The sequence below is a fragment of the Taudactylus pleione genome, unplaced genomic scaffold (genome assembly GCF_031769625.1).
Source record: "Taudactylus pleione unplaced genomic scaffold, aTauple2 ptg001739l, whole genome shotgun sequence".
NCBI lineage: Eukaryota > Metazoa > Chordata > Amphibia > Anura > Myobatrachidae > Taudactylus > Taudactylus pleione.
In genome coordinates this window covers 267,190-339,278 of record NW_028286136.1, presented here as the reverse complement: position 1 = coordinate 339,278, position 72,089 = coordinate 267,190, and the positions used below count along the sequence as shown (strand labels likewise).

Here is a 72,089-nt window from a genome sequence, read left to right as displayed (position 1 = left end):
AAGTACACTCCAGTCCAAACCAAAAAAAAAATTATTTTCTGTGTTTGTGAATTGTGTGCGCAGTAGCCGCACGTGCATCAACAAAGTAGTGCCAAGCGTGCGCCTGTGTCATAAGTAAAGGGCCGGCTGGCTTGACCGCTAAAGGGTGCTGTAACCCCCAAAGTACACTCCAGTCCAAACCAAAAAAAAAATTAATTTCTGTGTTTGTGAATCGTGTGCGCAGTAGCCGCAGGTGCATCAACAAAGTAGTGCCAAGCGTGCGCCTGTGTCATAAGTAAAGGGCCGGCTGGCTTGACCGTTAAAGGGTGCTGTAACCCCCAAAGTACACTCCAGTCCAAACCAAAAAAAAAAATATTTTCTGTGTTTGTGAATTGTGTGCGCAGTAGCCGCACGTGCATCAACAAAGTAGTGCCAAGCGTGCGCCTGTGTCATAAGTAAAGGGCCGGCTGGCTTGACCGTTAAGGGTGCTGTAACCCCCGAAAGTACACTCCAGTCCAAACCAAAAAAAAAATTATTTTCTGTGTTTGTGAATTGTGTGCGCAGTAGCCGCACGTGCATCAACAAAGTAGTGCCAAGCGTGCGCCTGTGTCATAAGTAAAGGGCCGGCTGGCTTGACCGTTAAAGGGTGCTGTAACCCCCAAAGTACACTCCAGTCCAAACCAAAAAAAAAAATATTTTCTGTGTTTGTGAATTGTGTGCGCAGTAGCCGCACGTGCATCAACAAAGTAGTGCCAAGCGTGCGCCTGTGTCATAAGTAAAGGGCCGGCTGGCTTGACCGTTAAAGGGTGCTGTAACCCCCGAAAGTACACTCCAGTCCAAACCAAAAAAAAATTATTTTCTGTGTTTGTGAATTGTGTGCGCAGTAGCCGCACGTGCATCAACAAAGTAGTGCCAAGCGTGCGCCTGTGTCATAAGTAAAGGGCCGGCTGGCTTGACCGTTAAAGGGTGCTGTAACCCCCAAAGTACACTCCAGTCCAAACCAAAAAAAAAATTATTTTCTGTGTTTGTGAATTGTGTGCGCAGTAGCCGCACGTGCATCAACAAAGTAGTGCCAAGCGTGCGCCTGTGTCATAAGTAAAGGGCCGGCTGGCTTGACCGTTAAAGGGTGCTGTAACCCCCGAAAGTACACTCCAGTCCAAACCAAAAAAAAATTATTTTCTGTGTTTGTGAATTGTGTGCGCAGTAGCCGCACGTGCATCAACAAAGTAGTGCCAAGCGTGCGCCTGTGTCATAAGTAAAGGGCCGGCTGGCTTGACCGTTAAAGGGTGCTGTAACCCCCGAAAGTACACTCCAGTCCAAACCAAAAAAAAAATTATTTTCTGTGTTTGTGAATTGTGTGCGCAGTAGCCGCACGTGCATCAACAAAGTAGTGCCAAGCGTGCGCCTGTGTCATAAGTAAAGGGCCGGCTGGCTTGACCGTTAAAGGTGCTGTAACCCCCGAAAGTACACTCCAGTCCAAACCAAAAAAAAATTATTTTCTGTGTTTGTGAATTGTGTGCGCAGTAGCCGCACGTGCATCAACAAAGTAGTGCCAAGCGTGCGCCTGTGTCATAAGTAAAGGGCCGGCTGGCTTGACCGTTAAAGGGTGCTGTAACCCCCAAAGTACACTCCAGTCCAAACCAAAAAAAAAATTATTTTCTGTGTTTGTGAATTGTGTGCGCAGTAGCCGCACGTGCATCAACAAAGTAGTGCCAAGCGTGCGCCTGTGTCATAAGTAAAGGGCCGGCTGGCTTGACCGTTAAGGGTGCTGTAACCCCCGAAAGTACACTCCAGTCCAAACCAAAAAAAAAATTATTTTCTGTGTTTGTGAATTGTGTGCGCAGTAGCCGCACGTGCATCAACAAAGTAGTGCCAAGCGTGCGCCTGTGTCATAAGTAAAGGGCCGGCTGGCTTGACCGTTAAGGGTGCTGTAACCCCCGAAAGTACACTCCAGTCCAAACCAAAAAAAAAATTATTTTCTGTGTTTGTGAATTGTGTGCGCAGTAGCCGCACGTGCATCAACAAAGTAGTGCCAAGCGTGCGCCTGTGTCATAAGTAAAGGGCCGGCTGGCTTGACCGTTAAAGGGTGCTGTAACCCCCGAAAGTACACTCCAGTCCAAACCAAAAAAAAATTATTTTCTGTGTTTGTGAATTGTGTGCGCAGTAGCCGCACGTGCATCAACAAAGTAGTGCCAAGCGTGCGCCTGTGTCATAAGTAAAGGGCCGGCTGGCTTGACCGTTAAGGGTGCTGTAACCCCCGAAAGTACACTCCAGTCCAAACCAAAAAAAAAATTATTTTCTGTGTTTGTGAATTGTGTGCGCAGTAGCCGCACGTGCATCAACAAAGTAGTGCCAAACGTGCGCCTGTGTCATAAGAAAAGGGCCGGCTGGCTTGACCGTTAAAGGGTGCTGTAACCCCCAAAGTACACTCCAGTCCAAACCAAAAAAAAAATTATTTTCTGTGTTTGTGAATTGTGTGCGCAGTAGCCGCATGTGCATCAACAAAGTAGTGCCAAGCGTGCGCCTGTGTCATAAGTAAAGGGCCGGCTGGCTTGACCGTTAAGGGTACTGTAACCCCCGAAAGTACACTCCAGTCCAAACCAAAAAAAAAATTATTTTCTGTGTTTGTGAATTGTGTGCGCAGTAGCCGCACGTGCATCAACAAAGTAGTGCCAAGCGTGCGCCTGTGTCATAAGTAAAGGGCCGGCTGGCTTGACCGTTAAAGGGTGCTGTAACCCCCGAAAGTACACTCCAGTCCAAACCAAAAAAAAATTATTTTCTGTGTTTGTGAATTGTGTGCGCAGTAGCCGCACGTGCATCAACAAAGTAGTGCCAAGAGTGCGCCTGTGTCATAAGTAAAGGGCCGGCTGGCTTGACAGTTAAGGGTGCTGTAACCCCCGAAAGTACACTCCAGTCCAAACCAAAAAAAAAATTATTTTCTGTGTTTGTGAATTGTGTGCGCAGTAGCCGCACGTGCATCAACAAAGTAGTGCCAAGCGTGCGCCTGTGTCATAAGTAAAGGGCCGGCTGGCTTGACCGTTAAAGGTGCTGTAACCCCCGAAAGTACACTCCAGTCCAAACCAAAAAAAATATTATTTTCTGTGTTTGTGAATTGTGTGCGCAGTAGCCGCACGTGCATCAACAAAGTAGTGCCAAGCGTGCGCCTGTGTCATAAGTAAAGGGCCGGCTGGCTTGACCGTTAAAGGGTGCTGTAACCCCCAAAGTACACTCCAGTCCAAACCAAAAAAAAAATTATTTTCTGTGTTTGTGAATTGTGTGCGCAGTAGCCGCACGTGCATCAACAAAGTAGTGCCAAGCGTGCGCCTGTGTCATAAGTAAAGGGCCGGCTGGCTTGACCGTTAAGGGTGCTGTAACCCCCGAAAGTACACTCCAGTCCAAACCAAAAAAAAATTATTTTCTGTGTTTGTGAATTGTGTGCGCAGTAGCCGCACGTGCATCAACAAAGTAGTGCCAAGCGTGCACCTGTGTCATAAGTAAAGGGCCGGCTGGCTTGACCGTTAAGGGTGCTGTAACCCCCGAAAGTACACTCCAGTCCAAACCAAAAAAAAAATTATTTTCTGTGTTTGTGAATTGTGTGCGCAGTAGCCGCACGTGCATCAACAAAGTAGTGCCAAGCGTGCGCCTGTGTCATAAGTAAAGGGCCGGCTGGCTTGACCGTTAAAGGGTGCTGTAACCCCCGAAAGTACACTCCAGTCCAAACCAAAAAAAAATTATTTTCTGTGTTTGTGAATTGTGTGCGCAGTAGCCGCACGTGCATCAACAAAGTAGTGCCAAGAGTGCGCCTGTGTCATAAGTAAAGGGCCGGCTGGCTTGACCGTTAAGGGTGCTGTAACCCCCGAAAGTACACTCCAGTCCAAACCAAAAAAAAAATTATTTTCTGTGTTTGTGAATTGTGTGCGCAGTAGCCGCACGTGCATCAACAAAGTAGTGCCAAGCGTGCGCCTGTGTCATAAGTAAAGGGCCGGCTGGCTTGACCGTTAAAGGTGCTGTAACCCCCGAAAGTACACTCCAGTCCAAACCAAAAAAAAAATTATTTTCTGTGTTTGTGAATTGTGTGCGCAGTAGCCGCACGTGCATCAACAAAGTAGTGCCAAGCGTGCGCCTGTGTCATAAGTAAAGGGCCGGCTGGCTTGACCGTTAAGGGTGCTGTAACCCCCGAAAGTACACTCCAGTCCAAACCAAAAAAAAAATTATTTTCTGTGTTTGTGAATTGTGTGCGCAGTAGCCGCACGTGCATCAACAAAGTAGTGCCAAGCGTGCGCCTGTGTCATAAGTAAAGGGCCGGCTGGCTTGACCGTTAAAGGGTGCTGTAACCCCCAAAGTACACTCCAGTCCAAACCAAAAAAAAAATTATTTTCTGTGTTTGTGAATTGTGTGCGCAGTAGCCGCACGTGCATCAACAAAGTAGTGCCAAGCGTGCGCCTGTGTCATAAGTAAAGGGCCGGCTGGCTTGACCGTTAAGGGTGCTGTAACCCCCGAAAGTACACTCCAGTCCAAACCAAAAAAAAAATTATTTTCTGTGTTTGTGAATTGTGTGCGCAGTAGCCGCACGTGCATCAACAAAGTAGTGCCAAGAGTGCGCCTGTGTCATAAGTAAAGGGCCGGCTGGCTTGACCGTTAAAGGGTGCTGTAACCCACAAAGTACACTCCAGTCCAAACCAAAAAAAAAATTATTTTCTGTGTTTAGCCGCACGTATATATCAAATCGATATAACATAAATGGAGGACCAAACTTTCTCCGATAAAAATAAAATAGAGAAAGATCAAGAACCACTTCCTTCTAGTGCTGAAGCTGCTGCCACTAGTCATGACATAGACGATAACATGCCATCAACGTCGTCTGCCAAGGCCGATGCCCAATGTCATAGTAGAGGGCACATACAATCCCAAATGGCAAAGTTCAGGAAAATGACCTTGAAAAAGACATTTAAATCAGCTGAAGAGAAACGTAAACTTGCCAATATGCCATTTACGACACGGAGTGGCAAGGAACGGCTAAGGTTGATCCCTAGTATGTTCATGACTAGTGGTTCAGCTTCACATGACGATGGAAGCCCTCCTCCCACTAAAAAAATCAAAAGAGTTAAGCTGGCAAAAGCACAGCGAAGAACTGTGCTTTCTAAGAAGATATCACAAATCCCCAAGGAGAGTCCAAGTGTGGTGGTGGTTGCGATGCCTGACCTTCCCAGCACTGGACGGGAAGAGGTGGCTCTTTCCACCATTTGCATGCCCCCTGCAAGTGCTGAAAGGAGCACCCACAGTCCACTTGCTGATATGCAAATTGAAGATGTCACTGTTGAAGTACAACAGGATGAGGATACTGGTGTAGCTGGCGCTGAGGAGGAAGTTGGCGAGGAGGATTCTGATGGTGATGTGGTTTGTTTAAATCAGGCTCCGGGGGAGACAGTTGTTGTCCGTGGGATGAAAAAGCCCATCACGGTCATGCCTGGGCAGAAGACCAAACATTCCACCTCTTTGGTCTGGCAATATTTCTATCCAAATCCGGACAACAACTGTCTTGCCATATGTACCATATGTAAAGGTGAAATAAGTAGGGGTAGGGACGTCAACCACCTAGGAACATCCTCCCTTATACGGCACCTGCAGCGCGTTCATAAAAAGTTACTGTCAAGTTCAGAAACTTTGGCTAAGACCGTAAGCAGTCCAGGGACACCTAAATCCCGTTGTCCTGTTGTATCCAAGCGCCTGCAAACCACACCGTCAACTCCCTCCTCGTCAATTTCCTCCTTAGTCAGGATCGGAAGTAGTCCTGCAGACCATGTCACTGGCATGACTGACTCTCCTATCCGGGATTCCTCTGGAGGATCCTGCATTGCTACGCCTACTGCTGCCGCTGCTGCTGTTGCTGCTGCTGGGAGTCGTTCATCATCCCAGAGAGGAAGTAGGAACACCACTACTTTTACTAAACAATTGACCCTCCAACAGTCCTTAGCGAGGAGGATGAAGTACGACAGCAGTCATCCTGAAGCAAAACGTATAACTGAGGCCTTGACTGCTATGTTGGTGTTAGACGTGCGTCCGGTATCCGCCATTAGTGCAGTGGGATTTAGACAATTGATGGAGGTAGTGTGTCCCCGGTTCCAAATCCCGTCTAGATTCCACTTCACTAGGCAGGCGATACCGAGACTGTACAGAAACGTCAGAAAAAGTGTCCTCAGTGTCCTGAAAAATGCCGTTGTACACAATGTCCACTTAACCACGGACATGTGGACAAGTGGAACAGGGCAGACTAAGGACTATATGACTGTGACAGCCCACTGGGTAGATGTATCACCTTACGCAGCAACAGCAGCAGCGTCACCAGTAGCAGCATCTCAGAAACGCCAGCTCGTTACAAGGCAGGCTACGCTGTGTATCACCGGTTTCAGTAAGAGGCACACCGCCGACAACCTCTTAGAGAAACTGAGGGAAATCATCGCCCAGTGGCTTACCCCACTTAGACTCTCCTGGGGATTTGTGATATCTGACAACGCCACCAATATTGTGCGGGCATTACATCTGGGCAAATTCCAGCACGTCCCATGTTTTGCTCACACAATAAACTTGGTGGTGCAAAATTTTCTGAAAAGCGACAGGGGCGTGCAGGAGACGCTTTGGGTGGCCCGAAAAATTTCTGGCCACTTTCGCCATTCAGCGACTGCGTGCCGAAGACTGGAGCGCCAGCAAACACTCTTGAACCTGCCCCGCCATCACCTGAAGCAAGAGGTTGTGACGCGGTGGAACTCAACCCTCTATATGCTTCAGAGGATGGAGGAGCAGCAAAAGGCCATACAAGCCTATACATCCACCTATGACATAGGCAAAGGAGGGGGTATGCACCTGACTCAAGCGCAGTGGAGAATGATTTCCGTGTTGTGCAAGGTTCTCCAGCCCTTCGAACTTGCCACACGTGAAGTCAGTTCAGACACTGCCAGCTTGAGTCAGGTCATTCCCCTCATCAGGCTTTTGCAGAAGCAGCTGGAGAAAGTGAAGGAGGAGCTAAGACGGAGCGATTCCGCTCGGCATGTGGGACTTGTGGATGAAGCCCTTCATTCGCTTTGCCAGGATTCCAGGGTGGTCAATCTGTTGAAATCAGACCACTACGTTTTGGCCACCGTGCTCGATCCTAGGTTTAAAGCCTATGTGGTGTCTCTCTTTCCGGCCGACACAAGCCTGCAGAGGTGCAAAGACCTGCTGGTGAACACACTGTCAGCTGAAGCGGAACGTGACACGTCAACGGCTCCTTCTTCATTTTCTCCTGCAACTGGGGCTGCCAGGAAAAAACTTAGGTATCCTAAGCAACCCGCTGGCGGTGATGCAGGGCAGGCAGGACCAAGTTTGGACATCTGGTCCGGACTGAAGGACCTGGCAACAATTTCTGACATGTCTACTGTCACTACATATGATACTGTCACCATTGACAGAATGGTGGAGGATTACATCGGTGACAGCATCCAAGTAGGCATGGCAGACAGTCCATACCTGTACTGGCAGGAAAAAGAGGCAATTTGGAGGCCCCTGTACAAACTGGCTCTATTTTACCTGAGTTGCCCCCCCTCCAGTGTGTACTCCGAAAGAGTGTTTAGTGCAGCCGGGAACCTTGTCAGCGAAAGGCGTAGGAGGTTGCTTCCACAGAATGTGGAGAAGATGATGTTCATCAAAATGAATTATCAGCTCTTCCAGGGAGACCAGCCTCCAGAAGGTACAGAGGGACCTGTGGTGGTGGATTCAAGTGGGGACGAGTTAATACTTTGTGAGGATGAGGATGTACACACTGAAGAGGGTGAGGAATCGGTGGATGAGGAGGATGAGGATGACATCTTGCCTCCATAGAGCCAGTTTGTGCAGGGACACATTAATTGCCAGCTTGTTTTGTGGGGGCCCAAACGAACCAATCATTTCAGCCACAGTTGTGTGGCAGACCCTGGCGCTGAAATGATTGGTTTGTTAAAGTGTGCATGTCCTGTTTATACAACATAAGGGTGGGTGGGAGGGCCCAAGGACAATTCCATCTTGCACCTCTTTTTTTTCTTTGCATTATGTACAGTTTGGGGCCTAGTTTTTCAAACTGCCATCCTGTCTGCCACTGCAGTTTCACGCCTAGATGGGTCACGTGTTTGTGCCGCCCACTCGTGTCGCTTAGCATAGTCATCCAGCTACCTCGGTGCAACGTTTTGGACATAAAAACACTATTGTGAGGTGTGAGGTGTTCAGAATAGACTGGAAATGAGTGGAAATTAAGGTTATTGAGGTTAATAATAGCATAGGAGCAGAAAAACCTACAAATTCTGTGATTTTAGCTGTTTTTATGCTTTTTAAAAAAAAAATACAGATCCAAAACACAAAACCCAGAACCCAAAACACGGAAGGGTGGTTTTGGCAAAACCAATCCAGATCCAAAACACGAAGAAAGATCCAGATCCAAAACCAAAACACAAAACACGAAAAGTGGCCGGTGCACACCCCTACTTCACACGTGATGTCAGTAGTGAACGTCCTGCTCTATTAGAGCAGGAAGTTCACTGGGGCTTGCGGTGGATGAGACCCTACCACAAGGGTCTTGTCGCAAGCCCAATGGTCACGATAATCGCGACTATCGCTAGGCCGCCCGCGCAAGCTGTCACCCACAGCTATGCAAGTGGCCTGTAGGTGGATTTAAAAAAAAAATCCACCCTGATTCAGAGCGAGCGCCTCTGAAGCAGGACCTTAGTCAGCACCGATACTTGGTTCGTGTACCCCAACGTATCCAGGAGTCGTGCTCAGATCACCCTTTCCCTGGATCTCCACCCTCCGTATCATCCTGCGATTGCTGAAACATTCATGAACAAATACCCCTTATGTCCTCCAGCTTCATTCCAATATCAGGAAACTGCTCGCAAGGACTTCCCTGTACCCAGTCCGGGTCCACTTCCCATTCTGCACGTGACAATCTGATTATCATTATTAATCAAATTGTGCCTATGAACGGTTTTGGTAACATTGCCATTAGGGATGAGCGGGTTCGGATTTCTGAAATCCGAACCCCCCCGAGCCGAGCCGGGAACCGAGTCCGGCTCGGGTTTTCCCGTCTAAATCGGAACTGAAATCGAGACAAAACATCATCATCCCACCTTCCGGATGTCGCGGGTTTTGGATGCTGTAGAAGGTCCCCGGGTCGGCACCATTTCTCACTCCGGCTGTGGACAGTGAAGAGGGAGGGTGGGAGCTAGGGCTGGCTGGGCTGTGTTGTGCTGCTGTTGTCCATAGGGGCAGTGTCCACTCAGTCCATAGGGGCTGATTGGGCTGTGTTGTGCTGCTGTTGTCCATAGGGGCTGGCTGGGCTGTGTTGTGCTGCTGTCATATGGGCTGGCTGGGCTGTGTTGTGCAGTCAGTTGTCCATAGGGGCCGTGTCCACTCCAAAGTCTATAGGGGCTGGCTGGACTGTGTTGTGCAGTGTCCCATAAAGGCTGTATTCCTAGAGGGGTGCTGTAGTGTTGTCCAGGGGGTGATCTGTCCATCAGAGGTGCTCCCCAAAGTGCACTCCAAAGTTAAATAATTTTTTTCTGTGTTTGTGAATTGTGTGCGCAGTAGCCGCATGTGCATCAACAAAGCAGCGCCAAGCATGCGCCTGTGTCATAAGTAAAGGGAGGGCTGGCTTGACCGTTAAAGGGTGCTGTAACCCCCAAAGTGCACTCCAAACAAAATCAAAAAATATTTTCTGTGTTTGTGAATTGTGTTTGTGAATTGTGTGCACTGTGGCTGCACATGCATCAACAAAGGAGCAGCGCCAAGCATGCGCCTGTGTCCCATAAGTAAAGGGCCGGCTAGCTCATCTCTTAAAGGGTGGTGTAACCCTCAAAATGCACTCCAACAAAAATAGAAAATTAGTTGTCCATAGGGGCCGTGTCCACTCCAAAGTCTATAGGGGCTGGCTGGACTGTGTTGTGCAGTGTCCCATAAAGGCTGTATTCCTAGAGGGGTGCTGTAGTGTTGTCCAGGGGGTGATCTGTCCATCAGAGGTGCTCCCCAAAGTGCACTCCAAAGTTAAATAATTTTTTTCTGTGTTGTGAATTGTGTGCGCTGTAGCCGAATGTCCATCAACAAAGGAGCAGCGCCAAGCGTGCGCCTGTCATAAGTCTGTTAAAGGGTGGTGTAACCCCAAAGTTTGCTCCACAAAAAATAAACAGTTCTTTTTTTTCTGTGTTTGTGTGCGAAATGTATGCACAGTAGCAACAATCATGCGAACAGTTCAGGCTAAGAAACAACCAAGTGACGTGGTCGATGACGCTGCTTTGTTAATTATGCACACCCTTAAAACGCCTGTTTTGACCGTTTGGGACGCCTGCGTTCAGATCTCCACTCCCCGTTTTCAAGCACCTTCCCCTGTTACCACCCACAAACGACTCATCCTGTCACTTAAATTAGCAGGCACTCGCTATTTTGCGAACACACGATTTCCGACCACACTGACTGGCTGGCGCATGCGCATTACGAACCATACGCATGCGCTGATGTGCGAACATCGCTCGGAGCGAACGAGCGGCCGCTTATGAGTGGCTCTGAATCAGGCCCTTTGTTCGATAAAAATAAAATAGGGAAAGATCAAGAACCACTTCCTCCTAATGCTGAAGCTGCTGCCACTAGTCATGACATAGACGATAAAAATGCCATCAACGTCGTCTGCCAAGGTCGATGCCCAATGTCATAGTAGAGGGCGTATAAAATCCAAAATGACAAAGTTGACAAAGTTCAGGAAAATGACCTTAAAAAAAACATTTAAATCATCTGAGGAGAAAAGTAAACTTTCCAATATGCCATTTACGACACGGAGTGGCAAGAAACGGCTAAGGTCTTCCCCTATGTTCATGACTAATGGTTCAGCTTCATATGACGATGGAAGCCCTCCTCCCGCTACAAAAATCAAACGAGCTAAGCTGGCAAAAGCACAGCGAAGAACTGTACGTTCTAAGAAGATATCACAAATCCCCAAGTAGAGTCCAAGTGTGGTGGCGGTTGCGATACCTGACCTTCCCAGCACTGGATGGGAAGAGGTGGCTCTTTCCACCATTTACGCGTCCTCTGCAAGTGCTGGAAGAAGCACCCACAGTCCACTTGCTGATATGCAAATTGAAGATGTCACTGTTAAAGTACAACAGAATGAGGATACTGGTGTAACTGGCACTGAGGAGGAAGTTGGTGAGGAGGATTCTGATGGTGATGTGGTTTGTTTAAATCAGGCTCCGGGGAAGACAGTTGTCTGTGGGATGAAAAAGCCCATCACGGTCATGCCTAGGCAGAAGACCAAACATTCCAACTCTTTGGTCTGGCAATATTTCTATCCAAATCCGTACAACAAATGTCCTAGTCCTGCAGGACATGTCACTGGCATGACTGACTCTCCTATCCGGGATTCCTCCGGAGGATCCTGCATTGCTACGCCTACTGCTGCCGCTGCTGCTGTTGCTGCTGGGAGTCGTTCATCATCCCAGAGAGGAAGTAGGAACACCACTACTTTTACTAAACAATTGACCCTCCAACAGTCCTTAGCAAGGAGGATGAAGTACGACAGCAGTCATCATGAAGCAAAATGGATAACTGAGGCCTTGACTGCTATGCTGGTGTTAGACGTGCGTCCGGTATCCGCCATTAGTGGAGTTGGATTTAGACAATTGATGGAGGTAGTGTGTCCCCAGTTCCAAATCCCGTCTAGATTCCACTTCACCAGGCAGGCGATACCGATACTGTACAGAAACATCAGAAAAAGTGTCCTCAGTGTCCTAAAAATGCGCTTGTACCCAATGTCCACTTAACCACAGACATGATGACAAGTGGAACAGGGCAGACTAAGGACTATATGACTGTGACAGCCCACTGGGTAGATGTATCACCTTACGCAGCAACAACAGCAGCGTCACCAGTAGCAGCATCTCAGAAACGCCAGCTCGTTCCAAGGCAGGTTACGCTGTGTATCGTCGGTTTCGGTAAGAGGCACACCTGTCTTGTCCTTGTCAGTCCAGTCACGCCTGTTTTGTCCTTGTCAGTCTACTCTTGCCCATCTTGTCTTTCCAGTCCAGTCTTTTTTGAAATTCTGCATATCCTAGTCCTGGTCGCTCCTGCCTTGCAGCTTATAACCTGTGTCTAGTCAAACTTTTTTTTATAGTTTACTAAATAGATTCCTTAATATTTTGAACATAATATATATTGATAAGAATAACTGAATATTTAGGGGAAAAAGTCCATAGAATATTTACTGTCAGTTTCTATTACCATAGGGTATAACTGATTTATTTATATTCCGCCGTTTCTTGCAAGTACTCATCTTAATAACTAAAGTCTGTGGGGAAGTTAGGCCTAAATGTATTTATGATGACATAGAAGGTAAATAAGAGTCTGTGGCCTCTGCATGAAGATTCAAAACCCAAAATAGAGATCACATAGCAATTTACATGTAAATCAGGGAAGAGAAGCCAGTGGCATGACCTTATTACTAGTAGGAATGGTCTTCCATTGCTTCTTACAGTTTCGGGAGTAAATTAGACATACATAGCCAGCACAAAAACAATTACCACCACAGCCAATAGTGCACTATTGGAACTGATCGAAATGTGAATGTAAAAATAGAGCAAACAGATAAGACATGCGAACATGTGTGTGTATATATATATATATATATATATATATATATATATTATATATATATATATATATATATATATTCCATAGACAAAAAACCTTACGGTTTCACATGTCCCATTAAGGCTGCTTAGACATGATCTGAAAATTTATTTTCTGCCACTCGAACTTCAAAAAGCAATGAAATTACGATCATTAAGGCTGACGCCTTAATGGACGTGTTCCTTGCGCAATACAGATATGGTATGCCATCACACCCTATGGTTAACTGCAGATTCAGTACTCTCACTTAATGAGATTGCTGTCACTCACAAAATGGTGGAGCTGCTAATTCACAGAATTGTGTGCTCATTGGAATACACACATGCAGTCTATGCAATTGAGGTTTAAGCAGTTATGTGGCTTCGACATCCCACTCAGTGTCCACAATCTTCCTATTTCATCACCAAAACAATCTCACTGGCTTCCAACATCCTTCTCACTGCATACATTTATCTAATTTAGAATACACATTCAGCTCCCTTATTTTTAAAAATATCATACTCTGTCTATGCATGTACACTTTCTTCCGCTATATGCCTCCATGCTGCTATATATTCCCCAATCCCTACTGCTGTGTGGTCTCCCAACTGTGATAGTCTGTGTTCCCTCATCTGCAAAAAATGTTTTTCCCCAGCCGCACCGCCCTGCATCCGTGCCCTCTCCACAGCCAGGGTGCTGTCTTTCTCTCATCTGTGGCACTCTTTCTTCCGCCATCTGCACTACTCTGGTCCCCCAACCGTGCAACTCTGTCTCCTCCCACCACCTGCACCACTCTGTCTTCCTTCCCATCCACACCAATCTGTCTTCCCCGATCCCTACTGCTGTGTGGTCTCCGAACTATAGTAGTCTGTGTTCTCGCACCAATCTGTCTTTCTCCATCTGCACCCCCCTCCATCCATGCCACTCTGTTTCCTTCTGCACCACTGCCTTCCCCTAAGCCACGCCGCTGTCTTCCTTTCCTCTGTGGCACTCTTTCTTCCTCCATCTGCACCACTCTGTCCCCCTCAACTGTGCAACTCTGTCTCCTCCCCCCACCCACACTACTCTCTCTTCCTACCCATCCACACTAATCTGTCTTCCCCAATCCCTACTGTTGTGTGTTCTCCTATTTGTGCTAGTCTGTATTCCCTATCTGCACCAATCTGTCTTTACCCATCTGCACTGCTCTATTTTCCCATGTCCATGCCACTCTCTTCCCTCATCCATGTCGTTGTTCCCCCAAACCGTGCCACTCTGTTTCCCCCCATCCGCACCATTGTTTTCCACCCATCTGCATTACTTTGGCTACCCCCCTCTGTACTCCTTAACCTTCCCTCCTCTACACGCCTTTGTGTCTCACCTATCCATGCTGCTGTGTTTCCTCCCCCATCCACACCACTTTTATCCCATCTGCAAAGCTCTATTTTCTGCTTTGACCTCAGTTGTATAGACTGCATGTGTGTATTCCAATGAGCACACAATTCTGTGAAGTAGTATCTCCACCATTTTGTGAGTGACAGCAATCTCATTCTGTGAGAGTGCTGAATCTGCAGTTAACCACAGGGTGTGATGGCATACCATATCTGTATTGCGCAAGGAACACGTCCATTAAGGCGTCAGCCTTAATGATCGTAATTTCATTGCTTTTGGAAGTTTGAGTGGCAGAAAATCAATAGGTTTTGTGAATTTTCAGATCATGTCTAAGCAGCCTTAATGGGACATGTGAAACCGTAAGGTTTTTTGCCTATGGAATTTCATAGCTTTTTAAAAATGTATTAAATATCAGGGTTTGGATGAGCGAACCGGGCAACCTGCAGGGGAGAAGGCAACTAAATGGTACACTAATGGAGGTGGAAGAGGGAACAACACACAGGAGGTTGGTTTGGGAAGTGCAGAGTGCGAGACGGCTGTAGGCATGTGGGGTAGCGGCTGCAGCGGTGGTGCAGAGCAGTGGCAGCGGTGCAGTGCAAAGGGGGCATCTGTGGGCAACAGAGGGCTCATTGGTAGTGCGTATGCACCTGAGAAAATCAAATCAATAAGTCACAGATGCACGAATGCAGCAGTGAGATCCATCTATGCATCTGTTAAAAATTGAATGTGTAAAATAAAAAAAAGGCGTAGCACCGCCCCCTAGAAGACAACCAGCACCAGGCTTTGGAGTCCCAGTACTGGTTGTGCTACATACTGGGGAGAAATGACGTAGGGGTTCTCCGTATGAAGCACAACCAGCACCAGGCTTTTGAGAACCAGTCCTAGTCGCCAAAATACGGGGGGAAAATGACGTAGGGGTCCCCCGTATTTAGCACAACCAACACTGGGCTCTGAGTCTATCCTGGTTCTGGAAATACGGGGGGGGGGGGAATGCATAGGGCCCCCCCTGTATTTCCCAGAACCAGCACCGGACCCTTTCTAGCAGGGGGTTGATGCCACAGCCAGGGGAGCCCCTCCACTGACTGCCAGTCAGCCCAGGCCGGGGTTCCCAGGGGATCTGGGGACCCCTCCGTTAAAGGGGTTCCCTTCTCCAGGGCACCCCAGGCCCAAATCAACCAAACACCCTGGGGTGGGTGTTTGGTTCATTTGTGTTGTGGTGCATATGAATTATGAACATATAAATATTGTCTTTTGCAGTAGTACTACAGGTCCCAGCAAGCATCCCCCGCATACTGGCACTTGGTGAACCACAAGTACCAGCAGGCAGGGCACTAAGGGCCTGCTGGTACCTATAGTACCCCTGCAAAAGAAATATTAAAATAAAACAGACAAACACCGTTTTTTAAAATATATTATTTAGCGGGATCTTCACCTAGGGGGCTGCAGCCTTAAGCTCTTTGACATGGCTGCCGCTCCCTCAGGACTTCTATGGCGTCTTCACCTGGAGGGCGACGGCCTTTAAGCTCTTTTTCCTGGCCGTCAACCATCCAGGGCTTCCGCGGCGTCTTCTGTCTTCGGTAGCTCTTGTCTGCTGCCTCCCCGCCACCGACTGAATGCACGGACCTCGCGCTGGCAGTATTTAAGCCAGCTGAGGGGGCGGGGCAAAGACGTCGCGAGCCGTTTGCTCGCGGCGGCCATCTTTGAATTTCAAAAATGGCACTGAGGCACCATTTTTGAAAAGGGCACGCTTGATTCTCACTATTGAATTCAATGGTGAGAACCGCTCATTGGCTGAGAGGCGGAAGGCTCGCCTCTCTCAGCCAATGAGTGCTCCGCACTGGGATTTCTGGACTGGAATCCCACTGCGGAGCTGTCATTCGGGTAGTAGACTAGTGTCCGTGGGCTCGGGTAATTCATTTTATTTTGTTGCCAAGACCCAGGATTTGCCTACTACGCATAGGAGGAGGTGAGTATGAAATTTTTTATTACAGGTACACCATTGGATTACCTACTGGAGAAGAGGACAGATTGGCTTCAGGGATACTAGGTGAGTATGTGAGATAGTGTGTGCATGTGTGAGTACATGTGTGTGTGCATGTATGTTTTAATAAAATAATACTTTTCTACGGTGTGTGTGTTGTGTGTTTTTTTAATATTGCTTTTGTTGTGGAACTACAGCTACCAGCATGCCCGTAATGCCCCGCATGCTGATACTTATGGTTCTCCAAGTACCAGCATGCGGGGGAGGCTTGCTGGGAACTGTAGTTCCACAGCAAAAGCCAATATTTATATTTTGTACATGCCCACATGGCTCTGACCACATCCACACAGCACTGGTCACAGCTCCTCCCCTTCTCAGTATAGGCCCTTGAACATTTTCAGCCCTTGGCCCATGTGGCACTTAATCCAGCCCTGCTTACAAATATCAAGAGTGTCATCATTATGATATTGTTGTACTGTAGGCAGTGCCTTGTATAAAAGAACAATGGCAGAGCTTATGTTAACTGAGGGGTGGACTAAGGGACTGGTTCAGTGGCATACACAATAACAATCGCAGCTGCAAAATATGCTAATGCTTGCCAAAGCATAGACAGCATTAGGATGCACACTGCTGCCTTCTCTTATCTGTCCAACCTCACTTTCCTGTGTATACATCGGTACCATCGATGCACATCGGCCCGTCGGGCAGCTATACAGCAGGTCTGACCAGCTGCAGAAACTGCAAGACACGTCGCACGCAGTGAGTGCTCAAGCTGCGTAAGCAGTCGCAGTGGCTAATTTATGCAAGCCCATGAAATGACATTGAAATGGACAGGCACGCTTGTGTTTTTCTGGCCACTCCCCCATCACCGCCCCCAAACGCTGACAGCCTGTCACTCGCTTTGCGATGGATTCCCCAAGTGCGTCCATAATCGCAATGCGATTGCTGTGCACGCACAGTGCGGCTTGTTTTAATGAGCTATAACAATAGCTCGATTGCGTCCATAATCGCTATTGCGTACGTTGCTGAATGAGGCCCTAAGAGCAGAAACACATACTACATACTTTTATTAGTTCTAGATTACATTTTCATTAATAGGTCATTTGTGAACGTTCATCTTTAATTAATCATAACATTTTTATATATTTTTTCCGCTAGACTTACTGCAATAATTCCGCAGGCTAGGCCAAATGATAGCATAATAAATGCTCCATATTCAATCATAACTAGCAAATTCATAAAACCCAACTATTAAAGCTGAATATCAAGCATATAAATGGTGACCTTTGCATATTCATGCAATCAACACACAAAGAACCTATTAAACAGTTCTACTGTAAGTTCACAGGGGTATGGTCCCTGAGTGGCTATCTACTGTCAGCATTTACTACCGTGCTCTCACCTTCCTCCTTGAGAATCAATAATACCATCTAAGATTATCTTTATCTTTTTAACATAGCTGGAAAATATTGAACACTTACTTCCTAACGCTGACAGTCTTCATGGGAAAGGAGACTGATGAATGCGAGATCGCCTATCATTTCTAAAGCCATTTCATTATAATTGAAAGCCAGTACGGCACAAATAAACTTTAGGAGCTTGAACAACAAACAATGAGGCACGCATTACAACTGCACAGAAAATAAAACACAATTATATTTAATCTTAAAATCTCCACAACTTGTGGCACCATAATGTTTAGCTGGACCGATCTAATTTTTCTGACAATGGCCTGGTTCACCGATCGCAACTGTGATTACAATAGCGATTACGCGTGCAGTTCAACTGCGATAGAATGCTAATCCATTGCGATCGCTATGCCGCTGCAGCACAACATAAGGACGCCCACTTTACCTTACACACATCCGTAATGTTTAGCAAGACAGCGAAACCATCGGTACAACCGAGTACCATCGCAGCCTCACGCACACTTGCACAAGCTCTGACCATACTCAGGAATTGCTAACTTCATGGCATGCTATGAGTCCTCAGGCTGCATACGGCATCGCAGTGGATAATTTATGCATGCCCATACAACGCACTGGCACGCCTGTGTTTCCCCGACCACCCTCTGTCACCTCCCACAAATGGTGCTTCCTGTCAATCACTCTGTGATGGGTCTGCGATGGGTCTGTGTAGTCAATCCGATCGCAGTCACGGTCTCAGTGGCCGGTTTGCTCATGCACACTGCAATGCATACAATTGTCCGACTTCGTTTGTAATTACAGTTGTGAATGGTAATGAATCAGGCCCATGCATACTGCGCATGCGTATACATCGCAGGGAGCGAAGGTACCACTATGATCATGCATTGTCCGTTTGAACGCCGTTACAGGGGCATGCATAAATTAGCCACTGCGATGGCATACGCAGCTTGTGCTCTCACTGCGTACATCAGGGATGGGGAACCTCAGGCCTGGGGGCCATATAAGGCCCGCGGAATCATTTGGTCTGGCCCTTTGAGCTTTTTTCTGCTAGCCTCATCTGGCTAGTAGGGTGCCTAGAATGGCCCCCTGCAGCCAGAATATCTGCAGCAGTGCCGCCTGGGGTGTGCTTAGGACACTTCAGACGGTCACACGGCTGCCCTTACAGCTCCCCGGAGCATCCTCAGGATGCTCCAGACATTGCTGTAATCACCAGAGATGGTGGCCCCGTCTCCTGTGTGATGTCACATGGAAGGGGCGTGACCTGCAACGGGCCCCCGAATAATGTTATATATATCAAAATGGCCCTCGGCAGAAAAAAGGTTCCCCAACTCTGGAGTACATGAAGGTCTGACTTTGTGTAATTGTGCAAGAGGCTCCGATGTTACTTGATGGTTCCGATGTTTTTGCAGATTTGCAAAGTATTATGTATGTGAGTAAGGGGAAGTGGGCGTCTTTATGTTGGCATGTAACGGAATTACGATCGCATTCATTAGCATATTTTTGCAGCGGGTCTGCGTATGTAATCACAGCAGCAATCGCAATAACAACCCGTAATGAATCAGGCCCAATGAGCATGCTGTAAAACGCGGTTTTGTGATGACCTTGTGGTTGAGCTGTGACCTGATATTGAACATGTTTGACCCATGGATTATTTTGACTCACTCACATTGCACCTTCTGAAACATGGAAATAAACACTATAATCTCTAAATAAATATGATGCAAGAACACTTCCGGTTCCGGTCTGATGGACTGAGGAGGCTCCGTCACAGCGCTCAAGACCGCCGCACTTCAAGGCTCCCCTAGCCTCTATTTTGCCTCGACCACTCTCCCACAAGGTTAGAAAGGACCCATGGACCAGTACCTCTCAGTGGTGCAACATCCCCCGCTGCAGACGCCCCAACAGAAGAAACACAGCGCCACACCCAATATGGCGCCACACGTGATCTTGCTGCGGAATCCCTGACTCCCAAGAAGTCAACTGCAGAGGTGGATGGCTTCTCCCCCTTCCAGGTATGCTGCTCCCTGGACGCCCCAGTCACTTATGGGGACATCATGGACGCTATAAAGAGTGCTATGGCTTCACTTCTCTCCCAAGCTGTGGCTGATATCACTACTCAGAGAAGCAGACTTACACAGAGAGTCAATGCCCCCATACATGGTGAGATTCAAAGTTCGTAAAATCAGTTGTACGATTTCCCTTGAAATTCTTCCCTTGAAATTCTTCATAAAATGTGGTCAAATGGTGTACGATTGATCATTAATATCATAGGATAAGATGCATAGAAGTCTATCACATCGTACACGATCACTTGAGATCTCTCTGCAAAACCATCTGATCTGCGATCCAACTAGACAACGGCATCGGGGTCGCAGAAGACTCAAAATACAACTATTTGCAAACGATTGGTCTGTCCAGCCTGTAGAAACCGCCAAAATCGTGTTAAAAAGCGTCCCGTATATGGCCAGCTTTACAGACACAGAACAAAAACTGGAGGCAGTGTTACATGAAGTGTCAGAGTTAAGGCGCACAGTGGATGATCTGTATAAAGGTAATTATCAGCTACGGAATAAAGGTGATAGTTTGGAGAACAGGTCCTGCAGAAACAGTATCAGATTGGTGGGACTCCCTGAATCTGTGAAGGGACCTGCACTTGCCCATTTTGCCTGCAACACTCTGCCTTCCCTTCTAGGCATTGAAGCAGAATGTTGTGATTTGGTTATTGAAAGGTTTCATAGAATTGGCCCGATCCCGACGCAATCTAAACCACGTCCGAGAGTCACCTTGGTTAGATGCCTTAACTACCTGCATAAAGTGGCATTCTGGTAAGCTTCTCATAAGATTAAAGTAATTATGTGGGAAAACCATAGGTTCAGTGGCAAACGCAGGATTTCTAGAGAGGGGTTTCCAAATGCTTGATCTTAAAGTGAGTGTGGCCAGTCCATGAAGAGAGCAGAATTAGCACTTACCCAGCTTTATTATGCATCATACAAAGTGTATTGTGTGTCTTAACTCCAGCATATACAAGACCAGCGATCACAGTAACCCATTAGATGTGGTAATTGGGCCATCCTGCCTGAGCTGAATTCCAGCACCAATTCAGATCATTGGAGCATGTGAGGGAGTCTGGAGGAGTAACAGAAGAACCTATCGCTGCCCTGGACATATATGTACATATTGGGCTCTATAGCAGTACATCCCTAACAGTGCATGTTTTCCAGATCTCCTAGTTGGTGCACAGATTATTTATTACTGGCTGATACATGTTAAAAGATCCACAGGTGGTGCTAATTATTTAATTACTGAAGAGAACATGCAGCACTAGTAAAATTATATTATATCACTATTTCTATTGTGGTCATGGTGTGGGCTGGGGAGGGGGGTTTCTAGGCAACTGGAACCCCCCCCCCTGTGTTTATCTATGCATAGGTTGTATATATTTCAGGACTATTCTGTAGAGCTGACGAGAGCCCACAAAGCATTATCCCACGTTTGTTCAAGACTTATCTCGGAAGGTCGGCAGTTTGGTCTTCTGTATCCAGCCAGGCTACGCATCTATCATGGCGTCATTCAAAGACTTTACCACCCCTGATGATGCCTCTGAATATCCCTGCAAACTCTCTCAGCCAGTCTCAACTGACATAGCTCATCCGTCTCCTAGTGATAGTTGATTTCTCACCTGCGGACCCTCTATACCAAAGACCCGCTATACTCCCATACACATCATTTAGCCCTGCAGTCTACATTTCTGTGCTTCGTATTCAGTTTGAATGTGTATTGTTTAGTATGTGACATAAAACCATAATTTTTTTAGCTTTTCTGCCCCTTCAAAATATAAGTGGTTATCTTATTTACTGGCCCTTATATTGGCTCCCTCTGACCCTCGGGCATTTCTCAATATTTAGTTCTATTCACTATTTTCATGGGGTTATTTTTAATAATTTTCTCATGTTCTGGTAGTGCGTGTTGATTCTCTATTTTAGCTACCGGCTCATTTACGTTATTCTGAGGTCTACATATTTCTCAGATTTTCCCGGAAGTATAATGTTCTTAGCATATTTTAGTATTGTTGCTCTTTTTTCTGTCATGCCTTCTAGAACATTATGCAACTTGTATCTCCTTGTCTTGCCCTTCATTTTGTCTCCTCCCCTCCTCTTCCTTGTGTCACTGACAGATGTTGCACTTAAACCTCTACTACCCTGCCATAACTCCCCGGTGAAAAGGAGAAAAGTCCTTTTGTATTTGAACAAACAACAAATTGTTATTGCCCTTCTCCAGGAAACCCATCTCATCCCAGCAGAGATCGCAAAATTAAATATGTTAGGCTGGTCCATGATAGCTTTGGCCTCTTTCAATTCCTGCACAGATGGTGTAATGGTTAGCATTACTGCCTCACAAAACTGAGGTCTTGGGTTCGATTCCCACTACGGCCCTAACTGTATGGAGTTTGCATATTCTCCCTGTGCTTGCGTGGGTTTCCTCCGGGTGCTCCGGTTTCCTCCCACACTCCAAAAATATACTGGTAGGTTAATTGGGTCCCAACAAAAAAAAAAATTAACCCTAGTGTGTATGTGTTTGCGCATGTGGTAGGGAATTTAGATTGTAAGCTCCACTGGGGCAGGGACTGATGTGAATGGACAAATAGTCTCTGTAAAGCGCTGCGGAATATGTGTACACTATATAAATAACTGGTAATAAATAAAATAAATAAAGCCCATGGAGTAGCTATTCTGGCTAAGCGACATCTACAGGTATTATCTAACACTCCTGGTCCAGTAGGCCGTTTTGTGGTTAGTACTGTTCTTGTTCAGAGCCACAGGTACTGTCTGTGCTTTGCAGTGGGTACGCACCTAACACCTACTCCAAACCCTTCTTCTAGAATTTGTTTGTTACACTGTCTCCTTTAGCCAATGAACCTCTCATGCTATGTGGGGATCTAAACTTTAGTCTCTTCAAAATTTATGGATAGATCTAACCATAACACCCGTAGTCCCCCTAACTAAGGGATCCCTCTTGTATCTAAAAAACATACATTTAATTGATGTCTGGAAGGCACTCCAACCCACTGAGAGTACACTTGTCTCTCTGCCGCCTGTGGGATTTTCTCACAAACCGATTACCTTTTATTTTCACATTCCCTCTTTCCTATGATCTCCCATGCCCGAATAAAATCAATTTCCCTTTTGGACCTCGTACTAATTATGGCCTCTTTACATACACATGATGATTCTGGGTCAACTAAACTTTGGAAATTCTTGGCACAGTCTCTTAAATTTAGAAACAGACTTGAGGCCGCATGGGAGGAATACAAATTTTTTTTTTATCCCACCTAGAGTCTGACTCAATTCTGTTTTGGCAAGCGACAAAAGCGGTTGTCCGGGGGGAGATTATCACATATGTTTCTTCTACCAACAAAAAATACTGAGCACTTTATTTAACACTCTAATCTTCCTTGTCAGACGCCTTTCAGCAATATAAGACTTCCCAATCACCTCATACTAAGCATTTATATACCACCACTATAGTTCACTTTGAGGAATTTATGCAAACTATGGGAGTTAGGTACCTCTTTTCAATTCAGCATCACTTTCAAAAATTTGGTAAAAAACTGTCTGTCTTCTGTCAAACCTTGTTAATAGGACCCGTCCTCCTATGGTAGTACACCCCCTTCGAACCTCAACAGGTTCCTTAACCTCTTCAAATGCTGAAATTGTGGAGGTTATGCATATCTTCTTTGAAACTCTTTACCCGTAACCCCGTCACACCCCTTCAGGTTGCTTGACTATCACCACTGGCACTTCTTTTTCTAGTTCTTTCTTTCCCCCATCCTCTTTTTTCTGGCACACCCTGCCTCGCCCTACAATTTCGGCACCTGGACCTGACGGTTTGATTGGTAAGTTCTATAAGATTTTACGCCCCAGGTTGGGTGACTTTAGTTTCAGTGTTTATTTTATGCTTTCCACCAAATCGATCCCACCCTATTACAACTTAGCTACGCTAAAACTACTCCCTAAGCAAGGAGAGGACTTACATTTACTTGGCTCTTATCATCCCATCTCCCTTTTGAATCTGGATTACAAACTTCTGGCTAAAATACTAGCTGACCGCCTCAAAATTATTTTGCCCCATATCATCCACCCGGAACAAACAGGTTTTATTTGGGGCCGACATTCAGTTGTGAATGTAAAAGGAGAGTAATATCAGTGATATCTGCTTTCTCCTCTCTTACAGATTCCCCTGTCAGTTTAATATTGTCTCTTGATGCTGAGAAAGTCTTCGATCTCATATCCTGGCAGCACCTATTTCATACCCTTGAAGATTTGGCTTTCCAGACCTTTTTGTTCTCTCGTTGTCTAACACTAACTTTCTATTCTGGAGAGACAAAAGGCTTAACATTGCTTCCAAGGTGTTTGGCCCAGGTGGTAACATATGACAATTATCATCAATACGTGACAAATTTTCACTTCCACAACATCATTTCTACATGTTTTTACAGGCCCGCCACTACACTTCCTCACTTTCTTCTTTAAATTCTACACCCTCAGACCCCGTCCCCATCTTGACTGTGTTAAAATTTTGTGAAATATTCCCCTACAAAACTAAACTAGTTTATTCTGAATTGGTCACATTTATAACCAAAGGGCGCTGGGAGAAGTTAACTTCACTGGCAAAAAGACTTACCTACAGTGACTATGGTATTACTAATTCAGCTTTGAAAGCCCTAAATTCATGTTCGCACACTGCAAAGGGCTTGCCAGTCACCTGCACAACGTAAATATGCGGTTTCAGCTGGGTTGGGTCAGGGCCTTAAATGCCACCATCCTAATGCCACTTTCTTTCACTGTTTTTAGGGTTGTGGCAAATTTAGGCGATTTTGAAACAAGGTTCTCCTGTTCATTAATGGCCTTCTCTCTCTCAAGCTTTCCCCTGACCCCTTAGCCTGCCTTTGCATTAAATTTGTGAATCGGGATATAGGTCCCCATAGGAAATCTGCAACTTCCCTACTCACTGTTTTGGTCACCGTCTCAAAAAAAATAGTATTAAGACATTGGGCGACTAGTTCATCCCCAACGCTAAATGAAGCTAAACAGAAAATGCTTCAACTTTTATATTTTGATAGGCGCTCCATTGAAAAAGGCATTCTCAATTTCTATAAGAAATGGGGGCTATATATAGAATCTCTTGAACCAGACACTCAAGAGCAAATCTTTAAGCTATTTGAGAACATGGAGTGGTATCTTCACCGCAAGTTCCTATCTAATCCATCCTGAGACACATAACTGAACCTTCACTGAACCCCCCCTCTTCTATGTTACCATGTGTTGTTCTTTAGGTTAAGCTCTTATTTTTTAGGTCCGCTCTCTAATTTCCCCCCCTCCTCTCCCCCCTCTTTTCCTTGTCTCTTCTTCTCCCTTTTGTGTGTTGCCCCTCTCTTTTGTTAAATTCTACTTTCATATCATTATATTGTTATGATGATTTTATTTGATTGTCACATGGCATAGGTCTCCTTCATTTTTATTATTCTCCTGGAAGATTTGTAGTATTTGATAACAGTGATGTATCGCCTTTGTGATTCTAGTATGTAATTAATTCTGTTGAGGCACTGATCTATTTCTTTAGTTCATAAGCACATCCTATTTAACACTATTATGCGATCTTGAGGCCAGTATTGTTTTATCTTTGCTTGTCTCAGAGCCTATAGTTGACATTGTATGTGTAGTCTGACCTACCAGTGTATTGTCTTTATATACTTTGACCTATGGGTACACTGTCTTCACTGTATCCTTTAATTTTCTTGAAAAATTAAATAAAATAGATTTATAATTTTTTTTTAAATAATTATTAAATATATATTTAAACAAAGAATAAATAATAACATATGATGCAAGAACCGTATTGAAGTCTCCATTAATGCTACATTTGAAAACCATGCTACAAGAATGAATCAGCTTTTCAAGAGACAATTCAGACCCCATGTCTATTTCCCATTTCATCAGAAAATGTAATATGTTATTTGAGGGATGACCATTCATTTGTTAATATAATAAGTTTATGGTTCCTCTAGTAAGGAATTACTCGTTGTTTTAAAAAAAAAGTTACAAATGGTAAAGTTGTATTTCTACAAATTGCTACAAGAGGTTTATCGACAACCAGCCCAACAATTCCCTAGGTAGGGTGAGCTCCAGCAGTGTCTCCGAAATGGGTGTAGGATCCCAGTACAGAATATCTTGGTCAGCTCTGGGTTTTGACTTGGTCTTTGTAGTCTGGGCTGTGCACTGCCTGTTATCCACAAGATGGAAAGAAACGAGGGTGGGAGGGAGGGGATGGTTTGAGGAAGGAGTGATCTTGCCTCAAGGCGACATGGATAGAGTTCTGCCACTGCCTGGCAGAGAGTATTTCATATTGCTTGCTCCTTATGCGCCATTGTCTCTCCCAAGCCAACCTCCTCCTTTACACCGTAGCTCACTGCAGGACAGGTGGGATGACTAGAAGAAGTAGGACCAGGAGAGAGGACAGTTATGAACCTCCACTCTGAAGTCACATTGAGCTATCAGCAGTGCGCTCCAGATTATATGCCCAGGCAAACTGGGGCGCTGAGATAAAAAGCCAGCAGTGATCCTGGTGACATCATGTAATAAAGCAATCACACTGCCGATCTCACACTATATAAAGCCCAGGATATATCCATCATAAAACCATTTCATTCTGTTTGAGTTGACCTCTACTACATTTGGTTTTAGCAAGTAAGGGTATCATCATAAGTAATATTGTCAAGGTTGCTTGTATGTTTGTGTTTATGACTTTGATTTGTTTCGAATTACAGATTCCCGCAATGTTTCCAAACCCATAATTTTTGCTGAAGGAAGAAAGGATAATTTATGTTTTCTGTCTGCATTCTGTGTCCCAGTGGACGGCTTCATCTCAGCATTTCCACAGCAGCCTTGCCGGGTAACAACCTCAAATGTTTTTCATTATTTTTCTGTAGCATTAAATTGCACATTGTGACACACGCTGTTTGTGAGCCTGCTGGGACCAGTCAACGTATGTGCTATACAGAAAATGTATTTTAGCTTCAAACCACTTACCACCCAGTGCAGAGAACTCTCCCAGCACTGAAATCACTTTATACAAAACACACGTAACAGAGAATATATGCAGAATAAATCCTGTATATAAGCAGAAAGTATGAGGGTTTAGGCAATCTTTATTTATTCATCAAAACCATTCATAAATATACAATAAAGCAATTCTGGGATGTATAATAAATAAACTATGTATTGTTTCCATAAAAGTAAAGAAATACATTTAATATATTTGTGTCTATCTACCACTACACCTTATCTTCTTTAACACACACACACACACACACACACACACACACACACACACACACACACACACACACACACACACACACACACACACACACACACACACACACACACACACACACACACACACACACACACACACACACACACACACACCTGGATGGATTATGCATGGTTAAATAAATAAATAATGTATTTACTTCTCATACATAAATATAAGTAGGACTGGAAATGAAGGGGGGGGGCTAGCAGGGCACATGCCCGGTGCGAATTTGAGGGGGTGCTCCAGGGCCATTTGACCAGTGCACCGCCACCCCATTGAGGAAACATTACCACAGTTTGGCGAGAGCAGCAACCCTCCTCCCTTCTCTCCTTGCTGTCTCTGCATGCAATGCACACTTGCAGGCTCAGTTGCAGCTCAGGCATTTGGCGATGCAACGGCGTGACATTATAGGTCATGTCGGTGGTCATGTCGCCACACGTCGTCTCTGCCTGTACTGAGGCTGGCTGCAGCGGTGAGAGGCTTGGGGCTGGCTGAGGAAGGTGATGGGGACTAGAGTGGAATATATATCCAGTTGTGCCCTTATATTAAGGTTGAATTATATCTATATCTATCTATATACAGTATATATATATATATATATATACACAGTATATATACACGTGTATATATATATATATATATATATATATATATATATATGGAGATGTCTATTCCTCTACTGAATATTATGAAGAGCAAGGCCATTGACCTTATATTGGCCATTGACCTTTTATTGATGTATGAGAAGCGAATACACGCTTAATTTATTAACCATGCATAATTGAGTTTTGATATTATTAATTGCTTTTGGTCACCAAGGTCAATACTTATGTTTATGGTATAAGCCATCATAGAGGATACCATGACTGAATAGGGACAAGGGGAAATGTGTGCATCATGTAATAGAAATGGGACGGGGAAAAATAGGCTACAGAAATAACAGCGCAGACATTTAAAGGAAACAATAACACATGAACATGTCACTTAGATCAGCGTTACAATCTGACCTTGTGATCAGAGAGTTAGTAGATTTTATTTTCATTATTTTTTATTTTATTGGGCACTAAACATTCTACTATAGGCATCCAATTTACTTTGCTAATTCTTCTGGAAATATGCAGAACATTGACATTTACCAACTACTATTAAGAGTAGTGATGAGCAAAATCATAATGAAATATAACATGAGCCAAATTTCTGGAGATCAGGACGGGGGTGATTCGGAGACAGACACAGCAGAGTTGGTGATGCTGGCAGGAGGCACCTGTAAGAAAAAAACACATCTATGATCCCAGTGCTGCGTCCGAAGACGGAGGATCAGATCACAAGTCATTGCCCATCTGAGTAAGCTCAGCTTACCCCAAATGAATGGCGGAACTGCCTCATCCAGGGCCAGGAAGTCTGCAGATGCAGTCCCTGGCCATGCCTACAAAATGGGGGTGACACCCCCCCGTTTTGTAGAACAGTCGAATTCGCAGCCCCTGCTCCACTCATCAAACGGCTTTGGGGCACTGCAGGTGATCTCGCGGAGTGGGACATGCAGCACATGTGCAGTACAGATCCTGCGCATGTACAGGTCTCTCACAATCGGTGTTGTATGCAAACCATCAGGTTTGCATACAACACTGAATCAGGCCCAACAATCAATGTCTATTTTTGCATAATTTTGAACAGAGGGCCTGATTCTGAGATCTACGCTAACGCCACCGCAGCTGCAAATGTGTGCAGTGGCTGTGCGAAAATATGCCAATGTCACAGCCATAGGGTTTTCATTGGGACGCCAAACGATGGTTTCACAAATCCAAGCAACTGCATACAAAGAAACAGCATCGGTCAGAGAGCCGTCAATTATCGGACTTCTGAGTTGTGTGAGTTTGTATGTTCTCCTTGTGCTTGCGTGGGTTTCCTCAGGGTGCTCCAGTTTCCTTCTATGCTCCAAAATCACACTGGAAGGTTAATTGGCTTCTATAAAAAAAAAATATCCTAAATGTGTGTGTACTGTACATGTGTGTAATGTACAATTGTGTGTGTGTGTGTGTGTGTGTACTGTACATGTGGTAGGGAATATAGATTATAATTGTGTGCTATAAAAAAACTGGTAATATATAATAATAAATAGATAAAATAGGCACACCAATGCCCTTGCTCCTTGCTTAGTAAAGCAGGGACCAGGACATGCTCCCAAATACTGCTATCTGTAAATCTAGGTCCGCTTGTGCAAATGGATGCACATGGCGGGATCGAGAGATGATTCCACACTGCGCGTCAGCCATTTTGCACTCCATAAATGATTACCACAGAAGGAATTGCTTTTAGGTCTTGCTTACTCATTGATTTTGCAATGTGATTTACGTGCTTTGCAGTCACCGAGCACTGACCGCTTCCATCCCCGACCTAAAGCACTCGTTAGATCATCATTGATTCCTATGGCCACCATGTCTCCCCATTAATGTTACAGCGTATTTTAAAGTACAACGTGCTGTTAATGCAAAGCGAGTTGTAGTGCAAAAACGGAGGATCGGTGACCATGGAGATAAATGACTCTGTCACTGAGAGCTTTATATGCTGCAGACATACAGTCAGTGTACCATGACCGCAGCACAAGTAATATATAGTAAAGAAAAATTAAAGTGGGAGATAAGCCTTAAGGTTAGAGATCCACTATAACCATTAGAGGAGGCATTTCATTTACCATTACGTCAGCAGTTTGGCTTTTTAGTTAGATCTTATAGCGAAGCACGGACGTGATGTGTTTGCCATTTGAAAATAATTAGGAAATTTCTCTAAAACAATTAAAGAACAACATGTAGTGAAGGGTCAGTAGATTGTACATGTGTTATGTGTTTCTGTAGAACGTCGAGATTCTCAGTTATGCCCATGAATGTTCCTGTTCCTTTCTAGTCTTTCAATTATGTCTGAATGGACAAAATTCTTATTTTAAGAACTTGACCTTCCATCTGCAGTCACCCATATAATAATTGTCTTTCTGCTAGATTGTCAGAGTGCTAGGTTACTTCTGGTCAGAGATGTATTAAGAGAGGAGGAGGCCTGTGTGCATTCCTCTCTGCCCGGCGGCCGCTCGCGCACTGCCCGCAGCAGTAAGCTCTGAGCACTAGGCCACCATTTTCCCGGTGATTTTTCTACTGGACATGCGCAAACCCCGGGAAAATGGCAACGGCAGTCATTTTCCAGGTGTTTTGTGCAGCGCTACAGCCGACGCGGGACTTCGGAGGGGACAGTGTTAAAAAATATGGGTGCAGGGTGTGTGGCATGGGCCCCTCCTGGACCCAGGGGCCCGTGTGCATCGCACACCCTGCACACATTATGAAAACAATCTTGCTTCTGGTGCAGAATCTGTTATATTAACACATGCTGTTATCTGATAAAGCATGCAGATGTAGGGGCTCATTCAGAGTTGAAGGCAATATTCCTGCTTGTAAACAAGTGTGCATTCCAAGAAAGGATGCATCTATGTGACCGGACTGCTCCCATCCATTCAAGTGAGGTTGTAGTTGTCGTTATTATCTTGCAACTGCTCTATATTTGGTGCAAGAGATCCATCTGTACACACTCTGAGTAGCCCACAATTTTGTCTACACACCCAGGACAGGCCTATGGCACAGTGTGTTGCTGCCTTTTCACATTTACTAAGCCGCAAGTGGAGATGCCACTTTGAATCACCCATATTTGCCCCATTTGTTTTCCTGGTACTTGTCCTCAATGCCTCAACTGCCCCCAAGAGCTGAGGTTGGCTCTGTCCACCTTCGATCACCATAGAGCAGACATTGTAGCCATCCAGGAGACACTTTTTGGTTGGCAGCCCATGCAAGTGGAATGGAGTGGCCATTTTGTTCTGCACTAGTATCCCTTTTGCTCTTAAGCAGAAGGTGAAAGATAAGAATAGCAGCTTCCTTACTTTGATGGGTTCTGTTGCTGAGAAAGAGATTACCTTAGTTTCCCTTAATGTTACAGACTCTAGGCAGTTACCCTTTATTCATGAAGGATTTGAGAGGAAATTCAGAAAGTTCATCTGGGTAGCTGCATTTTTGGGGAGACTTTAACCGGGTGCATGACCCGAATATAAATAAATCTTACCCCCGGGCTGTGCCCCCCCCCTCCTTCTTGAGATGTAGGCTGCTCCCATGCATTTAAAAAAATATTGCTAAGTTTGACTTGTATGATACCTGGCATACCTATTTGCCTGACGAGAGAGACTACACTTACTTCTCTACTGCTAACAAGTCTTATTCCAGAATTGTTTTAGTCTTGCCCGGTAAGTGGAGACTCCAGTGTACCAAGCGGATCAAAATTGATCCCATATCCTGGTCTGGTCACGCCCTGGTTCTATTGGTCTGGGATAACGGTTAGTGCACTGCATAGGCCTTGGCATCTCCCTGAATACCAATCAACCAACCCTGAAACACTACAAGCATTATCCAATACTCTTTCCATACTCTATTTTCGCCTACTGGTGTTCTCTGAAGGCTGTGCTCAGGGGTACTTCTATCCAGAAAGTGGCTCAAATTAAAGTATATTGTCATGATCCACTGCAGTACCACTCTCCTACCAGTGGTGCTGCTCTCTCCTGTGGGCCTGTCTAGCATATTCCAGCTTGTTTAGTCCCATGGCCTTCTGTGATTCTGTGAGCCAGTCTTGATTATGGGCTGCACCTGTGTCTGCCGGATAAATTCCTGCTTCACAGTGCTTCCCTGGCTGGATCATCATGTCAATCCTCTGTGTCCATTCAACATGTCAAAACTTCTGTGCTAGTTCTCCGTGTCTGAAATTTTGTGTCAGATCATCAGGTTATTCTGCCTCATGGAGGGTACACACGGTCAGACATGGAGACGATCAGATAACAATAACTATCATTATCTGATCATCCTTCATGTGCTGGATGTTCGATATCGAACATCCAACACATACATCAACGCCCCAACTACTATAAACAACTATAGTAAACAGGCTAACCTGGTCGATATCAAGCAGATTGGCCTGCATGCACGGGCGATGGTCAATATCGATATCGACCATCCATGCCCGCGTATCCACCATCGTTTGGTCATTTGAATGGGTCAGAAACTGGTCGATTTGAATGATAATGATATAGTTATCGTTCAAATCGACCAGGGAAATCTGCGTATACGCAACATTAGTTCAAGTCTGGTCTCCTAATTCCTGATTTGTTACTGTATATGTTTTTGTATTTAACTTGCAAATTCAATCCTGCTCAGTTACACGCATGACCATACTATACATGGCCAAGATGTACCAGTATAGCTGGTCTGAATGGCAGTTTAGGGAACAGAACTCTGACAATTGCAAGAAGTAGTATTGGAAAATGGAGCTGATGAAGTATGCATCAGGTGTCATTCTCAAGCAGCAGGAGTTTAGTCCAAATAAACAGGTTTACTGTACCGGAGCATCACACCTACTGCATAATCAGTGGTGCTGACTTTACTCTTTACCTGGGCCTAGTGGCGTAACTAGGGTATGGCGAGCGAGGCACGTGCCCTGGGTGCAGTGAGTGCGGTCAGCGCTACACATTTACTCAGGATTGGCACTAGGCTTCCCTGCACCCAGCGCCGGTTCTGTGCTGCACACACAGCCGAGCCCCTTTCCTCCCCCTGAGCGCTTACCCAATAGCGACAGGCGGAGGGTGGGAGGCGGGCTCCGGCTGGTGTATTTACACACACATCGCCGCCAATGCGGCGGCGATGTGTGTGTTATCAAGCCAGCAGCCAATGAGAGTCAGACAGACTCTCATTGGCTGCTGCTGCTGCTGCACACACACACTGCAGCTGCCCAGCGGCTATGTGTGTGTTAATCAGTAGCCAATGAGAGTCAGACAGACTCTCATTGGCTGCTGCACCCACTGCAAGAGCTGGGCTGAAGCTCACTCATGAGCTCCGTCTTCCGGCTCCTGCAGTAGGTAATGGGAATGAAGTTTCTTCGAGCCCTGGAGGACTACGGTGGTGCGGACGGCAGTGGGAGCAGGAGCCAGAGTGGGGATTAAGGTAAGTGGTATTTTTATTTTTTTTAACTCGTGTTGTCTATTGGGGGCACTGCATCGGGGGTGGGGGGGGACCACTACTGGGGGCACTACTGGGGAGGGGGCTACTACTAGGGCACTGCATTGGGGGGTACCTCTACTGGGGACTACTACTGGGGGGACTTCTACTGGGGGCACTGCATTGGGGGGGACCACTACTGGGGATGGGACTACTACTGGGGTACTGCTTCGGGGGGGACTCACTACTGGGGGCACTACTGGGGAGGTGGCTACTATTGGGTGCACTGAATAGGGAAGACCACTACAGGGGGCACTGTATAAGGGGCACCGGATAAGGGGGATCACTACTGGGGGCCTGCATAAGGGGGAACACTACTGGGGACACTGTATAAGGGGCACTACTGAGGTTCTGCATAAGGGGGATCACTACTGGGGACATTGCATACTGGGGGTACTGTATTAGGGGCACTGCTGGGGGCCTGCATAAGGGGGACCACTACTGGGGGCACTGCATTAAGGTGCATATGGAATGGAAAGGAATGTTCAGAGTGATGAGAGAGGGGTGTGTGTCATGTTGACTCGCCCCATTTTTAAGTGGACACACCTCTTGTGACCACGCCCATTTTTCTACCACGTGCATTTAGGGGGGGGATGCTCCATTTTGAAATTTGCCCTGGGCTCCATATACCCTTGTTACGCCACTGCCTGGGCCTGGCCTGTTGGAGGGGCCTGGCGGGGCCCTGGGTCCTGCAGCTTCACTGTGTCTTCAACCTGGTAGTCTGTTATTCCTTCAAGGAATCTGTAGCTAACAGTCTGTACAGTCTGTTCCATTACAAGACTCCTGGCTCTAATCTGCTATTTGTTCTAAGACTTTGTTTCAACCAGTGTTACAAAGTGCTCTGTTTTTGGCTGCTGCACAACCCATAAACATTCCAAGTGCCTTTGATTCCGCCATCAACCCAGAGCTATACTTAGGATTGATCATGGCCGTGAAAACACATAGGTCAGTGACCTTATCACAAAAAAGTGATAATGTTTCAGGCGAGTATAACGGGATCTAACTGAATTGCCCAAAGGCAAAAAGATGCGGTAAGTCCCGTTTTATTTTCCTGAAAAATTATCAAGGCTATTTGAATACCGGCCTTAGTCATTACTAGACTAATTCATTATTTACCTTTGCTTGATGCTGTGTCTTCTGCCAGTTATGTCATGCACTGTACCCTGTGTGTGAATAAATCTGATTTGCTTCACCTCTATATCCATGATGCTCTTGTTTCTTCTAGGTACACACACACAGGGGAATTTGCCCTAGGACTCCTGACACATTCTCTGCCAAACAGGGCCAGATTATAGGCAGGACGAATGGGGCGATAGTCCAGGGGCCCCCACACCTTGGGGGCCCCAACACTGTCTAAAATATTGACTGGAACCTGGCTTTCGGTCCAGGCAGCATCACCGCACAGTCTCACTGCCACTGATTCACGGAACAGACAGTGGCTGTCTATGGAAGCCCCTTATTGACATAATGCCGCAATTCACGGGTGCACGGGTAGGGGCGGGGCCTAATGCAGTGATGGGCCCACCCCCATCAGAAGGCTGATGGGTTGCCTGCTGCAGCTGCAAGAGGATTGTGTGTGCGCTCCCTTCTCCCTCTCTCTCTTCCCCTCTGTCACCTTCTCCCTCTCCCTCTATTTCCCTCTTTGTCTCCCTCCCCATCCCTCTCTGTCTCACTCCCTCTCTCTCTCCCTCCTCTAATTCCCTCTCTCCCCTCACTACCTCTCTGCCCTTACTCCCTCTCTGTCTCTCTCCTCCCTCCCTGTTCCTTCCTCCCTTTCTCTCTCCCCTAACTCCCTCTCTCTCTCTCACTCTCTCTCTATCTATACTGTATCATTATATCTATCTATATCTCTATCTTTATCTATCTATAAATATCTTTATATATATATCTATCTCAATTTAAATATCTATTCTATCTATCTATATCTAAATATATCCCCCCACTCTAAATCCTGCGTGTTACCCTGGCAGTGGCCATTTTTTCCATGGGGCCCCCACAGCTTCTTTGCCCTGGGGCTCCCCACAATCCTTAATATGGTCCTGCTACCAAAACACAGACCGACTTAGATTCTACCCTCCAGTTGCTGGAACTCCAAAATCTATTGCACCCCTCTAGGTCACTTTATAAAGGTGCGGCAATGACTTCAGAAGCTGTGTACACTCCGCGTTTAGTCTGCCCCATCCTGCCTGTGTCATAAGTTTTATATTGCCAAAATAAAGCCTGGAGACTTTTGGATCTTAAATTGCAGGGACGTCAGGCTCATAACAGAGTCAAATACCTCCTTGACCCTCCTGGTAATAAATACTTGAACCCCTTGATATTGTCAATTTGGGCATTTACTATGGGGATGTAGTTTGGAAGCCAACTGTATAAATCCAGACATTCTAATCCCGGCATGGTACTAATGACAGGCGTCATTAAGCCCGACGCCCGGCATCCCGATCGAAACAGTGCCGGGCGCGGAGCTTAGGGTCAGGCTAGGGGAAGGGGGGGGGTTAGGCACCCCCGGGGGGAGGTTAGGATTAGGCACCCCCCAGGGGTCCTAGGTTTAGATGGCGGGGGAGGGGGGTTAGGTTTAGGCACTTAGAGGGGGGATTAGGGTTAGGCACTTGGGGGGGGAGGTTAGGGTCCCCTAAGGGAGGGTTAGGGGGGGGAATTAGGTTAGCGATTCTTACCTTAGGGACGATCAGGATTTTCACCCTTGCCGGGCTGCCGCTGTCTGGCAGTAATACCTACTACACCCCTTACTATGAGTTCTGGGCACTTACTATGCCCAGTTATATACAGATGTGTCCAAATACATCTAGCACCCTTGCACATTAAACAGCCCTTCTGCGCGACTTGGTAGCACCGAGCATCTTTTCATGCGATTTTCTCTCTTAACATCAACGGTAGACCATCAAGAAATGAGAATATGGAACCCACAATGGTTGGGAGGTGGAAAAGTCTTCTTGTAAATTACAGATGTGTCCACATACATCTATCCTCCATGCGCTACAAGTTGCGTTACACATGATGCATGAGTTCCATGCGACTCGGTAGCGCCAATAGTTTTTTCGTGCAACGTTTCCCTTAAAATGCGTCTTATTCTCAAAGTGAAGCGAGTAGGATGCTCAAGCAGCTTATGCTGAGTAAAATGATATGCGGCATGCCTATACTCTGTGTGCCTCTATGTCTGTGTTTCTACTACTATCACTTTCATATCAAATATACCCTCAAAAATCTGAGAACATTCCATGGAACGTGAAAGGAAATGTCATACCGCCGAATATCACTTAGTGGTTTATAAAATCCACATTTATTTGTCTACTTTTTGTTATACTTTTCAGTTTGTAGCTTTTAGACTGAAGTTTGGAGAGGGAAAAAGGAAATATACAGCACAGTACAGAACATAGGAAAGCCACAGACATGTTTCACATCTGCAATCAATTAAGGTTTTCATTGTCTAATATTTCAAACTTCAGAATTGAATCATTACATGTTGTGACTAGAGTCTGGGGTTAGAAGAAACACATGCACTGACCCACTTACTCACCTATTGCCTTTACATTGTATTCTAGAGCCAAAAACGTGAGGGAGACAAGTTCATAAATAAGTTACTTTGTATGACTTCAGGAGGAGAAATGGGGATGTAGTGAGCATTCTGACAGTCGGGATGTTGGGGGGGCACAATACCAACAGCGGCATCCCGACTGTCAGAATCCTGACAAATTGCTGAAGTATTAGGGTCAGGGGGAGACTTAGGGTTAGGGGGAGGGTTAGGGTCAGGCAGTAGGGGGATGGTTAAGGTTAGGCTGCGGGACAGTAGGGTTCGGCTGCGGGAGGGGTGGGTTAGGCTGTGGGAGGGGTGGGTTAGGCTGTGGGAGGGGTGGGTTAGGGTTATAATACTTACTGAATCTGTTGGGATTCTGACTGTCGGGATCCTGTACCCTACCCAGAGAAATGATATACTGTCCTCATCAGCACATTTTTCAGTTGGGGATTTCACATGCTGCTTGGTCTGCATTTCATATAGAGCAATCATAAGATGTTCAGCCCATATTTAAGAAGGAAACAAAATAGCACCCTGGCGCCTAATCAGATAAATACAAAAGGATCTCTCTAACCAATCAATGCTGCAGCTTCCCAATAAAGGTAATTGCCACACCTTTCAGAACTTAGGGACCTATTCATCATAACTAAAATATCTCTGGAGGTAATTAGGTTTAGAACTCGCATGGAGTTCTACCTAATTACAGGAGGAATTCATCATTCCTCCTCCCTATAACTATCTATTCCGAAAAGCTGTCTTTTTTGCGATGACAGCTTTTCAGGAAATAGATAGTTATTCCTGTCTACACTAACTTACCGCAGCTGGAATCAGTGCTGCGCATGCGCTGTTACATTCGTTAACCCAGCACATGCGCAGCACTGCCTACAGCTGCGGTAATTTAGTGTCCCCCCCCTCTCCGCTCACCCCCCCCCGTCCCGACTTACCTGCCCGCTGCAGCCACCTGTGGCTCCGTCTGCTGCTCTGACACTGTGTTCTCCAGGCAGAACACAGTAAAGTTTAGAAAAAAACCACTTTTTTTTATTTTCTAAACTTTACTGTGTTCTGCATGGAGAACACAGTGTCAGAACAGCCAACGGAGCCAGAGGAGAGACCAGGGAGCGCCGGAGGAAGCGGAGGAGGACCTGCCCACGTGCCTATTATTTGCCTAACAGTGGCAAATAATAACTCCATCAAATTTCGAAAATAATTAATTTTTGGAATTTGATGAATAGCATAATTTCCATATCCCCATACTAATGTACTAATGTATGGGGAATGTGGAAATTAACGCAGGGGGACTTAACCAGGAGATATCAGTGTCTTCATGAATACTAAAATAACAGTAATTAAGAAAAATACAATTTATTATTACACGATAATATGGCCATATCCTAAACACAATAAGACACTCTGAGGAAGCCACTGAGATACACTACAAGGCGGGGAAACGCGTTACAGGCTCCTTTTCTCTCCACACATCCATGCAATACTGAGATACCCTGCTGAGCTGCCCAGTGTAAGAAATTACAATAAGTACTCTGGGTGAGTAACATCAAATGGTTGGCAACAAGACCCCTGCCAAGTATCCCTGGACACTAGGGCTGGTGTAAGGGCAGTGAGATTATCATTTGGCTGGGCAGTATAACCCATTTTTACAGCATGGGAGGATTTGTATTTATATGAGAGGCTCCCCTATTGAAGCTGACTGATATAAACTGATATTGTGAACTTTGATACACCTATGATCAGTTCCCTTTATGTCTTCAAAGAACTGAAAGTACTGTTTTTTTTTTATCAAACAGAGCGATATGGATAAAAACTGACTGAAGATTTCCCAAATTTAGATTCGATGTATCACAGAGAATTATCCACTTAATTAGTGGAGTGGCTATCTTCCTTCACTTCTTGCGATTTGAAAGAAAAATATTATTAAGACAACAGAGGGAATATATTGAGATGTATGATTAAAGGAGTGTGGAGTATTATAACAATACATTGAAACCTTGTGTGAAGGTTTTGACTTTGTCCTTTGCTGCTAAAGAAAACGCTTAAAATTTTCTTTTATTGCTATTATTTTTAATGGTGTTTATTGTGTCTTATAGTGTGTAGGATATGGCCATATTATCGTGTAGTAATAAATTGTATTGAAAACTATTAAAGTGTCTCCAATTGGCAGCGCTTCCTATACTTATATATTTTTTCATATTTAAGAAGGAACATCCATAAAATGTCGAGCCAATATTTATGAAGGAATAATTTTATAATGTCCTGCAGCACCATAACTAGTGCTCCGGCCGCCCAGTGCCCGGCCCTACCCCTTTGCGCATTACATCATGACATCACTCATAGGGTGCTACGGGCTGCACTGCTGCATTGATTCCGGCTGCAGGGTGCTGTTTCAGGCACCCTGCAAGACAAAAGCAAGGGCTGTGGGCCGGCAACGGTGCTGCCCACAGAGCCTTTGGCACCGGTCTCTCATAGCTAGTTACGGCCATGATGTCCCACCTATATTGATGAAGGAACAGTTGTATGATGTCCAGCCCGTGTTTATGAAGAAACAATTGTATGATGTCCAGCCCATGACAATTGTATGATGTCCAGCCCATGTTTATGAAGAAACAATTGTATGATGTCCAGCCCATGTTTATGAAGGAACAATTGTATATTGTCCAGCACATGTTTATGAAGGAACAATTGTATGATGTCCAGCCCATGTTTATGAAGGAACAATTGTATGATGTCCAGCCCATTTTTATGAAGGAACAATTGTATGATGCCCAGCCCATGTTTATGAAGGAACAATTGTATGATGTCCAGCACATGTTTAGGAAGGAACAATTGTATGATGCCCAGCCCATGTTTATGAAGGAACAATTGTATGATGCCCAGCCCATGTTTATGAAGGAACAATTGTATGATGTCCAGCCCATGTTTATGAAGGAACAATTGTATGATGTCCAGCCCATGTTTATGAAGGAACAATTGTATGATGTCCAGCCCATTTTTATGAAGGAACAATTGTATGATGTCCAGGCAATATTTATGAAGGAACAATTGTATGATGTCCAGGTAATATTTATGAAGGAACAATTGTATGATGTCCAGCCCATGTTCCTGAGGGAAGAATTGTATGATGTCCAGCCAATATTTATGAAGAAACAATTGTATGATGTTCAGTCCATGTTTATGAACGAACAATGAATATGTCCAGTCCTACTTAAGAAACAAGCATATGATGTCCAACCCACGTTTAAGAACAAACCATGACATGATACCCTGACCATTTGTATGAAAGATAAATAATATAATGCCCAGCCTATATATAAGAAGGAACAACTATATAATGTCCTGACCATGTTTATGAGAGATTAATCATATGATGTCCTGACCATATTTAAGAAGGAACAAACATATGTCCAGTACATCTTTTATAAGGAACAATCACATGATGCTCAACCCATATTTAAGAAGGAATAATCATATAATGTCCAGCACATACTTAAGAAGGAACAATCATTTGATGTCCTGATCATATTTGAAGAGGGACAATGATATGACATCCAGCTATGGGCGACCGGAGCCGTCGCACAGAACGCAAAGACTCTGTCGGTGGCGCTGTAATCCCCCCGGCCCTTGCTCCTGGCTAGCATGGTGACTGGAACAGCTTCCTGCAGCCAGGACTGCTGCTGCAGCACCCGCAGAGCATCCTGTGGGCACTCCAGACAGGCACTCTGCACAGTATATCCTCAGGATGCCCGGTCAGCATTGCACTTACCGGAGAAGCTGGTCATGCCCCCTTCTGCGTGATGTAATGACATCATGCATGACATTGCGGGCTCAAAGTGCGGGATTGGCATAGGGCGCAACCATGCTCTGTTATGGCTCTGGTGGGCCTAATTCAGAGGTGGACACAGTTGCGGTTTCATATAATAATGCCGCGACCAAAATTCATCCTACCGAGAAGCCCACAAGCAGCGTCACTAATACGTCTAGGTGTATCTAGGTGCACCATCGAAACTTGCACCAGCCCTATGGCAGGTGCAATTTCTCTAGATGAACATGGAGCCCTGTGTCAGCGCTACTGTGTATTAGATGCAGTCAAAGATGGCGACATGCCCACATATAACTAATCACCCCCCTATTACCTCCAAGGAATGCCCACTGAAATCAGTGCCTCTTGCATCCAAATTCGTTCTGCTTCTCCCAGCGGTAACCATTGAGACGCATGCACGGTGCGACTCAGACGCATTCACATTACTTCTGACATCGGCCAACTGCGTGCATATCGGCAATGCAGCAATTAGCGAGCGCCTCTGGATCAGGCCCAGTTTGTCGTATTACTTCTCCAAGCACTCAGAAACCACATCTAATATTATATGGATAATGAGGTTAAATTGTATATTTTAGGGAATATAGGCCCTCATTCAGAGCCGTACGCTCTGAGCAGAGCGCACGCTCTGAATGAGGGCCGGGCTCCATTTTCATGGAGCGTCCTCCTGGACGCTCGTATAGCTGTGGGTCACCACCCACAGGCTATACGAGCGTGCATTGTGATGGTCGCGATGGTCGAGACCATCGCGACCATCGAATTTGCGAGCCGGAGCCTGCGGTTGAGAGTTTTCAACCGCAAGCTCCGGAGTGATTTTGGCTCTATCAGAGCCAAAATCACTCCCACTGACATCACTAGTGATGTCAGTGGGCCGGCTTCTGACGGGAGGCGTTCCCGTGGGAACGCTCCCGTCAGGGAGGCACGCCCCCGGCACGCCCACCAAAGGGGGCGTGCTGTCAATCAACATTGACAGCACGCCCCCTTTGATCGGACACAACGAGCGAAGGACTTTCCTTCGCTCGTCGCGTCTGGCGCATGCGCACGACGGAGCTCCCTCCGTCGTGCGCATGCTCAGTCCATAACATCGACCCACTTGCGAGCGGACAGCCGCTCGCGAGTGGGTCTGAATCAGGCCCATTATTTCTTTGAAAAAACATAATCACCCATGATAACCATAAATGGCAGCAAAATAAAACCGTATGTGTGTACAAATGCCAAAACTATCCTTTGGACAAAATTACAACCTGATTCAAGAGGAGATAAACATAATTAAAACAAAGTTTTATGTCTAAATATTCCTAGTAATCAGATACCTTGAAGATTATTCCCTAATTGAAAAGATAATGTTCTTAGCACAGGGAGTGTATTTCCACTTAGGGTTATACAGCCAAGCCTTTGTTCTCCGAAAACATGAAAATGTTAAGTTTGTATTAACGATAATGGAAAATGAAAGATGCAGCCAAGTGACACGTAAAATAATAAGGTCATTTATGAGCCACAAAAGTGAAAGAAAAGAAAACACAGTGAAAAAGATCAAGTCAAGATGGCAACATGCACAGGGGTGTAATGGAGCTTGATGGGTGGTATGAGAAAAACAGTGGTGGAGAGGGCGCATTCATAAGACTTTCCCTGCTTTTCAGAGGGGTGCACAGCGTATTACTTCCTGCTAGGGAAGCCATACTAGGATGGGAGTTGTCGGGATCCAATATTTTATAGTCTTCTATTTTTAAATACTAAACTCTCTCTCGTCAGTGATCTACTCCTATGAATGGCAGTCAGTTTTGTGGGTAAGGAAGATTGTGGTGGGCATCAGGGGTCATGTAGGCAGTGCAGTCTTTGGTATGGAGGGGCAAGGTGGATAGTACAGACAGCAGAGGGATAGTGTTTGGTATGGAAGCGTCAAGGGAATAGTGCAGATAGGTAGAGGTGAGAATGAAGGGGTCAGGGAGGTAGTACAGATAGGTAGTGGTGAGTATGGAGGGGTCAGGGAGGTAGTGCAGATAGGTAGAGGTGAGTATGGAGGGGTCAGGGGCTAGTGCAGATAGGTAGTGGTGAGTATGGAGGGGTCAGGGAGGCAGTGTAGATAGGTAGTGGTGAGTATGGAGGGGTCAGGGAGGTAGTGCAGATAGGTAGTGGTGAGTATGGAGGGGTCAGGGGCTAGTGCAGATAGGTAGTGGTGAGTATGGAGGGGTCAGGGAGGCAGTGTAGATAGGTAGTGGTGAGTATGGAGGGGTCAGGGAGGTAGTGCAGATAGGTAGTGGTGAGTATGGAGGGGTCAGGGGGGTAGTGCAGATAGGTAGAGGTGAGTATGGAGGGATCAGGGGGTAGTGTAGATAGGTAGTGGTGAGTATGGAGGGATCAGGGAAGTAGTGGTGAGCCACCCAGTAACCCTTGCAATGCTGGTCAGTTTTGATAAATGAGACCACTACACATGTACTAACAATGTTGTGCCCCCCATATTAAGCCTCAGTGTATTGCATTTACTTTATACCACACTGTAGTGCCCCCCCACTAGTGCCCACTTATTATTCCACTGTAATGCCCACATAGTAGCAAAAAGTGCAAGTTGCCTCTGTAACAATGGTGCAAAGTGCTCTGGTGTCCAACTCTGCAAATGGCCCCAATGTTTCTGATTTACATGTTTTGATGCCATTTATATCTAGATTTTTAAATTGCTTCCCCTAGACATCTGATTTGTAAAGGTAATAATCTAAATATAGGGTGTTATTTGTAAGTAACACAGAAATATAATTTTGCGCAGAACGCCCTTTGCGATTTATCCGCTTGACCGCAAACCTATGCATACAGCACTTTATTCAAGCACAGGCTCATAGTTAATCGCAATTTCCGATTTTTAGAAAATAAAAAAAAATTCCATCCCTGCAACCTAATCACAGTCATACCTGTAAATCTCAAACTGTAACTCCCTCCCCTTGTTATACCTGTCTCCTTGTTATGCAACCTGTAGTGCCCACACATTATGCCGCACTGTAGTGCCCACACATTATGCCGCACTGTAGTGCCCACACATTATGCTGCACTGTAGAGCCCACACATTGCCACGTGTAGTGCCCACACATTATGCCACCTGTAGTTCCCACACATTATACAACACTGTAGAGCCCACACATTATGCCGCACTGTAGAGTCCACACATTACCACGTGTAGTCCAACACATATGCCGCCTGTAGTGCCCACACATTATGCTACACTGTAGTGCTCACACATTATGCCGCACTGTAGAGCCCACACATTGCAACATGTAGTGCCCACACATTACCACGTGTAGTCCCACACATATGCCGCCTGTAGTGCCCACACATTATGCTACACTGTAGTGCTCACACATTATGCCGCACTGTAGAGCCCACACATTGCAACATGTAGTGCCCACACATTATGCCACCTGTAGTGCCCACACATTATACCGCCTGTAGTGCCCACACATTATGCCACCAGTAGTTCCCCCCCACCCAGGGCCGGTGCAAGGTGTCATAGCACCCTAGGTAAAATTTTTAGCCCATCACCCCTCACCCTGACTTTTGAAAAAAAAAAATTCTTACCTGATCCTGACTGATGTGGCTGCGGTCCAGGAGCACGGATGTCTGATGTGAACGCTGTGCATAGTCCATTGCTGCGGTAAGATTTCTAGGTGGAGGTGAGGGTAGACTACATGTTAGGGCAAAAGGGCAGGCAGCAGTAAGAAGAGACTTACCACATCATTTAGTCGCTATCCATCTATCCTCCTACAAGTGCGGCGCTCAGGGCTTGACAAAATAAATGTAGAATAAGGCAGATATATGGGGGGTAGTCAAGAAGCTAATGGTTGAAATTCCCGACTTAGAAATCCCGGCAGGGGACTAATGATGGGCGTCGAAATTCTGACGCCCAGCATACCGAACGAAGGTAAGCCGGGCGTCGCGAGTGGCCAGCCGTGGGAGGGGAGGGTTAGGTTTAAGGGCTCCCAGGGTAACTTAGGGTTAGGCACTCCACCGAGAGGGTTAGAGTCAGGCTAGGAGAAGGGGAGGTTAGGGTTAGGCACCCTCGGGGGGGAGATTAGTTTTAGGTATCCCCCGGGAGGGTTAGGTTTAGGGTGCGGAGAGGGGGGGATTATGTTTAGGCAATCCTGGGGGGAGGTTAGGGTTAGGCACTAGGAGGGGAGGTTAGGGTTAGGCACCCCTGGGGGAGGTCAAGCACTAGGGGGGGAGGTTAGGGTTAGGCACCCCTAAGGGAGGGTTAAGGTGAAGAGAGGGGAGGGTTAGGTAGGTTACTTACCTACGTCAGGATCTGCGCTCATACTGGTGTCGGGATTTGAACCGCCGGGCTCACGTCCGGCGGTCATTCATAACACACCCAGATATATATCTAACATTTCAATGCCTTTCATTTATGGCATTGTCATCAGGGAGCACCCATAGATTAAAGACAATGAAACATCGGATATATATCTGCCTTATTCTACTTTGTTTTGTCAATCCGTGAGTGCCGCCCTTGTGCGGTCTCTACATGAGGGCACCAGGCACAGAAAACTATATGAAGTGGTTGTGCTGGACATTGTAGTCTACAGGACTGGCACTCACAGGAAAATTCTAATACCTTGTCCAGTACCCTCACATGACGATAACATATTCCAACAAGAGGAGCGGCACTCGCTGCCTATGATAAATTGGTAAATGATCCACAATGCAGCAGATGCATGCTGACGTTTTGGTGATGGATGACAGTGCAGATTTGAATAAAGCACTGAAGCGTAGGCATACATCTCTGCATTGTGGATCATTTACCGTAGGCCACAAGTGCCGCACCTCCTGCTGGGAAAAAACAAACAAACAAATATATATATTATAAAATAAACTGTGAACATTGAGCTCGATTCAATTCAGCACGATGCTAAATAGCCCCGGGAGGGAACTCCCGGACCTATTCAATTCACTGCGCTGTTTGGTCTGACAGTTGCCTGTTAAGTCGTAGAATGCCGGTTATTGCGACTTAATGAGGGTATTTAGTCTCGAGATCCGGCATTATCCGGCTAAAGTGCCGGCCACGTGTCTGTGCCGTGCTAAGCTGGAAAACAGCAGCGCGGCCAGCACTTTTGTCGGATTTCTCCTCGCACCTTCAGGGGGTGCGAGCAGTGGCGTAACTATGGAGGGTGCAGGGGGTGCGGTTGCTATGGGGCCCGGCGGCTTAAGGGGCCCGCCGGCCCAGCGATCGCACCCCCTGCACTTTCCATATGCCGGGCGCCCGCTGAGATTGTGTTACCAGCGGACGCCCGACTCCTACTCAAACCCCCGGCGGCAGCCGGAGGACGGAGCTCACTCCGTCTTCCGGGTCCCGCAATGCACTATGGGAGTGACGTCATGACGTCATTCTCATAGTGCCGAGGAGCGGACGCCGGGGACGGAGCTCAGGAATGAGCTCCGTCTTCCGGTTCCCGCAGTGCACTATGGGAGTGACGTCATGACGTCACTCTCATAGTGCCGAGGAGCGGGCGACGGGGCGGTCGGCGGCTTCACAGGAGCGAGGATAAGGGAAGTTTTTTTTTGTTTGTTTTGTGTGTGCGCACGCGCCCGCGCGCGTGGGGGAAAGTTACTGGGATCTCACTACTGGGGGCATTACAGAGGGCTCACTACAGGGGGCAGCTACTGGGGGCATTACAGGGGGCTCACTACAGGGGGCAGCTACTGGGGGCATTACAGGGGGCTCACTATTGGGGGAAGCTACAGGGGGCAGCTACAGGGCTTCACTACTGGGGCCGCTACAGGGGGTCGCTACTGGGGGCTCACTACAGGGGGCTCACTACTGCGGGCATTACAGGGGGCTCACTACTGGGAGCAGCTACAGGGGGTCACTACTGGGGGCAGCTACAGGGGGTCACTACTGGGGGCTCATTACTGGGGGCAGCTACAGGGGGTCACTACTGGAGCAGTTACTGGGGGCTCACTACAGGGGGCTCACTACTGGGGGCATTACAGGGGGCTCACTACTGGGGGCAGCTACAGGGGGTCACTACTGGGGGCTCACTACTGGGGGCAGCTACAGGGGGTCACTACTGGGGGCAGCTACAGGAGGTCACTACTGGGGGCAGCTACAGGGGGCTCACTACTGGGGGCAGCTACACAGGAGGACGGAGTCTGGAAAGGTAGGGAAAGTTAGGGTCCTCTATAACGTGACAGAGCGACAGTGTTTCTATTGGAATCCAATAACAATTGTTCAAAAAGGAGCTATAAACATATGCTTGTTATAACCACATTTTTTCCACAGGTGCCACATTATTAATATATTTCTATGACAAACAGCGCTCATTTACCCAACTAAGGGCCTGATTCAGTGCCGGACGCTCTGACCAGAGCGCTCGCTCTGAATCAGGGCCCTCCTCCATTAAAATGGAGCGTCCTCCTGGACGCTCGTATAGCTGTGGGTGACCACCCACAGCATATACGAGCGTCCAAAAAGATGGTTGCGATTTTCTTGACCATCGTGACCATCGGACTTGCGACGGAAACCCTGCGGTAGGGTTTCCCAGCCACAAGTCCTGGAGTGATTTTGGCTCTATCAGAGCCAAAATCACTCCCACTGACATCACTAGTGATGTCAGTGGGGCCGGCTTCAGACAGTAGGCGTTCCCATGGGAACGCCTCCGTCTGGCAGGCATGCCCCCAGCATGCCCACCAAAGGGGGCGTGCTGTAACTCACCATCGACAGCACGCCCCCTTTGGTGCGAGACCCGGAGCGACTGCTTGGCTGTCGCAGTCCGGGTCTCGCGCATGCGCACGACGGAGCTCCCTCCGTCGAGCGCATGCGCAGTGGGGAACATCGACCCACTTGCGAGCGTACTGCCGCTTGCGAGTGGGTCCGAATGACCCCCTAAGTCTTCAATCTGGAGTGAGCCAAGTGAATGTGTGACAGAAAGTGTTTTTCAACTCAATCCCGGGTAGGGATTGTCATCGACCATCGAAAATTCAAAACCATTGAGGGTTTATGACCGATATCGAATAGTTTTAACATCGATGACAGAGAGCCAATGGTTCTTTGCCATCGATGTACGAGTAGCAGCCGATATTTATTTATTTTTTTCTGGACTGGACAGAGTTTAGGCCCGGGGCCCACTAAGCTCCGCCCCCTTTTTTGATTGGCCTCATTCCCAAACAGCAGCCGTGCCATCGAGGGGTGCAAACCATCGATGGTTCACCATAGATGTTTTTTCTACCATCAATGGTAACCACCGATGGACCCATCAATGGCAATCATTGATGGACATCCTTCCAATGGCCATCCCGAGATTGAGATTTTTCAATCCCGAATTTTGGGATTGACAAAATGAGGCAGGATTGGCTTCCCACCTCCCGCGAATATATTTGGAGATTGGGGGCCTGATTCAGAGGTGCACGTAGAGTTGATGCCATAAGCAAGCAGCCGATGCTTTCAGTCTGCCAATGTGTCTGAGTCGCACTGGGCATGCACCTGATGGTCGCAGAACAAATTTATGCACAGTTGCATTGACACAGACGGCAATGTTCAGAATGGATTATCTGTGCCTCCATAAGGCTGGTACAATATACGTTGATGTGAATGATGCATCCGATGATGCGTTTTAATATGCACAGTGGCAGATTAGCACAGCAGCCTGGAGCGTATATGTACAAATACCATCGGCTGCAGCATTAACATAAGGACACAATCTCTCTGTGGCAATAGATGCAGTCGCGGCTGCATAGAGTGCGTCAGACAGGGCCGGTTCCAGGAGGAGCCGCATCCTGTGCAGAACAGGACTGAGGCACCAGTTAACCCTGCACGCGGCTTTGGCGCGCACGTCCAAAAATGAGGCGTGGACTAATTGCCATAGGTCAGACCCCCTTAATGACTATATTTGGTGGCTTGCCGATATAGGCAAGCCTCCCATTTAACGTCAGGCTAGGGGCGAGTCCAGCAATCCTTCAGTAGCTGGGCTGCCCTCAGTCCTCTTCCTGCGCGCGGCATCCATTCCTCTTCTCCGGGGTCCGGCATCGCTGCGTAGCTGCGGCGGTGGGGGTGCCCAACCTCCCGACCAACCGCGGGATGGTTGGCAGGGATGCACCCTCTATAGGCCCTGGCGTCACAGGATCAGGCCTCAGCTCTCATTTGGTCTCACTTTTGCAGGAATGTGCATTTTAGCCATTCTTCAATCCAGAGCCGTAACTAGACTTTTTGGTGCCCTGTGCCAGAGAGAGCACTGGCGCCCCCTTCCCCCAATTTTTTAATAGGGACATAAGATAGTGCACCTGAAAAAGGGCCATGGCCTCATGGGGAAGGGCCAGGGCAGCCAGAAGATGTTGGGGATAAAAGAAGAGAAAGCTACAAGTCAGAATGATAATAAACAGGAAAATTGGAAGGCCCAAACAGCGCCCCCTGCCCTGCGGTGCCCTGTGCCATGGCACAGGTCGCACTACCCTAGTTACATCCCTGCTTCAATCAATGTAAGAAAATATTCAATCACGTAAAAGTGACACCTGGTAAATACAACCCTTCTGCCTCATGATTAATTGAATCCACAAGTGAGGCTAAATTAAGCAGTATTTCAGGAGAAAAACATGAAAGTTTCAACTTTAATTAAATAGGTGCAAATTGATTTTATAGTGGTGTTATCAAAGGCTGTGTGTAAGGGTAGATGTACATATAGATACATTGCAGAGCCACAGATTTTGCAGACTAAATTATTTTTAGGTAGTTATTAAAGCAGCACTTGTGTGTAATAGTTAAGCTGCACCCTTAAAAATAAATTTTAATGTAGATGCTGACTATCACTTGTTACTATCACTTGTTACTATCACTTGTTACTATCACTTGTTACTATCACTTGTTACTATCACTTGTTATTTATTAGCATTATTTTGACTAAAATAAAGTGAAAAAGGGTGTTTTCACACCCTTTTCACATTATTTTAGTATCACCTAAAGTTACTAAAGGGCAATTGGAGTAGAATTCTACTCCAAGCCCTAAATATCACTTATTTTTAGTAATCAGATCGCATTTCCCATAATTGTAATGGGAAATGCCATCTGTGTGCAAGTTACTAAAAATAAATTGTGTAAAAATACCGGGAAAAGCCGTGTAATAATAACGTTATCCAGGGTCTCCCCCGGTTACCGGACTCCTGCTCCGCTCTAACATGCAGAGCAGAGCCTGGAGCCGGACCCAGTGATCAGCTGTGTGGTCTAAACAGACCACACAGCAGGTCCCTTTTCTAAAAAAAAAAAAATAGCAAAAAAAGACTTACCAGAGTCCAGGAACAGTAGATCGGGGCTCCAGTGTCCGGTGATGTCCTCCCTCCGGTCAGCTGGTCTCCCGTCCTGCACTAGGATCCGGTCAGCTGACCGAGTGCCAGCGCAAGATGGGTGATCAGCTGACTGGAGTCGCGGAGGACATCACCGGAGTCCCGATCACAGGAGGTAAGTGTAATTAACAGAGGACGATTGAGATTGCGGGGGGGCAGGGCTTAACGGCGGCTGGTCGGCGCATGCGCGGGCACTTGTCACAGTATTTTTTGCGAAAATACAGTGATAAGTGTGCGGAGGGGATTCGCAGGGACAGAGCTTTATCGCAAGCTCTGTCCCTGCAAGGGATTTTAGTAAATCCCTGTGATATTGGCTGAATTCGCAATGCAAATTTAGTTGGTAATATCACACTACAATCTGCATTCAATATGCGGATTGTAGTAAATATAGAGCCCTTAGTGTCCTGCAATCGAGTCTGACTGGTTGCTATGGGCAACATCACTTTTAAAACTCACTTCTAAAAACTCTCAATTTAGTAAATTTACCCAATGGTGTCTACTGCCACATAGAAAAAGTTGGATTTTTTAAAACTTATATTTGAGTGTTAATTGTTCTAAGGTCCATATTCAAAAGCCCGAATCTGCGGAAAAGTATATCGGATGATGTCATTTCGCCAGTTGGAAAGTTTCTGCCGTATTCAGGGCCTGATTCAGAGCCGCTCGTAAGCAGCCGCTCGTTCGCTCCGAGCGATGTTCGCACAACTGCGCATGCGTATGGGTCGTAATGCGCATGCGCCAACCAGTCATTGCGGTCGGAAATCGCGTGCTCGCAAAACAGCGAGTGCCTGCTAATTTGAGTGACAGGATGAGGCGTTTGTGGGGAGTGGAGATCCGAACGCAGGTGTGCCAAACGGTCAAAACGGGCGTTTTAAGGGTGTGCATAATTAATAAAGCAGCGTCATCGGCCACGTCACTTGGTTGTTTCTTAGCCTGAACTGTTCGCATGATTGCGGTAGGAAAATCCAAACACAAGCACTGCGAGCAGTTCATACGCCTTTCGATGTACTCGATTAATCTAATAAATAGCGGAGGGAGATGACGTAGGATGCGAGCGGCCAGGGGGCGTTTTTTACAAAATAGCGATCGCATATTTCGTTCGCTCGCTCAGACATAGAGGCGTCAACAGACCGCAAAGAGCAAGCGCTCTATTTAAATATCCGGACCCTTTTTCTGAACAAGCGAGCGCAAATAGCGTCCGGCTCTGAATCAGGCCCTCAGTTCCTAAGACTTTTCGCGTACGCAAAAAGTCAATGAAATGTAATCAGCGGAAATGTTTTGCCTATGAATAGCAGGTCGGAAAAAAGTGCAGAATTATGGTTTTGGGGTCCAAATTTCGGGAAACCCCCTGCACCGTTGGGGCAGTCCCCCAAAGATAAACTGTATAAAAAAAATTTAAAATACTTTAGGACACCCCAAAAAAGTACTTTAATTTTAGGGGCGAAAAAGTTCAAAGTTGGGGGACAAACTTGAAAACTAGCGAAATAGATTTCTGGGGGGTCCCCAAGTATGGGGCAGGTGTTTTTTTGATTGCAGGTGCTTGCGGAAGGTGGATTTTTTACGTCATTTATAACTTCACTATAGCAACTTAAAAATATGCTAGCACCCATTTTCAAGTACCCCAAATTTGCTGGGAGTAGTTATTTTGACCAAAAAATGCTGCTTAATGCTATTCTTCACCACTTGTGTTAATGCGCTAATTGCCACCAATTGTCACAACTTAAGTACCCCAAATACCTTCATTAGGGCTAATCGGGGGCATCTATAGTGATCCCCAATGTGAGTTCATCTTTTGGGCAGTGTCAGGCTGAGTTCCCTATTTTTGACAGGACTTTTCGCCTGTTTCAGTTTCGCGGCAGCGTGCCCGATGCTTTTCCTCATGCAAAACACGCGATGTAGTCCGACATGCAAAAAAGTCTCGCATGTGTGAAACTAACTGAATACGGCCTTAAAATGTCACTTGAACCAGACTGGGACCGGTACAGTATTTATATTGGCTTCTGTAAATGGGTTCCAGAGTACAAATGCCACCACTGAATTACAGGGTTTCATCTGTTCATTTTCACCCTGGTCTCAAAAGACTAGAGCTTTGGGAATAGATCAGTGCTTGTTGCCTTGTTTGGGGCTTTGAGATCTGAGTCCGGACCTGTGCACTGGGGTGACGGGTCATAGCGGAATAGTGGTGGATGAATCAGAGGTCTACTCATGGGGTGAGACCCATGAGGTAAATGCTTATTGACTTCAGATAGGTCAGGGGGCCTGATTCAGCAGCAGACCCAATGTCGACGTTTACGCAGATTAAGCGATTATTTACCATAGCGCATGTGTGTAAGTCGCACTACGCGTGCGTTGTTATTGCATTGCGATTATGTATGCACAGAGGTTTCATTCATAAAGTGAGTGTCATGTGGTTAGCGTTCAGGGGAGGTAACGGGGGGTAGGTAAGTACTGGAGGCATGTTTGACCATTTCATGGGCTTTCATAAATTAGCGATTGCATTTGCAGCATGAGACCTCTCTGCGTGTGAGCAGAGCTGCAGTGTTTGTAGCTGGTCAGACCTGCTATACATGCTGCGTGATTGCTGGATGTGTGTCGATGGTACCGATGTTTACGCGACAAATGTGACAGCGCTGGGCGTCCTTATGTCGACTGTGCTTTGGCAAGCATTAGCATATTTCAGCAACTGTGATCTGCAAGCGATTGCAATTGCTTTTGTGGCCACTGTTGAATCAGGTCCTGTGACACCTGGAAGACTCTCTGTCTGTCCCTGGAACCAATTCAGTTTAACTCAACCCCTGAATATAGGGATAAGGCGCTTAGAAGGGAATACATACGAGATGCTGGCGTTCGGAATCCCAGTGGACAGAATCCCGATGCTAGGATCCCGACAGGGTATGAATACTGACACTTGTCGGTAGGTATTCTAACCCTCACCCTCTCCCTACCATAACCTGCCCTCCCAGGTGCCTGAACCTAACCTCCCCCCCATTGCCTAAACCTAAGCTCCCCCTCCCCGCACCCTAACCCTCCCCATTAGTGCCTAACTTTAACCCTCCCTCTAGTACCTAACCCTCCCCCTAACTCCAGTACTTTGGGATCCCGGTGGTCGGAATGCTGGTGCCGGTATTCTGACTAGTGTCGGGATTCCGGCATCGGCATTCTGACCGCCGGAATCCCAGCGGTTGGGATATTGACCGCATTAAGCTTGGAAGCACTAGGAAATTCTATAGGTCTTCAGACTTCTCTCACAGGCTAGGACTTACTTGAACTGGTTTGGGACCAGAGGTAGCAGATGTAGAACTGGCTTGGGACCAATGACTTGAACCAGACTGGGATTGGAGACTTGACCTGGGCTGGAACCTGGTCACTTGAACCAGACTGGGACCGGTGAAAGCAGCAACTAGCTGAAGTAGAAACGCATGCTTGAACTGGAACTGGTATGGGACCAGAGATATCAGCAGCCAACCGGAGTGGAACCACAGGCCTGAACTGGAATCGGACCGTAGAGAGCAGCTGAGTGGAACTACAGTCTTGATCCGGAATGGAACCGGAGAGAGCCAGAGTGGAATCACAGGCTTGAACCGGAATGGGATTGGAGAGAACAGCTGAGCTGGAGTGGGACTGCAGCCATGAACCGGACTGGGATTGGTGCTTGAACCCAGGCTGGTTAGGTGCAGGCTGAAAGCTGGATACTGCAGAGTGGTTGGAGCAGTCAGAGGCATCAGCTTGCAGGAATCAATATTTAGCAGCACGGGTTCAGGCAGTGAATCGGAGGTAGTTCTCAATCACTAGTGAGTGAGATCACTGGGAGGTGAATGTGCTCTTGGCAGGTGCAGGCTTAGATAGCATTTCTTGTCAGGGATAGGGCTCCTGTGAGTGCAGGAGACAGGTAGAGACTACATACTAGTTGCAGATGCATTTTTTTCCCAAGCTAATATATTGCGAATCAGAATGACACTTTTGTGCCCAAATATCAAACAGTAAACAGTGTAACTTATAAAGCAGAGGTTCCAAAACCACAGAAGAAGATGTAACCACCATACGTAGCCTCCCTCTCTTACTGGGGCGTGTGCTCTGTAGCCTCTGGCACTGTGGAAGAGTCTATTGTGCATGCGCCATTTTCCCAGTGATATGTGTAGTGCGCATGCACAGATATCTGTAAAATAAGGCGCCTGCACCATGTTCCCACATGATTTCTGTAGCTCAGATGGAGAATATTGTGAATGGGTGCACACATATTGATGGGGTACGGGATCCCGGCGGTCTGGATGCCGGCAGTCAGAGTACCAACAGCGGCACCCTGACAGTCAGAATCCCGACAGGATTAGGTAAGTATCCTAACCCCTAACCCTCCACCTAACTCTAACCCTCCCACAGCAGCCTAACCCTAAAGCTGCATACACACACAACGATTTTTTTAATGATTATCGTTAAACGATATCGTTTAACGATAATTGATGGCAAAAATCGTTCACTTTCTGAGTCAAACGATGAACGATTATTGTTCATGCGCGTTCACGTTTGTAGTTTGTCGTTTGTAGTTTGTCGTTCAGTCAGACTTGTCAACTCAACGATTTTCATCAAGGGAATATGCAAAAATCGTTTGTAGTTCATAAAAATCGTTCATGACATTTAGTAAATGAACAACTTTAGTAAACGATTTTAGTAAATTTTTTCAAGGGAAAAAATCGTTTACTCAAATCGTTCATTAAAAAAATCGTTGTGTGTGTATGCAGCTTAACCCTTCCCCCCTGCTACCTAACCCTTCCCCCCCCGCAGCCTAACCCTTTACCCCAGCAGCCTAACCCTCCCCCTAGTGCCCAACACTAACCACAAACCCTAAATCTAACCCTCCCCCTAACCCATACTTGCCTACCCTCCTGATTTGGTCGGGAGCCTCCCGAAAATAGGGTGCCGCTCCCGACCTCCCGGGAAGGCAGGCAAGCCTCCTGGCTGCCGCCAACCCCTCCTATCCTCACGCAATTACATGTAAAACCCCCGCAGTGGGGGGGGGGGGCGGTGACCCGATTCACGCGGAATTGCGTCATTTTGGCCCCACCCCGTGCTTCACACTGCCTGTAATATCGGCAGTGTATAGTGGGGGCATGGCCAAAATTACACAATCGCGTGGCTCCGCCCCCCCGTGCCGTCTGCAAATACTTGTCGCCTGGCCGCCCCCGTTTGCTGGCCATGCCCCCCCAGTTATACCGATCTGGCTGCTCCCTCCCGCAAAGGGCAGTCAGATAGTCATAAAGTATGCCCTAACCCTAATAATCACCATCGGGATGTCAGCCATTGGGAATCTGGATACGGGATTCCAGTGCCAGTATTCTGACCGGTGGGATGGTAACTACATCCTGCGCACATTATAGGTACGCCTATGCAAATGTATGTTTGTCCTAAACCATCTTTTAGAACCAACGCGCATCAGATGCAATATGACATAATCTGCATATTACTAAATACTGCAGTTTGTAACTGAAATCACAAACCACACTTTTATTCCTCACCCCCTTGGCACCAATATTTTTCTGAGTAACATTTTGCTCTTGATATTTGCTTATCCTGCTGCTTCATTATTATCCTGTTTTGTGACTTTAGCAAACATGCTCGTTATGATGTCGGATTTATATCTAAGTGTTAACGCTTTTACGTAACACTGTTTAATAAACTGACTGTGATCTGAGCAACTATGAGAGATAACTGCATATGCCACTGTAATTACAGCACATATTTATTTAGCTTGCGCTCTATCAGATGATAGACCCCAAAACAGGCGTTAAACATATTACAGACATTTGATTCATTCCTGAATCAATGAAACGTCAGCTGCATAATCTCGCCATACATTCTTTTACCATAACGGAAGATTCCCCCGCATAGCAATAATCTGTTCCTAATTTAAATGTATTTTAATTAACTTCTTTCTTCTATTGTCAGTTATCCATTTACAACTGCACATTGTGACTAATTATAATTAAGTCAGGGTAACTCTAAGCTTTGCAAATGAATTAAAATGCTACTTAAGCTTAAAATGCATTGACGTATGAGGTCTTGACCTCTGAGCGTTTTGCTAACCCAATGCAGACTAGGCCTGAGGAATAATGATATGCGTTGCAACCCCAAGGTCAAGTATTCTCATAAATCCAAATCATATGGCGTACAAATTCTATGTACAAAGAAATGTGTTGAAAACAATTAAATTAGCAATTATAAGGCACTGAAGTTAATCTTCTGCAGAAGGAGCTAAGCTTCATGTGTTCATCCGTCATATAGAATTGTGGCGTTCCCTTAGTTTTGTCCTCTTAGCAATAGCATACGACATATCTCCATATTTCACACAACATTCTTTGTTCATTATGACTAATATCCAGCCAAACAAACATTAAATAGAAGGAGGTGACGGACTTAGGGCCTGATTCAATAAGGATCTCTATTGCGATCGAAGCTGCGATTACACACGCAGGTCTATTGCAAAACTATGCCTGTAGTTTAATGGAAAAGATTATTATGGGTGAATTCATCCCATGGCAACCGTGAAACCCAATCAACTTGATTGGGCAAAACATAGATCCTGATGAATTTTTGCTTTACATGTTTTTTTTGATCATTACTTCTGACATGACATTTAACTAGATATTGAAACATTTGCAGAGAGCCCTCCAAAAATGGATGTTTTCAGAATATCCATCCAACCTAGAGATTTCTTTAATGTTAGATGTTTGCTAACTTTGGAGCTGAGGGCATAACCTTTAATGGTACCAAAATGAGCGGCTTTAGAAAACCTGTCCACCACAAACCAAATATTATTGAACCTGTAACAGGAGGGTAGTTCAGAAATAAACTCCATGGCAATATATGTTCATGGATGATCAGAGTTTGGCAGAGGATGCAAAGGCCCTATAGGAGCTTGAGGTTGGACTTTATACTGAGCACAAGTAGATCAAGCTGCTAAAAAGTCTTTGTTATGATACTGGTGTCATTACCTGGAGTCCAATTACCATAATATATAGACAAGTGGGTAGTCAGATGTAGCCAGGTAGGTACACAAGGTAAGTTTTTCAGAAGTACAAGGTAGCAGCAACAAGTTGCAGGATCTGAGCTGGCAGAAAACTCAAGCAAAGGTTCAAACAGGAGCTTGAGGTTGGACTTTATTGTTACTGAGCACAAGTAGAGCAGGCTGCTAAAAAGTCTTTGTTACAATACTGGTGTTATTACCTGGAGTCCAATGACCAAAATAGATATACAAGTGGGTAGTCAGATGTAGCCAGGTAGGTACACAAAGTAAGTTGTTCAGAAGTACAAGGTAGCAACAAATTGCAGGAGCTGAGCAGGCAGAAAACTCAAGCAAAGGTCCAAACAGGAAGCTGCTATTTATAGGCCCAAACAGGAAACAGGATCCAATATGGATTTTTTGGATGCAATTCTGGCCATCTTGTATAAGGGCAAATTCAAGGGCAAGTTCTCAAAACACAACATCCTCTGGTTGTTGAAATATCAGGCATCTCTAACAAAGGAGACTGGATCCAAGATGGATTCTCTTGGAGCAAAACTGGCCATCTTAAATAAGGGTAAACTCACGAGTGATGTCAGTGGGGCCGCCCCCAAATGGCAGGCGTTCACATGGGAACACCTCCGATTGGGCAGCCACCCCCCCGGCCTGCCACCAAAGGGGGCGAGCTGTCACTCAACATCGACAGCTTGCTCCCTTTGGTGCGAGACCTGGAGCGACGGATTACCCGTCGCTAGCAGGGTCTCGCGCATGCTCACGACGGAGCCGGCTCCGTCGTGCGCATGCGTTGTGGGCCACCATCGCGACCGGGTCTGAATCAGGCCCCCTGTTCCTTTATATAGGATGTAGGGATGAGCAAAGTAGCACAAGCTCAGATTTATCCAGATAGTCAATATGATGCTGGGTTTTTTATACTGTGATTCATTCGACTATAGTGTGATGTCATGGTGCGAAGATTGACCTACAGTATGTAACTGGTTGTTGTTCCTGCATCCCGAAAGTACTTCTGCTTTGAGGACAAAAACATAAAATAGTAAAGTTTGTTAAAAATAAAATAAAACTTACAAAGTGTTTTTCATGCCTGACTGAGGGTGGCATACTTACTTATTAGTTTCAAATTTAAATAGTTTGAACTTTTCTGTTTAACAATCTGATCACCTGTGTGACCCTGGCGTTCTTAACGTCTGTAACTTGCAAGGCCCCTGTAGAAATCTATATGTTAATAAGACAAGTAAACAATTAAAACACGATTCGCTGAGCTTAGGAGAAGCATTAAAATGCACAAGGACAATGAATTGACTGTTAAACTAGTCACAAACTGTCACGGTTTGGTAAAGCCTCAAGGCTTGTTCAAGTGTGTTTAATGCAAAGCATGTAAATCAGGTCTGTAAAATTCCACTTGGATTGCTGAATGGAAGTTAACAAAATGCACAGTCTGCCTCATAAGTTATTTTTGTACTATTATGTGGTAGCAATAATGTTTTATTTTTGCGCGTACTTAAGGTACCTTGCTAAGGCATTTGAATTTTTAAGGGATGGTCAGGCAGTTGTGGCATTTTTTCCGAAGATGTCTTCAGAAAGAAAAATGGCCAATGTTCAGAAGACAGTGAAAGAGCCACACGTCAAATCTGTCCTGGGTGCAGACTTGCGGTTCCTTTTAACCTATAGGCTCCATTGACCCTGCACACATTAAAAGATACCCAGCTACTTTATATACTGGCAGAGCCTCTGAGAGTGGCCACTGGCCTGGGTACTGAGGGGGTGTGGCCAAATCTGGGGAGGTGTGGCCAGGCCTCACAGGGAGTGCCGGCAGTTGTACAGGGAGTGCCGGTAGCCGCACATGGAGACATTAGTCCCCTTCATCAGTTCTGCAAAACGGGACAATCTCCACCTTAGCAGCGTTGCCATGCCAGGTCCCTGCCGTGCCCTTCCAACAAGCCCAGGTAATTAGTTCCCGTTGACAGGGCCGGATTTCCTACAAGGCGACATAGGTGCACGCCCATGGAAGGGCCACTTTGCCCCCAAAAATCCAGCTGGTCAAAATGCTCTCAGAGGACAACTGCACGGGTACCGTGTCACGTCATAATGTCATGCGGACCCGCCCACTCTCCTAGAATACTGCTTCAGCGCTGCTGTCTGCACTGTCACAGAGTAGAGTGAATGTGTATAGGAGGGAGGAGGAAGATCACCGGGTGCGCCGACCAGCTCCAGCTAGCACAAGTCCCAGCACAGCAGCCTCTGCCACTGACTGCCAGGCTTGCCACTTGCCACCAGCAGCACTGAGCGACAGCAGCCAGTGAGGAACAGAGGGACAGGCAGAGGTAGAGAATGGCTGTTAGAATCCGGATCTCAGAGAAGCACAGCAGCCAGACAGGTAGAAGTCAGGGCTGGATTAAGACTTGTGGGGGCCCCGGGGCAACTAAGTTGTGGGGGCCACAACCAATCAAATAGACGCTAACCGCCTGCATGATAGTACTGTACGACACATGGCAGGTAGCATTTGTAAGGAACATTGGGGGCAGTAGAGCCGGCAGGGAGGCGGTCTCAAGGTTGCCGGCTGGAGCCCCCATCACAGCCACAATGGGCAGTGGAGGGCAGAATGCACACACATACATACAAGGAGGGGGCCAGGAACTGGTGTGTTACCTGTCAGGACCCCGGTGGCCGTGAGTGGTGCGCATCGCACCATCAGCTGCCATCTTCATTCTGCCGAGGTGCTGTCACTGGCCCGGCTTTCACAGAGGAGCAGCAGCAGCCTGGGCTGGTAGAGCAGGGAGCCAGGCAAGCAAGCAGAGCACCGAGGAGTACATCCACTCCGCCTGAGGGAAAGCCGTTCTGGACCCTGGACTGGAAGGTGAGTAGGGGAAGGGTCTGACTTTGCAGTGTGTGAGTCAGCTATGCTTGTGGAAGACGGACAGGCAAGGGAGGTAGCAGAGTAAGCCGGGTAGGGGCAATGTGTGAGGGCCCCTGGATGACCGCCCCGTTTGCCCCGCCTATAATACGGCCCTGGGTAGGGTACTACTACTGTATTATTATCAATTACTCTAATATAGATTGAATTATGTAGGATTTAATTTTTATGGTAGGTGGGATCTGAGGGGTGGACAGGAGTGCCTAAAGCCGGCTATACACCAGACCAACTTTCCTACAACCATCCAACTAGTTGGTTGGTTGGAATGAAAATCCGGTAGTGCACTGCTAGTCAGTAGGTATTCCCGCTTCTGACAGTGTTGTGTACGGAGGCGTCCACATTCATATTGTCTGTGTGTTACATGCATATATAAATCGGTACACAGCTGGAAAATGCATATTTATTGTCCAGACGTACTGGAAATCTGAATCAATAAAGGCACGCCAAAGACAATACATAGACCAAGGTATGCCTGTGTTAAATTTCACTAAATTACATCAATTACTTTAAAAGTTATAATATAAACTTTGGGGCCAATAGTGAGTGAAACACCCTGAATTACAAGTATTTTGTAATATACATTATGATGACCATGATATTATTAGTATTATTAGTACATCAATTCAGGATGATGGTATTTTTTATGTTAGGTACTGTAATATACTTGTACTATAAGGCAGTCCTGTCCACTCTCCATCTACGCCCCTTTGTATTATATGTAATGGGTAATGGGGAGAGGGCCCCCCACCTTTATAGTACTAAAGGAAAATCTTAGGGTCAGGGTATTAGGGTTAGTTTAGGGGTTTGGGTTAGGGCTATGGTTGGTGTAGCAGTTAGGGTATCAGGGTTATTTTAGGGGTTTGGGTATTAGGGATAGGGTTTTAGAGTTGGTGTAGGGTGTTCCGGTTAGGGGTTATGGTATTGGGTTTAGGGGTTATGGTAAGGGTGAGGTTTGGGCTTAGGGTTGAATTAAGGTCAGGATTAGGGTAGGGATGATTTGCATGAATCAGGAACGCAAATAAGTGTTATGGATTGTTTGAGGGAGGGGGCCCCAAACGATATCTTACCTAGGGCCCCATTAGGTCTAAATCCAGCTCTGCCCATTCCCTCCCACTCTGTGTCCCTGCTCACTGGTGTTGCATTAGTGTTAAAAACAAAAATGCAGAGTGAGCCCTACTGTACACCAGTTTGCGTAGCGTAGAATACACAGAAAACAAGACACGCAATTAGCAATCACTTTAATTTTTACAGATCTCAGGTATGTGCCCCTATCAGTGTCCCTGTACCAGTATGTTCCTGCATGTGCGTTTTGGTAAATTCCAGTGATGTCCATTTCTTATTGGGCCAATACTGTATGCGTTGATAAGAAATTATAATTCTCTGCACTATTTGCAAGTGAGGCACGTGCTGTAGCCTGAGCAGGTAAAGTTGACAGAACAGTGTATTGTAATATAAACACCTCGATAAAAAAGCTAAGTGTAGATGAGAATTGGTTTCCAGATCAAAAACATAACGGTCATAGGGCCTGATTCAGACCCGCTCGCGAGCGCTGAGAGCTCGCAAGCGGGTCGATGTTGGCCAAGTGCGCATGCGCACGACGGAGGCGGCTCCGTCGTGCGCATGCGCGAGACCCGAATAACGACGGCCAAGGGTCTCGCACCAAATCATGGTGATTGACAGCACGCCCCCCTAGGTGGGCGTGCCGGGGGCGTGGCTGTACAGACGGAGGCGTTCCCATGGGAACGCCTACCCTCTGGGGCCGGCCCCACTGACATCACTAGTGATGTCAGTGGGAGTGCTTTTGGCTCTGATAGAGCCAAAAGCACTCCAGGGCTTGCGGCAGACGAGACCCTACCACAAGGGTCTCGTCGCAAGCCCGATGGTCGCGATGGTCTTGACCATCGCGACCATCATTTTGGCCGCTCGCTATAGCTGTGGGTGGTTACCCACAGCTATGCGAGCGGCCAGGAGGCCGCTCTTAAATTCAGAGGGATGGCCCTGATTCAAAGCGAGCGCTCTATCAGAGTGTCCGGCTCTGAATCAGGGCCATAATGCTCAACTTCATCAAAGACAACACAAAAGGAAGAACATAAAATTAGTTATAAACATATTAAAGTAAGTAAAACTGCTATGCCGTAATGTTTGTTATTTTTTAATAACATGTTTGATTGGTTTACCTTCCACTTCATGCCAGGCTGTTGTCGTTATTATCTGTAATTTGCCTTTGTACTGTATTTGACCACAAAACTACCATTCTGGGCAATTATGCATCGCAGTGATTTATGTTTCCAGTACATTTTGTTTAACTTAATTTTTTAAAATTCTTTCCAGAAAGTTCAACAATCCCTGTTCTTGTTTGCGTGCCATACCGTTCACTTGCAATAATAAATGGTTACATATTTGTTTAATTTTGGTGCTTAGCCTGTCTCAGTAAATATGCTTTCCCTAATCATGAGGAATTATGATAAAACATGCAGATGTGCCCTGTCTGATGGTCGCCTAGTTACACATTACTGTTGCCTGACAACTCACCTAGCTTGCAGTTATCTTTTTTGCAACCGAAGCATTCTGTAATGAAAAGCATACAATACAGTAAAGTCTCTTGATTAATTGTGTTTACTCATATTGATATATTGTCTGATACTACACTATGGGGCCTATTCATGATATTAATTATCGTGGTCCAAAAATCAGCTGTCGCGCGAGCGGACAGTGACGGTAGTGCGCATGCGTGACCTACAGGCGCACAAGAGCCCCGTAGTCCGGCGGAAGGAGCCGGACAGGGGCGGAGGGGTTGCGATCCACAAGCAGGAGCATTCGTCATCTGAAGATGGCGAATGCTCCTGCACTCAAGCTCCAAAAATATTGTATTTTCGGAGCTTGATGAAATCTGTCCCCATACTAGGGGACAGAATTCCCTGGTGACAGCGGGCCATTCCGCCAGAGGAAGGTAAGTAGGAGATATCTGTGATACTAGTGTATGGGAACAGCGGGCCATTCCGCCAGAGGAAGGTAAGTAGGAGAAATCTGTGATACTAGTGTATGGGAACAGTGAGCCATTCCGCCAGACAGAGCCGGCCCTAGGCATAGGCATTATAAGCAAATGTCTAGGTGCGACTCAGAATGCTAGGGGCATTCCAGGGCTGAGCTCTGCCTGTCCCCCTCCTGCCACCGCCACCTGCCGCTGCTTTACCGGAGCCGGCGCAGCTACCCGCTCTCTCCCCCAGCGCGCTGCCGCAATGGGAGCTCTCCGATTGTGCAGTGCAGCGGATGACCAGGCTGGTCATGTGACCGGGATCCGCATCCGCAAGGCCCTTAGTCAGAATGAGCTTCTGCATAGAAGCTCATTCTGACAGTCTACAGGAGGCAGTGGCGGATCCAGGGGGGGAGATTGGAGCAATCGCCCCCCTAGCACAGATAGTCCGCATTGTGCACTGAGCTGAGCAGTCTGTGTTCAGCCTGTGCTGTGATCGGAGCCTGTGTAATGCGCCGAGAGCGGAGAGCGCATTACACAGGCTCAGATCACAGCACTGGCTGGACGCAGACTGCTCAGCTCAGTGCACGATGCGGACTGTGCGGTAGCCGGAGGCTGAAGTTCTCCCCTGAACTCCAGCTTCCGTCTCTCCCATAGTTCCGAGGAGCAGCCTGGCAGACCAGAGGGTGGAGGACGCAGGAGCGGGTTTAACAGTAAGGTTTTTTTTGTGTGTGTGTGTATGTCAGCGGCTATAAGGGCACTACAGGGGGCATTACTATAAGGGCACTACAGGGAGCATTGCTATAAGGGCACTACAGGGGGCATTACTGCAAGGGCACTACAGGGGTGCATTACTATAAGGGCACTATAGGGGGCATTACTATAAGGGCACTACAGGGGGCATGGCTATAAGGGCACTACAGGGGGCATTACTATAAATGTACTACAGGGCAGCATTACTATAAGGGCACTACAGGAGGCATTACTATAAGGGCACTACAGGGGGGCATTAAAATAAGGGCACTACAGGGGGCATACTATATGGGCACTACAGGGGGTCATTACTATAAGGGCACTACAGGGGGCATTACTATAAGGGCACTACAGGAGGCATTACTATAAGGGCACTACAGGGGAGCGTTACAATAAGGGCACTACAGGGGGCATTACTATAAGGGTGCTACAATGGGGCATTACTATAAGGACACTACAGGGAGCATTACTATAAGGGCACTACAGGGGGGTCATTACTATAAGGACACTACAGGGGGCATTACTATAAGGAGACTACAGGGGGCATTACTATAAGGGCACTACAAAGGGGCATTACTATAAGGACACTAAAGGGGGGCATTACTATAAGGACACTACAGGGGGTCATTACTATAAGGGCACTACAGGGGGGCATTATTATAAGGACACTACAGGGGGCATTACTATAAGGGCACTGCAGGGGGGTATTACTGTAAGGACACTACAGGGGGCATTACTATAAGGGCAATACAGGGGTGCATTACTATAAGGGCACTACATTAATATAAATATAGTATATATATATATATATATATATATATATATATATACACATAAATACATTTAGCCCGGCACTCTGGATACATTTACTGGTAGTCTCGAGGGTGTCCTCCTAGGATAATAAACAAATTCCTATACCAAGCTGAACAGCCCCTCAGGAAAAAAACAGGCGGCACTCCTCAGTAGTGATATATTGTCACAAATCACATAGGTTATGTTGATGTTTCAAGACCTATTGGTTTTTCATCATGACATGTCCTGCTGAAAAGACAGATGGGTTTTAAACCGTCGACAGCACCTACTGAAGAGGACCACCTGTTTTTTTCCTGAGGGGCTGTTCACCTCGGTATGGAAAGTTGTTGGGGGGCACCAGTCAAAATTTTGCCTAGTGCACCAAATGGGCTAGGGCCGGCTCTGCTGCCAGAGAAAGGTAAATAGGAGATATCTGTGATACTAGTGTATGGTGACAGCGGGCCATTCCGCCAGAGGAGGGTAAGTAGGAGATATCTGTGATACTAGTGTATGGTGACAGCGGGCCATTCCGCCAGAGGAAGGTAAGTAGGAGATATCTGTGATACTAGTGTATGGGGACAGCGGGCAATTCCGCCAGAGGAAGGTAAGTAGGAGATATCTGTGATACTAGTGTATGATGACAGCGGGCCATTCCGCCAGAGGAAGGTAAGTAGGAGATATCTGTGATACTAGTGTATGGTGACAGCGGGCCATTCCACCAGAGGAAGGTAAGCAGGAGATATCTGTGATATCTCCTGCTTTACCGTCTTGATGAATGGCCCGAATACTTAGTTTTTACAATAGCAGGTGAAAATATTAATTTTCTCTTGCTCTTGTAAAAATTAAGTGATGATGAATAGGCCCCTATATGATGCAAAAGGGTTGGGTTAGAGATCACGGAGGTCGGGAGGCCACTGGTCAGAATATCGACAGTGGCATCCCGACAGAATCCCGACACCCATAACCTTACCCCTAACCCTAATCCTCCCTCCCCGATGCCTAAACCTAACCTCCCCTTCCCAGCACCTTAAACCTAACCCTCCCTCCCCGATGCCTAAACCTAACCTCCCTCTCGAGTGTCTAACCCTAACCCTCCCCCCTAGTGCCTAACCCTCCCTCTTTTGCCTAACCCTAAACCCGTACCCTAACCCCCAATACTTACCGTCGGGATACCGACGGTCGGGATTCTGGTGCCGGGATCCCGACGCTGTTGGGATTTCAGCGCCAGTATTTCGGATATCGGCACCCACACGCCGCGATGCTGACTACATCCCGATGCAAAAACCCATGATCGAATCAACATGCCATGTGCCATTCACATATCGCAGAGCCTGGGAACTTCTGTCTCACCTGATGCCTTGGAAGAACCAGTATTCCAGGCAGGCAAGGAAAATTCTTCCAGCCTAGTGTAAAGTCTCTTAATTAAAACAGAGGGGACAGGAAAAAAAATTCTAAATGTATACAACTACAGCTAGCATAATTGTTAAAAGTCTGTCTGCTTATCTCTGCTTCAATGTATGCGTGTTGTCAAGTCTTGGTATATTTTGTTAGTATTTCATTTTCCCATCTGTGACTGTGAGATTTACTTTGTCCCTTAAATGATCAGTTGCCTGGATAACTTTCCTGGGGAAAAGTGTAATTATAGCCTGTCCTAAGTGATTAACACAAGGATGTAATAGTATTGCAGGGATGTTTTATATGAATCCTTAGCTCCATGCCACCTAAGCAGGTGTATGCTTAATAAAATGCACAGGGTTTGGGGTCTTTAAGAATCACTATATGACAGAGGTCCCCAAAGTCCGCCTTTACAGTCCAGATTTTAAGGATATCTATGCTTGAGCACAGATGACTTAATTATCACCTCAGGCACTTTGATTTAACCATCTGGGTTCAAGCATGGATAGCCTTAAAACCTGGACTGTAATAGCGGAGTTTGGGAAATTCTGCTATATGCAATATACCAATGGTATAATAAAAAATAGCTATTAATAATAATAACACTCAGAAATATATATATGGACAGATCCGCCCACACAGAGTAGAAAAGCATTGTGGGAAGATGCCTAAAGGCTACCTTGTGGAGAGAGCTCAGGTGTGAGCTGATGAGAAGGCAGACCAGTCAGGCTGCTGCTGGAAACAGTTTATGTAGAACTGTGGCAGCCAGAGAGCCCAGTGAAGCTAAGAGAGCCATTGGGGGCCAAGAGGCCTGTGTCTGCACCTTGCAGGAGGCAAGGGGGGACCATAAACCTCTCAGACTGTGTGACATTGAAGCAGCGGGGCTGCAGGCTGAGGAAGCCAGGACCTACTGTATACCTGGAGGATACAGGGAAGGCACAGAGACTGTGAGAGACTTTATTGGCAGATTAGCTGCACCCTTATAGAGAGGGTTCAAAAAGTGAGTCAGACCCCCTAAATAGGGGCTATGTTGTTTATTATTTTCTGTTTGTTTCATGACTTTCCATGCTGGAAAGTAAAGCATCATTTATTTACTTGAAAGCTGTGTGTGGACCCTCATTAAGCACCTAAACACTGCACCAATCCACCCTCTGCCGACCTAATTACCCCCAAGATATCACAAATGGTGGAGAATGCGGGCATAAAGATTCTTCGCAGAAGATTCTACGCAAGAATACAAATGGAAATATGGATGCTTATTGCACTGCATAATTGAACTCTCCTAGAAAGCCAAAAGGAGACTCATGGCACCTGCATGGTGGAATGCTCGTCAAGGTGGCGAGTGAAGATAAGTTTGTTGTGCAGTGTTGTTTCAACAAAAAAATTGTCTGCAAGTGTAGATCTTTTCCTTGGAAAGGAAGAGAAATAAGTGTTACACAAGTTGCTTGAGAATTGTTTTGCTTATGGGAGTGGCAAAGTTTTCCAGAAACAGAAGTACAGCATTCAAGTGTTTTGCAAAAGTGAAAAGTGCAAGAAAATTGTCTGTGAAGAAAAATGAGCACTTCCTCAGCATTGGAAGGGTTAAAAGAAATTGTGTGGTTTATCCTGGTGAATTGCTCATGCTCATTAAGTCAAGGTGTGGTACTGAGAGAGCAGAGGTTCCTATTGAAAGGCTATTGAGACTGTTTGATACATGCTGGTAATTGTACTGCCACATGAAGAAAAATGTTTTTGCTGTGTTGAAAATATTTTTGAAGGCATAGTGGGATACAGTGAAAACAAAAACAAGTTGTTCCTGTGTATTTTGTGCCAAGAATCATGGGAATTAAAAAAGAAAAATTGTAAAGGTACAGTAGGATTCTTGCTACAAAGTTTAATTCTCAGTCTAGAGAGATGGAAAACCTGGGCTGGAGTTTACAGTCTGAATGTAAAGATGTCAGTGTGTATGGCCAGTGTATGGTGCAAGGTCCACTAGGAGAGGACTATGTCAGCATGGAAAAAGTTGACTCTCTGTGTGAAGTTTGGTGTGAAACACTTATGCGCTATTGTGACCAGATAAGTGACTTGGAGGATAAGTCTACAAAAGAGAAGCTTTTGCATGCACAAATTGAAAAGACATTACAGAGTGAATTGTCGTCTTTGAAAATAGCATTGGTGCAAGAAGAAGAAAAAAGACTTGAAGTTCTTAAAGAGAAAGACCTCAAATTAGCGATTGTCTGAACGCATTGAGGAGGCTAAAATGTTCCAATGTGTTACAAAGTATGGTAATGACATGCTCCTAGCAAAGAATGATGTATTAAAGCAAGATATTGTTGAAATGCAGCAAAAGTGTGTGGTACTACAGCAGGTAGTAGAAGAGTTGTAAGAATGTGTCCAGGGACATCAGAGGGATGTAGAGCGCACGCAAGTGAAAGTGGTGGATCTGACTCTGGTGTTAAAAGAAAAAGACTCTTTATTTGTGTCCACTCAAGTAAAGCTTAAAGATTGTGAATTGGAGAAAAATTCTTTGGCGGAAAAGTTTTGTGAAGTAAAAGAGAAGTATCTCCAGATGCTGCAGACTCGTGCTCAGTGGGAAAATACCGTGAAGGAAAAGAGATGGAGGCGGTAGGTCTTAAAGTCAGCTGAAAGGAGCAAGTACAAACTCTCCAATCCAATTTAGCGAAGCTAGAGCAGTTTCAGAATGTCTGATGGAAAGAAATGTATTCCTGGAGGAAAGTCTGCATAAAGCCGCCAAGCAAAGTGAATCTGTGGAGAGAGAGCTTAACCTTGCCCATGGCAGGGCTTGGAAGTTGCAAGAGCAGAGTGAGAACCTTGAGAAGTGTCTGCCAAGTACACAGGACCAGTTGCAAAGATTCCAAGTGGAGAGGAATACCAAAGAAATGGAGTTGCAATGTGAATTAAACATGGCAGAGTCTGAAATAATTGTACAAAAGTTGAGAGTTGCTGAATTTGATGTCGTGGAGTGCAATCTACTGCAATCCGAGAGCAAGTTGGAAAGTGCCATGGTGAAAATTGCCCATCTGGAAGAGCAGCTGTCTGTGGCTCAGAAAACGTTCCACATAGTAGTGGGAAAATTAGAGGGAAAGAAGTTAAATAACATTCTGAAGTTGGATTCTGGACCTAAAATGGCATCCGATGTCTTTGCTGAAGTGCGGCAGAAGTACATAACCACAAGCAGCAATTGGTTCAAGTTGATCCTGAAAAGGCTGGTGCGCAGAGTGTTATGCTTCTGTTACAGAGTGTCTTGTGTGATGAGCAGTGGACAAACAGTGAATTGCGGGAACTAAGTAAGATGTTCCAGAATGATGTCTTTCAGCAGCAATGTGATCATAGAGATGTCCTCATTAACGATACTGGTGTACAGGAAGGGACAGAAGTATCGGAGTTGGGAAATTCCCTAAAGGTCCGTCTTGGAAAAGTGGATGAGATTCCTTGCAGTGACTTTCAGCTTACAGTAATAGCTGAGGGTGTAAAGTCCTCCCAAAGGGACACAGGTCCAGGTTGCAAAACAGTGTCTGAAATTGGCGATAAAGAATTAATGTATACAGATGGTGATCGCATAACCCGTGAGGCAAAGGTACAAGATGTACAGAAGTCTACAGGTATGTTGATGGCTTCCAAAGATGAGACTCTGATGTCACTATATGGTCACAGTGATGTGAATGTGCCCAAGTCATGCATTTTTGCAGTGGAAAGCAGAACCTTACAGGCAGTTAATGGTAACAGTTTTGTGAAGAGTAATTCTCGTGTATATGAAGTAATACCGTCATGCAACCAGGATAAAACTTGCAATACAGCTGAATTTATCTGTGGGGTAGTGAAGTGGTCTCAAATTACAAAGCTTGAAGCAAAATGTCCAGCTAAAGTGAATTGGAAAATAAAGACCTCTGTGGAAAGTGAACTTCAACCTGTGCTGTTGGAACATGTGAAAAAGATCATTATATTTTCAAGGCTCAAAAATCGGGAGCACAAGAAAATCCAAGAGATCTATGCCTTAATGAAGTGGCAGATAGCCGTCAAAACCGTGAGGTAAATTATGTGGATCAATGGAGTAAATATTCAAGTATCCTATGTAGACATGGGAGTCCGGAATCTGATGTGACAGTGCCAGTACGTTGTCTGTTGACATAAAGCCAAGGTCCAAAATTTGTGATGCTGATGACTCTCGAGATACTGATAGCTCCTCTTCTTTCAAAGGGCCATCAGTGAAGTATGCCAGTAGCCAATACAGGGCTTTAAGGCTGAAGATTAAATATGTGACAAGTAGAAGTTGGCCAAAAGATGTGCCTTTAATAGGTTTAAGTGGCAAGAGTAAAGATGAAGTATGTCGCTTTGGAAAAAGTTACTTCAAGCTCTTAATGCCTGTTGCAGTACCCAAGGGTGAACCTCCAGTACTGTATAAAGAAAGCAAGTACCACCATTGATACCATAAAGTTAGAAAAAAAGTAAGGAGAAAAATTACCTCTGGAACGTGGAGGATGCGACCCCCAGAAATTACCAGAGTCTGGATGATCTTGGATCCGGTGGATGGTTCTGAGAATAATGAAGAGGGACTTCGCAATGAGAATGCCTCGTCCCATGTAGCTGAACCTCACGGGGTTTCAAGCTGGGGAGGGGGATATGTGGCAGTATCACCAGAGATGGCACTGGTTGGCAGCTGATTCTGTGTGGGGCAGGACAGATCCACCCACACAGAGTAGAAAAGCATTGTGGGACGATGCCTAATGGCTGCCTCGTGGAGAGAGCTCAGGTGTGGGCTGATGAGAAGGCAGACCAGTCAGGCTGCTGCTGGAAACAGTCTATGTGAAACTGTGGCACCCAGAGAACCCAGTGAAGCTAAGCGAGCCAATGGGGAGTAGGAGGCCTGTGTTTGGACCTTGCAGGAGGCAAGGGGGGACCATAAACCTCTCAGACTGTGTGACATTGTAGCAGCGGGGCTGCAGGCTGAGGAAGCCAGGACCTTCTGTTTACCTGGAGGATACAGGGAAGGCACAGAGACTGTGAGAGACTTTATTGGCAGATTAGCTGCACCCTTATAGAGAGGGTTCAAGAAGTGAGTTAGACGCCCTAAATAGGGGCTAGGTTGTTTATTATTTTCTGTTTGTTTCATGACTTTCCATGCTGGAAAGTAAAGCATAATTTATTTGCTGGAAAGCTGTGTGTGGACCCTCATTAAGCACCTAAACACTGCACCAATCCATCCTCTGCCGAGCTAATTACCCCCAAAATATCACAAAAAAAAATAATATATATATATATATATATATATATATATATACGGCCTGTGGTCTGGTACTCACACCTTTTTTCATGTATTGTTATAAAGAATGCTGGGGTGATCCTTAGGGTTCCCACTATCCTATGGGTAACCCAATAATAACCAAGAATAACTCCACGAGTTGCGGAGATGAAGGCACTCTCCAGAATTGCTAGTTCAAAATAATACATTAGCATGCGTAGAAATAGTTGCCAACATTTCGGTCCACATTAGAACCTTTATCAAGGCATAGTACAATAAAAGATACATATAGCTAGAGACATAGTGGCTGAAGCAAACGCATGCTGTTGAGAATATACGAGAATATCTAGGAGACTCCCAAATTTAGGAATACTCCCGACTCCCTGAGAAGCAGTGAGCCCATCCGGATCCTGCCTACTTTGCTAATTAAGTGGGCGGTGCTTGATTATACAATTTGCTGTTCGCATCATCATGATGGCAAATAACATGTAAATGACCCCAAAACTTTATTTTGCATGAGATATTTATCATCGTTTTTAGATGTGCTGTTCTCTGTTATCAGCCATATTAGACGTATAAAGCATGGAGAAGCCTAGGATCGCAGAAATACATGCCTAAAACTAAGCTCCCCCTTCCCACACTCTAAATCTAACCCTCCCGCTTAGTGCCTAACCCTAACCCTCTCTTTGTGCCTAACCCTAATGCTAACCCTCCCCCTATCCCCAGTACTTTCTTTCGGGATTCCTGCTGTCGGGATGCTGGGATTCTAACAGGTGTCGGGATTCCGGCACTGGCATTCTGACCGTCGGAATCCCCTTCATCGGTATTTTAACCGCATCCCACCGTACCTGTGCTAAATGAATAAGAACACAAGCTACAGTATATCCCAACCCTGATAGCAGTTTCAGACCCTTATTGACCCTGGGGGAGATGTGTTATAATAGCACGCCTTGTGCCGTTATAACGCTATAACTATAAATAGTTCAGATGAGATGTAAGAACATCTAGTCTGCTGAAGTGGGGGAGTGAAAATTCCCCCCTCCGGCGATCCCCGCCAGAGCCCAGAGGGCATCAGCCTAATGTCGATGTGCTGTGTCTCACCTCCCGGCCCAGCTCCACTGGGCATGAACGAGATCTTGCCAAGCATCACCGCTGCAGCAGGGGCTGTCACTGCTGTGGTGGAGCAATGACTGCTGCAGCTGCTGAAATCAATAGCTGCAGCTGTTGGAACGGTCAGTTGCACTGACCATTCATATATTGCCCTGCACATTGCCGCTGCTATCTTATAGATAGCAGCACTGATAATGACGGAGGCGCATAGCACCCCTATAATTTACCGACCAACCCCACATTAATACATGGGGGAGAAGCAGTATCAGCGCACATAACGTGCGCATACTGTATACCACTAAACCCTTATATCGTCCCTTTATACATCTTCCCCTCTGTTCCTTAATGGAAAGGAATGGGTTACGTGTAGTCAAA

The 72,089-nt window shown here is 46.2% G+C and overlaps 1 long non-coding RNA gene across 1 annotated transcript; it reads right to left on the bottom strand.

The window, feature by feature from the left end:
* Positions 1–27,851: 27,851 nt before the first annotated feature.
* LOC148439509 (uncharacterized) lies at positions 27,852–56,844 on the bottom strand. The gene is made up of 3 exons (XR_015876207.1): positions 56,747–56,844; positions 43,784–43,868; positions 27,852–28,051 (listed from the first exon to the last, which is right to left on the bottom strand). It is a non-coding gene; the product is annotated as an uncharacterized LOC148439509 (long non-coding RNA).
* Positions 56,845–72,089: the final 15,245 nt, after the last annotated feature.